General features: G+C 44.4%; 2 protein-coding genes across 6 annotated transcripts; one reads left to right on the top strand and one right to left on the bottom strand.

Moving 5' to 3' along the window:
• Positions 1 to 3,754: 3,754 nt before the first annotated feature.
• LOC110534117 (ubiquitin-conjugating enzyme E2 D2) lies at positions 3,755 to 7,859 on the bottom strand. 2 transcript variants are annotated; one of them, XM_021618795.2, is made up of 7 exons: positions 7,549 to 7,859; positions 6,319 to 6,382; positions 5,993 to 6,024; positions 5,822 to 5,899; positions 5,523 to 5,628; positions 5,233 to 5,326; positions 3,755 to 5,143 (listed from the first exon to the last, which is right to left on the bottom strand). In XM_021618795.2, the coding sequence occupies exons 1-7, from the start codon at positions 7,570 to 7,572 to the stop codon at positions 5,098 to 5,100; spliced, it is 444 nt and encodes a 147-aa protein (XP_021474470.1). In that variant the 5' UTR covers positions 7,573 to 7,859; the 3' UTR covers positions 3,755 to 5,097. The 2 variants fall into 2 exon arrangements, with proteins under 2 accessions (XP_021474470.1, XP_036846412.1); XM_036990517.1 differs by lacking the exon at positions 7,549 to 7,859 and adding an exon at positions 7,269 to 7,412.
• Positions 7,860 to 10,091: 2,232 nt separating this feature from the next.
• LOC110534116 (serine/threonine-protein phosphatase 2B catalytic subunit alpha isoform) lies at positions 10,092 to 63,029 on the top strand. 4 transcript variants are annotated; one of them, XM_021618794.2, is made up of 14 exons: positions 10,092 to 10,408; positions 35,570 to 35,770; positions 45,568 to 45,692; positions 47,119 to 47,230; positions 48,139 to 48,284; positions 48,500 to 48,639; positions 52,520 to 52,597; positions 52,805 to 52,899; positions 54,648 to 54,773; positions 55,188 to 55,271; positions 58,519 to 58,603; positions 58,757 to 58,854; positions 59,434 to 59,484; positions 61,103 to 63,029. In XM_021618794.2, the coding sequence occupies exons 1-14, from the start codon at positions 10,354 to 10,356 to the stop codon at positions 61,297 to 61,299; spliced, it is 1,593 nt and encodes a 530-aa protein (XP_021474469.2). In that variant the 5' UTR covers positions 10,092 to 10,353; the 3' UTR covers positions 61,300 to 63,029. The 4 variants fall into 4 exon arrangements, with proteins under 4 accessions (XP_021474469.2, XP_036846410.1, XP_036846411.1 ...); XM_021618793.2 differs by lacking the exon at positions 10,092 to 10,408 and adding an exon at positions 26,109 to 27,104; XM_036990515.1 differs by lacking the exons at positions 10,092 to 10,408; positions 59,434 to 59,484 and adding an exon at positions 26,108 to 27,104.
• The last annotated feature ends 976 nt before the right edge of the window (positions 63,030 to 64,005 follow it).

The following is a 64,005-nucleotide window of genomic DNA, read 5'->3' as shown; positions in this document are numbered from 1 at the left end:
GATTTTCAGTGATGGACATCCACATGTGTGTGAACCTAGCCTGTTAATGCGAAGTGTCAAGGTCTAGGCTATTACCTTATTTTTAAAATCGCCTACCAAAGCATGGTAAGATGCGCTATTGCAATTCCCCTTTCCAGTAGCAATGAGTCTGATTTGCAAAACAACATAATTGTCTTGATGGTAGAACTTCATTATTATAAATTGACATCATGTTGTCCTTCATTGACATTTTAATGTTCTAATTTAGGATGATAACACTTTCGTGTGGCATGTCACTGGTGGTTTCTGATGGTAACCATGTTTATTTTACGCAGCGGCTGACGGTGAGTAATTAGGTAATTAGACGATGGGTTGTTTTTCACACTCGAAGCGGTGTGTGCGCGCAGGAGTGGCCACACGGCGCTCAGTCGCTACTCGCTATGTTATCGCCCATGACCGGTGCGCTCGGCTCCTCTTCTCGCTCAAACCAAGAGTCCACTCCACCTCTTTCGAATGTCCTGTCTACTGGCAGGCGGCCAACCGAAGTGTGTGGAAATGACACCGCCAGGGCGGCAGAGATTTTCCTTCATTTCTCTCCTTCCCAATTGCAGACGGGCTGACATTGGCTAGAAAGTGGAGCAGCTCGTCAGGGACAATCAATGCGAATCGATCGAGCCGTGCGGTTGAGGTTGCGAGCTGGAAAATAACGCGGCAGCTTGAGAGAGGGAGAGAGAGGGAGGGGTGTTCAACACTGGCAGTAGTCAGCCAACCTCCCGCACACAAAAACACCCTCTCACTTGGACACACACATATACACACACAGTGTAAACCTTAATCTGTCACCAAACGCAGCCTTGCGGTCACTATTACGCAGAGCAATTTCATGCGTAATGAGTAATGCATTAATGTGTAATTGTGTTCACATCCTCAAAAAGAAAAAAAATAATGTATGTAGTAAACACTAATTGTAATTGACATGTCCATGACACGACCTATTAAAATTACCAACTTTATCATCAATGTTTAAGCCTCGCATAATCTGAAAAAAAGGGCACATTTGGGCACTTAAGAGCTATCCATTGAAGCACCAAACATGTACTTAATTACTGGGTTTGAAACCAAAGTTGAATTGTTATTATGCTCAATTCACACCTCACGTTCTGTGGAGGAATCACTAATGTGACAGGTAAGCATGGATGGCCACCTGTGAATCGCTTGGTTTGGGTCTCTTGTGATTACTTAATTCCTTGTTTGTTTAACTCATCATGCCATTTGTTGTAATTTAGCCAAGCCAAACGTTTATATTCTCTCCATGTCAGTAGAATATAGGCTATAGGTTGGTGTTGCTAGACTACCTGTAGGGCCTAAATGTACCATTAATCTATTAAATTAATAGTGCTGTTCCGCCATTTGGTTTATTATCATTCGAGAATTATTATTCGCATGTTTACCTGTAGGCTTCTGAGTTTACTGAGAGTGGCCGTGGGATAACAAGCAAGGGTTCCGTTCAAGGTAAGTGCACAATGGTCGCATCTATTCCCCCAAGACGCATTGCCGTGCATAAATTGGACACGCATTTCTCCGTAATCCCTGGAGTGTCTGGCATGGCTCTGGTAATATGCCGGGTCTCACCCTATCTCATATTAAGAAGACGTCAATCCCCTCGTCATCCCTTGCGCCTTTGGAAATCACTTTCATGCCGACCATCAGCCATACCAACTCTAAGCTCCGAGGCATGTGCATAGTGGAGTAGGGTGTGCACGAAATTTGAGGAACGGCGCGTATGCACTGCAAGGGGTCAATATTTACCACGTTACCAAAATATGGGTTATAACACTTATAACTGAACTCTTGTAATTGGTCACATGGGACTATTCATTTCAAATTGATTAAAAACACGCAGACATGAGTCCCTCACTTAGATTTGACATATAGTGCAGAGGAGCGCCTGTGCATCCTTGTTATTTTAAAACGGACCACATTTTTCCTGTCCGCTCTAGGCTTGTCTACATTCCTGATCTGGACCCTCAGAAGTCAATCTCTCTCACACACTCACGCACGTGCACACACACACACACATAGGTTGGGCATCATAGTTTCCGAAATTGTATTTTTTTCCACTGGTATGGGGTGTGTCAGAGAGAGTGTTACATCGAGAGCGCAATGGGTGAGAGAGTGGCCATGGGTAGGAGGCAGCAGCAAGCTGTGACACAGGAGACGTTCTTGTGGGCGCGCTGAGCCCTGGGGCTGCAGCCACACTCAGCTCTTTGTTGTTTTCTCTCTGTGCTAAGCGAGGCAGAGTACTTTCCTGAGCTGGCCGGGGGATTAGTGTTACACGGCCTCTTTCTCCAGCTGCACACATGACCAGCGCCACAGGAGAGACTCTAAAGGAAGCCTAGAAGAGGAGTGAGGGGTGAGAGGAAGGGAGAGAGAGAGAGATGAACATCCGGTTTCTCAGACACTGAGTACTGTTGCAAGACACGCACATTCTCCAAACATCACAGTGCAGCTCCCCTTTCTCACTCCCACACACCCTTATGAGAAGACAGTACCTCACCTCCCTGTGCAGCTGTCTTCCCCACCGTACACTTCCTGTTTTAGTCCAGAGGCTCATCCCATTCATCTGGCTGGCCTCCCTCCACTCATCAGTCCCCTCAGTATTGCCAAATTCAAGGACACACAAAATGTGGAAGGATATTGGGCCCTGCCTCAAGCCCCTGTAGTGAAAGAAAGAACCATAGTTTTGTGGGTGATATGGGTTCTCTGTGTGGGTAAATGTCCTCACCACAAGGTATATGACTCAAATATGCAGTAGAGTAGACTATAGTAGACTTTACCTGCGCCTCATCGCTCCAAGCTGCAGTGGGCTGCTGGCAGTCAACACTGGCGCGATTTCAAGGATTTGTTGTTCAGACCGCAAGCAATCACATGTTCATTCTCTGCACTCAGAATGTGATAGTCCGCAAACTACCCTTGCGATTCACGGAAAATGGACAGTCATTATATAGATTTAACATATGTTTGCGGTATCTAATGGCATTTAACTAAGACATCTCATCCACCTCTTAATTGCCTACAGCCACTGTAAATGCCACAGTGACTAGCTGATTGTGGCCCTCAAATGAATGGCACAAGCCGTTAAGCCTACATTATGAAAAAATCGAACTAACATTAGAGCCAAACCCAATGATAGACCGCCATCTAGTGGGAGAATAAAAAATCTAATTTGTGGCCTGGAAATAAAGACACCTTTATTTGTATATATATATATATATATGTATAATGTATATGTATTGTGTGTGAAATATTCCATACAACCTTTGGAGCAGCGTAGCACAAATACATAAGACTGGAATTCAGGTCTAGTGTAGTTGCAGGTTCTGTAACTTTGCTTAAATCATTCATTGAATGGGCTGGCAGTAATAAGAACAGCCAGGTCCTAAGTCTTAATGTAAAGTTTGCTGTAAAAAGGGACCTGAGCGAGACAACATGGTGGTATGAATCAGTTGGAATAATAGGAAGGCTACATGTTTCACAGTTGTATAAAAAAAGGTTCATTACGTAGGTTTCATTGTTGCTATCAAAACATCGGCAAAAGTCTCCCACATCAATAGGACACATGCAAGACTCGCCTAGCTAAATAAAAAGGTTAAAAAATATATATATTAAAACAAACCGTACAAGACATTCCTCTTTTCAAATTGACAAGGTCTTCAGATAAAATTGTAAAAGCACATATTTGAGCAAGGATATTAAATAAAACAGTGAAACCCACAACTTTAATAATCATGTTTATTACACAGTTTAATTAAGACAAGCTCCATGAGCTCCTGGGCAATTAAATATACAGAAGTTTGTCGGTCTGGAACTCAAGTCCTTGAGTCCAGGGTTCTGAGATCCAGCCAATGAGTCATTGGAGCTAAGTCAACAATGGCTGCTCAAATATACAAAGTGAGAAGACAGAATAATGAGTTCAATTTTTTTTTTTTTTATGAAAATAACTGAAAATACACCCCAATCAGATTGTTTCCTTCAACTTAGCCCACTTGAGGGTACAGTTCAACTCTCATCATATTCGTCTAATCTAGTGCTACTGTTGCTTAAAACATTTTAGAGCTTGTCTTGTGAAGTTGCCTTCAAACATGATTTAATACTCATGTCAAATCTTTGTCCTTTCAGGCTAGATCAAATGGACGATCAAGCTGCATTAATACCATTTCAGTCACAAACTACTTGTACCACCCAACTTATGTGCCTAACATTGGCCGTTTCCAAATCAGACCTACACCAAAAAAGACAGATTTTCCACCATTGAGAGAAAAATTGTATAATGAAGGCTCTCAAAGGTCGATCTAAAAGGGCACACATTTTTTTTTTAGCAAAAACAACAAGGAGTATATCATTTGACTAAGTTGAGGGAAAACAGTCATTTGGAAGTTATATTCAGATACTTCCATCAATAGATCGCCGTCTCATTATTCTATTGTCCCACTTCATACAGTGCGGATGGGTCCACGGGTACTTAACTATCATCTTAATGACAGTGATTAATATTGTGGTGGGGCTGAGGCGGGATCCTGGGCATACCGTAGCCAAACAGAAAAAAGTCCCCTAGTGGTTTCCAGAACCATAGTGACAGATTGAAAGTCATTTCTTATCATAGCCAAAAACACTCTCCAAGTCCCATCTCTCCCCACCCTTACCATCATCTCACAGGATAGCTGGAAGCACAGAGGGAAAAAAAGAAGAAAAAAGTTTTTAAAAAAAAATACAAATCCCTCAATCTTGGGAAAGCAAACCTTGGGTTCATAAAAAAATGAGAAGGAACGCTTCTTGGAATCAAATAAGAGTGGTCCTACATGGGTGCCGGTGGACATAGTGGCAGAAACAGACAGTGGGGTATACAATATGCAATCTGAAATATGTACAACACCGCAGCTGGACAGGTTGAAGGGGGTGAGGCAGGAGAATGGAGGTCAAGTGCGTAGGGAGAGGGAGGGTGTGGCTCAAAGAAATCACTCCAATGGAAACCAACAAGACTTTTTCCCTCTTTTTCGTTCAAAGCTCCCCAAGCCTTCGAATATAAAAAGGCAGATTATCTGCTGTTATGCCTTGCGACTACATTGCATATTTCTGTGTCCATTCCCGGGCTATTCTGTTGTATCTGGAATGACAGCAGGATACAAATCACTTTCCTTGTAGCACACAGGCTATACAAAAATGTGTTGAATGTTGAAAATGTGTAAGGCCTACTTTTCCCTGTCGGTCTTGTAGATGCGGGCGATCTCAGGAACTAGTGGGTCGTCTGGGTTTGGGTCACAGAGAAGTGAGCAGATGGACAGGAGGACTGTAGGACGACCAACAACAAGAGTCACCACAGTTCTGACAATCAACGTAAATCTCGGACCTCTTCCTGAGCATAATTCGGGACATACTTACCAGAATCTGTTGTGAACACTCAAACCATACTGGTTCAAGCCAACTGGAACAAATGATCTAGACCAACATACAAACATAAACCAAGAGCACCATTTTGGACTTACCTTTGGAGATGGTGAGTGCTGGCGACCACTGCGATCTCAGGATGTCCAAGCAGATGCTGCCATTGCTGTTGATGTTTGGGTGGTAGATTCTTGTGGTGAATGCAACCTATAGAGAGGACATGCTTTTTTTTCTGTATCTTGCAAATGTATTACATTTACACCATCTCCTTTACCGCAATGACGAGATGTCGCAAGCACTGAAAACAAACAGTCATGCATGACGGAATTTTACGATCAATGTAGATCTAGCTCATAGCTACATTAAAAGTCTGCCCACAAGTTCCAGGATACGTCCTTACCTTTGGTGGTTTGAAGGGATAGTCAGTGGGGAAGTGAATGGTCAAGAAGAACACGCCGCCCTGATACGGACTGTCATTCTGCAGAAAGGAAAATTGATGGTTACTATATGTCCCAGAATAAAGGCTGTGAACCCCTAAACTTTAAAGAGCAGAACAGGGGGGTATACTTACAGGTCCCATTATTGTAGCTTGCCAGTGAAACACTAGGTAAGAGAGGAGAAAACTGTTTAAATACACTATGAGCACCATTACAAGTAAATAGTGTTTCAATTAGATTTCCGTGCCAATATACAAATGACAACTGGTGTCATTGATGAATACCAGCATCAATCTTTATTGGCTCCCATCTATAGGCTACATTTCATCAACGGTATTCTTGGGAGTCAAATACTGTTTTCTGTGATTAAGATATGAACCATCATGAATATTGATTGAAATAGGTGGTGAAAGTCGTTTGCGGGTGGTGGTGTTGTGTGATAGAGGTTGAGGTGACTTACTGTCATCTCCCACTGGTCCTGCGGAGCACTGTGCTGGAGGGTCACGAGCCAAATCATTTAACTCCTAGGAGAAAAAAAATAAAAAAATAAACAGAGTTCTGATTTCTTCAAAAAAGTATAATACTTCCATGAACAATGCCTGTATTGTATGAGTAATTCAGTCAAACTGCATACAATGTCTCCAATGCTGAATGTGGGCTGGTATGTAGTAGGCTAGGCTCAGATTTGTTGCCAGAAGATAAAGACCTATCAAAATGTAACTAATTTCAAGGACTACAAATAACATTGTGGTCAGACCTGTCTTGTACGGGTTAGCGGGATTCATGTTTACTACTGAGCATCGTTTCCGCCACAACTGAAAGTAAGTCAGTTAAATGTCCTCAATGAAACAGAAATAATACTGGATTTAGAATAGCATGGACGGATACATATTTTCCTTTCAAAGTCTAACATTCTGTCAACTTCAATCGTTTTCATTAATCATTGATCAGCCAGTGTCAGATGAAAGCAACAGAGCAACTTCATTTTGATACTGAAGACAATGCTGGTAAAACAATTTTATAGCTAGTTACAGTAGCTAACTGGTTTGTTCAAGTCAAGTTTCTGAAGTAACTACTGGCATTAGACAGGTCAGGACCATGGTAGTTATGCCAAACGTGATTTTTGTTGGGGTGTAAACGATACCAGCAGCTGATGTTCATTTGTTTACTACAAGGAAGTAACGTTAGTAGGTAGTACTAGCTAGTAAGGAATTTCCCGAAAAACGTTAGCTAGCTAGTTACACTTGGCAAGCTATGATTAAAGCTAGTTAGCTATTTAGCCAAACTAACTAGCTACCACCGCCAGTATGCTAACTACCTAATTAACTAACTATAGTAAGCTAATTATAGCTTGCTAATCAATTTAGCTAACTAGCTAGTAGCCAATAACTCGTAGTTAACGTTAGTTACCTTGTTAGCTAGCATAGCGCACTGTTATCGATGTCATCTGCCGCTAAACTGTGCTAGCTAACTGCCTAGTAGCCAGCTAGCTAACGCTAGTTTCCAAAAGCAAATTAATCTGATCACAAGTTAGCCACCTGACCAGGCGGCAGGTGAGGAAAGCGGTCTAAATGTGGGCTAGCAAGACGTTTTGCTTTAGTAGCCTAGCTCGTAATTGTGCCAAAAAGCGAAGGCCAAAAGGGGGCTAGCTATTAGCTAGCACGGAAGCAAGATAACGTTACTTCCTTACCTTATGAATTCTTTTCAGGGCCATTGTTGTGTTCGTGCCGCTGTCAATGTACTGGTCGGTTTACTTCTGCGAAACAACGATTATTGCCTCTCCACCCAGATTTTACCCCCCGGAGTTTAAAATTAGTTTTTAAATGGTTGTCTTTACAGTACAATGCGGCGACTGACTATCGGAGTAGCCTAGCGAAACTGAAATACAGTGCGCTTCACCCGGCTCCTCCTAGCAGCTGTGGGAAGTGGGCACCGCATCACTTCTCGGTAGACTGTGACGCAATCGTCTGCTTGCGACACGCTACATCCGCTGGAAACGGTGGGACAGGTTAGAGCTATGCAACTGACATCATTTCTGAGTCTTTAGGCTACACAAATCCACTGGTTCCTCCCATATGACTCCATGATTTTATTAATTTGTGCTATATTTTCTAATGATTAGCTAGATGTATAAATAGGATAGCCCACTTGTATCCGTAATTAGGCCTACCCGTGTCATGGTCAACTTTATATGCATATGTAATAACTGTGGAACCATATGTGCAAGGGATGGACCTGCAACCTTATAGCTGTCAAAAAGAAAAAGCACTACAGAGATTGTTTCACTGTTTTCAGAGTTTTATTTTGTTCATGTACTATGCAACTGGTTAGAGTTAGAGTTACATCATAGAACATTTAGCCAAGCACATACATTTCTACAGTCATCACAAAGTCCTCGCCCGTCATGCCTACAAAATTCAGATGAAGAGAAGACCCACCAATCCGCGACTTCTATTGTAGCCATAGGCCTACATGGGAATGAGCTGTGGTGGGAAAAGTACCCAATAGTCATACTTGAGTAATAGTAAAGATACCTTAATAGGAAATTACTCAAGTAAAAGTTAGTCACCCAGTAAAATACTACCTTTGTAAAAGTATTTGGTTTTAAATATACTTAACTATCAAAAGTTAAAGCATAAATAATTTCAAATTCCTTATCTTTAACAAACCACAGCACAATTTTCCTGTTTTTTTTAACAAATGTACTGATAGGCACGGGCACACTCGAAACCTAAGACCTCATTTACAAACGAAGCATTTGTGTATAGTGAGTCCACCAGATCAGAAGCATTAGGGGAGATGACCAGGTTCGTTCTATTGATAAGTGCATGAATTTGAGAATTTTCCTGCCCTGCTAAGCATTCAAAATGTAACGGCTACATTTGGGTGTCAGGGAAAATGTATGCAGTAAAAAGAGAATTATTCTCTTTAGGAATGTAGCGAAGTAAAAGTAAAAGTTGTGGAAAAATATATAAATAGTTAAGTACAGACCCCCCCCCCCCCCCCCCCCCCCCCAAAAAAAGTAGTACTTTAAGTACTTTAAGTAGTACTTTAAAGTAGTAGTGCTTTTAAGTACTTTCTACGTAAGTACTTTACACCACTGGGAATGAGTAAGGCATCCAAGCCAAGTTGGTTGAGCTACGTCATGAAACTTTGTTTCACTAGATGGATTCTTATGAGTTGCAAATTCTAGAAATTACTAGAACAAAAATAAAATGTCATGGCCAATATGGCCACATTATAGGCTGCACTGTATGTCTACCACCTGTCTATAATGTAAATTGTAAATGCTATTGTAAAGCGTATCCCCAATATACAAGTAGGTCTCTATAGGCTGCTAAAAAGATAGTTGAGATAAATAAAAAATAGTCTTCCTAGTGCTTGTGACACCACAGCACAGTGTGTTGTTGAGGTGGCAAAACAAGTTGTCTGTCTTTTGTAACTTACATTTTAGAATCCGCAGTGAATCGAGCCTACGGGAAGATGCCCTACCTGCGCCCAAACATTCAGCACTACGGACAGCGCTGCGATGAGCGCGGTCTGACAGGTCGATGGTTTCAGAACCACGGACACTGAACAGCGCCGCGCTCTGGCAGTTCATATAATGAGGATATTCATTCAAACCACCTGTTATGGGCCTGTGGCTGCAGGAAAACCTTCTGCTGTTAAGATTTCCACTTTCCTCTAACAGGCCTACTGATCCAAGATTGTTTGGCATCCAGACACATTTGGTCTGAGAGGCAGAACAGTTTGCGCAACCACATGCCATGGTTATGTGAACACTTCCAGGAAATGTTCTGTGTTGATTGGTTAGGTATTCAATGTGTTCTTGTCACACACACACATTTTGGGCTTGTCATCTCCTCTATGGATGCCACTTGTTCTCCCATAGGTCTCTCTGAATATTTGAAAATGTTGGAGAAATAACATCTCACACACAAAAAAATCAATGGCACAATGTTTTACCCCAGGAACCTTCACTGATACAACCATACTAAATACAGTAGGCGACAGACCTATGCGTCTCAGGGCACATCCCCACCCCTTTCAGCAAGTGCATAGAATACAAAAACATGGCGCGTGCGTGTTTTTGGGAATCCCCGGCTTTGCCTCCACCTGATGGCAGCATCAGGCAGCCCCGTGAAACATTTGCGTAGGAGTTCCCCTCAACGCCATGTCGGGGTGGTGCAGCGCGCAGTGAGGATCTCCTGAGCAGAGCTCTCTCTCTCCCACTCTGTCTCTCTGCCACCCCCTCCTAATTCGTTCCCTCCATCCTCCGCCACACGACAGCTTAGCACAGCACCCTCCTCAGCAGCATCCACCCTAACTGGGTAGCAGTAGTCATCCCCAGCGCAGGCAGTGATACACTGAGGGACGTATCCAAGTGATGCCACTGCACCAACCAAATCTCGCAACCGCGAAAACACACCGAGAATAAACAGTCACTTCCGCAAGGAGGACTAAAAACGAGTTTGCCTCAAGAGCGCAACTGCCCATGAAGATGTCTAACGTTGACATGGTCTTAAACGCCACGGATCGGGTAGTAAAAAGTGAGTGCATTTTCTTTGTTTTTTTAAATGATTTTATAGGCTATTAAGAGCTATACGCTATTAATTGTGTGCGGTTTAAGATCTCGTTTAGGGTTGGGTATTGCGTCATGTGGATGTCTGATGTGCTACATAAATAATTTTATTTTGCTCGGGACCTGTGATGTTGATAAACAGTGAAAGGCAGTGACTGTATTAATAGCTATAGCCTACAGACTGTGTGTGTCGGGGGGGGGGGTACTCTTCCTAATCGTGTCACGGCAATATGTTTTGCACTGTCCCAATGTGATTGTATTTAGTCATGGACAGGCAGAAGAAGATACTAAATGAGGCAGTGTTGCGGTGGAGGTCTTTGCGGTTGAGGCAGTGATGCAGCATGATTTCGCTGGCACTGTGATAGAGGGCGCTTGGTGAATACGTGGATCTACGTACTCACTGGGGGGATGAGGAGGGTTGCAATCTATATTGGAATTGTATGTGGCATTTTTCACTGTGGATGAGTAAAACATATAGGTTATCTTTGCTTGGATCTTGAGTTTGAAAGTACGCACTCGTTTCGATTAGGCCTATAATTCACGTTTCTTTGGCACGTGTGCCATAACGTCTGTGCTGCTATGATGTAGGCTATTAGTATGCATATCATAGAACATATAACATAATGTAGACCTGTAGCCTTTTCTTTCAATAGCCCTATTTTCTCTGCAATATCATTTTCTGGCGTCAAAAGTGCTGTCGTCTGCAATGATGTATAGGAGCTATGCTACAAGTAAAATAGTGTCGACTGAGCTTCAATAATAAGTCACTGTCTTTCCCGTCTCGTTCATGTTAAATGGCTTTTTATTATAAATGTGCCATCCCGTGGGATATAATACAGTTTTAGTCATTTTACGGTGGTGCGTCAGGGCTCCTCCTTGGGGTTGCCGCTTTCCAATATTGGAATAGTTTATTTCTGACGCATTTTATTTACAAATCGAGTCTCAATTGCACACCCAACCCCATGGCACTTGTCTGCAATTTAATCTAATGTAAACCCGAGTTCGGTGCTGCAGCTATCCAGGCCCGGACAGCAGCATTGTGATATATTGAATATGCATTGTTTAGAATAAAAATACTATAGCACTTGATTGAAAATAGGGCTATACATCTACTCTTAGGTTTATCGTAATGTAAGGGTGGGAACCTTATGTGGTCCGTGTTTCATAGGGGACTCTAATCTCTTGCAGAACATGTGAAAAGTATAAATTCAAGACGATCACTGCCTGCTAGACCCACCAAGCCCCTGACAACTGTCACATACAGGTCGCGTGCCCCTGCTCAGAAGTTGCATGCATCAACCAATGTCTGGGTGTCACGTCATCGACTGTTATGCCAGGCACCAGATTGCTATAACATGTGGTTAGTTTAGAAGTAAAATAACTATCCAGGCATTGTAAAATCTGGCATATGCTAATCTGTTGTGGAAGATTCTGTTTGTAAACCAAACTAATCTGTTTGGATTTAATGGGATGGTAGGATAAGGAACAGCACTAGTTCCCGTGTTTTGCTTGTCTTCACTGGTTATTTGGACAAATCACGATTTCCAAGGTGTTACAGGCTGACTACACCGCTCACGTCGCAAAATAAATGTAGAAAGCGTCTGTGTTGCCAAGGTCTAAAATACAAGTCAATTCTATTTGTGGCACCAACGAGTGTCTGTGTTGCCATGGTCTAAAATAGAAGTCAGTTCTATTTGTGGCACCAATGAGTGTCTGTGTTTCCAAGGTCTAAAATAGAAGTCAGTTCTATTTGTGATGCAGATCGGGCTGCAAGTCCTGCCTCTCCCACCTCCTCATTGGTTTATAGAAGCAGGTACCCACGTGCCATCTCCTCAAGACGAATGAGGTCAGTGGCGGTATTGCACCTAATTTATGAAAGTTGCCAATCGCAATATAAAGTCAAGAGAAGAAAAAGCCTGGAAGGAAGAGAGATGACTAGACATGATTCAGTTGACCGTTTTATGTGTGGATTAATAGGCGGGTGGAGAGGACCTTGTGCATTTCAGGTAAAATAACTCAATGTTTATATCCCAGGACAAATCAACAACAGCAAGCTAGCTCAATGGGACAAATTAACTAGCAAGTGCAAGCTAACTAGCTAAATTGCCATAAATGTTTAATGCTTTTTGACCTGTCCCCAAATTAATATAATTGGTTCAGAGTTTGTTTTGATATTTTGACCTGCATGTCGGGATCACGTTTGTTGTGTGGGACAAAATACATTTATGCACGATGGAGCACATGCGCAGCCGGTTTGGGTTCCGTGTTAGCATCTTTCAAATTTGGGGCGGCAGGGTGGCCTAGTGGTTAGAGCGTTGGACTAGTAACCGGGAGGTTGCAAGTTCAAACCCCCGAGCTGACAAGGTACAAACAAATCTGTCGTTCTGCACCTGAACAGGCTGTTCCTAGGCTGTCATTGAAAATAAGAATTTGTTCTTAACTGACTTGCCTATTTAAATAAAGGTAAAAAAATAAAATTGGGAAGGGAAGGTAACTTGAGAAGGTATGGGCCAAGAACTTCTTTTTTTAAAGGGGTGTAGGGGGTATGTTTTACCTTGGTTATCTTGTTATGAGTCCCACCCTTCAGCTCCATTCAACCCCTCCCATCTCTCTCTCAATCCCATCCATTTTGGATTTATATTTGCCATATATTTTACAACTGTGCTGTGATGATTGACAAAAGTACTGAACCTTTCTATTCTCATAGCTTCTACAGATTGTAAATTAAAAATAAACATTTTTGCTAAAATAATTCTTATATTATTGATTGACTGACTATGGCTTTTCAAACCATCCAGTATTGCTATCTGCAGTGTTAGTTCTAGAAAAATGTTGCAATTCTTCAGCCATTCCTGGACCTGTGACCAAAAACGAGCTACATATGGACAACACCAAAATAAATGATCTAATGACTCTGCCTCCTCACAGCAAACTCTTCAGAGCTGGGAAGAATGTATCCCCCATATATATAACATTCTATTGGTTGCAAGAATTTTGTATAGTAATTTAAATAGAAACATTTAAAGTTTTGTTGTTTTACTCCTCTAGATAGTTTAAAACTTTGAGATGTAGCCATTATTTACACCTGGGTTACTATACATAACTTTAACCCATTTTATAAGAGATTCCCCAAAATGTATATATATTAATTTATATAAAATGTATATATAAACTCCAGTCGTATTTTTCAAAAGCCTTTTCAAAATCAGCTATGAAAACCAGGCCTGTTGTCCCATATATTTTATAGTATTCTATTGTTTCCAGTATATGTCTTATATGTTTTATATTATCTCCATGTAAAAAACCTGTCTGATTAGGATGAATAATATCTGACAATACTTTAATTCTATGCGCCAAGCATTTTTCTAGGATTTTTGCATCACAACACTGAAGTGTAAGTGGTCTCCAATTTTTTAAATGGACTGGCTCTTATATCTACACACACACACCACTTGGGTCCTGTTTCAGTAATAATGTTATCAGAACTTCTTGTTGCATGTCTGATAATCTACCATTTACAGTGGGGCAAAAAAGTATTTAGTCAGCCATCAATTGTGCAAGTTCTCCCTCTTAAAAAGATGACAGAGGCCTGTAATTTTCATCATAGGTACACTTCAACAATGACAGACAAAATGACGGAAAAATATCCAGAAAATCACATTTTAGGATTTTTTATGAATTTATTTGCAAATTATGGTGGAAAATAAGTATTTGGTCAATAACAAAAGTTTATCTCAATACTTTGTTATATACCCTTTGTTGGCAATGACAGAGGTCAAACGTTTTCTGTAAGTCTTCACAAGGTTTTCACACACTGTTGCTGGTATTTTGGCCCATTCCTCCATGCAGATCTCCTCTAGAGCAGTGATGTTTTGGGGCTGTTGCTGGGCAACACAGACTTTCAACTCCCTCCAAAGATTTTCTATGGGGTTGTGATCTGGAGATTGGCTAGGCCACTCCAGGACCTTGAAATGCTTCTTACGAAGCCACTCCTTCGTTGCCCGGGCAGTGTGTTTGGGATCATTGTAATGCTGAAAGACCCAGCCACGTTTCATCTTCAATGCCCTTGCTGATGGTAGGCTTTGTTACTTTTGTCCCAGCTCTCTGCAGGTCATTCACTAGGTCCCCCCATGTGGTTCTGGGATTTTTACTCACCGTTGTGATCATTTTGACCCCACGGGGTGAGATCTTGCGTGGAGCCCCAGATCGAGGGAGATTATTAGTGGTCTTGTATGTCTTCCATTTCCTAATGATTGCTCCCACAGTTGATTTCTTCAAACCAAGCTGCTTACCTATTGCAGATTCAGTCTTCCCAGCCTGGTGCAGGTCTACAATTTTGTTTCTGGTGTCCTTTGACAGCTCTTTGGTCTTGGCCATAGTGGAGTTTGGAGTGTGACTGTTTGAGATTGTGGACAGGTGTCTTTTATACTGATAACAAGTTCAAACAGGTGCCATTAATACAGGTAACGAGTGGAGGACAGAGGAGCCTCTTAAAGAAGACGTTACAGGTCTGTGAGAGCCAGAAATCTTGCTTGTTTGTAGGTGACCAAATACTTATTTTCCACCATAATTTGCAAATAAATTCATAAAAAATCCTACAATGTGATTTTCAGGATTTTGTTTCTCATTTTGCCTGTCATAGTTGAAGTGTAACCTATGATGAAAATGACAGGCCTCTCTCATCTATTTAAGTGGGAGAACTTGCACAATTGGTGGCTGACTAAATAATTTTTTGCCCCACTATATATAGGAGTGGTTAAAACATGCTAATAATGGTCCTCTGAGTATATAAAAAAAAATTACTTCCACTGGTATGCCATCCAGCCCTGGAGTTCCCAGCCTTAAAGGCTTTAGTTGCATCAAGAAGTTCCTCTGTAATTTGGCCTTCACATGAGTCTTTCTGTACAGATGTTAATTTTACATTATTAGAAAAAAAATCCATACAATTAGTTTCAGTTAGTGGAGATGGAGACTGAAACAAAAACATTCTTAAAGTACTTTACTTCCCCTTTCTAAATATCAGTCGGTGAATTATGCGTGACTCCATTTGTAACAAGTTAACACATTTTGGTAGCATTTCTATATTGAAGATTGAAAAGAATTTGGTGCATTTTTCCCCATAGTCCATCCAGTTGGCTTTATTTGTATAATATATTACACTGGGTCTTTCTTGAATAAGTTCCTCCATTTCTTAGTTTTTCTTCTAACGTATTCTGTGCCTCTATGGTACAGCTTAAGTTCTTGACCCAGAACTTAAGCAGCTGACCAATTACATGAGACTTTAGTTCTGGGTTAACCGAGAGTACATATAAACCAGAGGCTGGTGGGAGGAGCTACAGGAGGACAGGCTCATTGTAATGGCTGTAATGGATTAAATAGAACTGTGTCGAACATATTGAAACCACGTTTGAGTCAGTTCCATAAATTACATTCCAGCCATTACAATGAGCCTGTCCTCCTATAGCTTCTCCCACCAGCCTCCTCTGATATAAATTGATAGGCCTATACAACATGGGAATATTTTCCAGTCTTGAATTTCGCCTCGGGTTTGCTCTCCTCATGGAGGATTGGTAGGCGAAGGGTTGCAATTTGTTTCAGAATGAGTGGGCTCTTCAAATTGTCCCAGTGCGCCTACAGTACTACAATGGGCAGGGCAAAATGATTTGATGATGCTATGGTGGGACCATCCCCACATCCAATAGGTCAAAGCTACAAAAACACAGATGTAGCCTATAATATGTCATACAGGCTCAGGCATATACATTAATATTGCCTACAGGTACTTGGGAAAAAATGGCATATATCGTGACACAAGGTGAGACCCAGATGGTTGGAGTCTTAATGTTTATTAATCCAAAAGGAGTAGGCAAGAGAATGGTCGTGGACAGGTAAAAGGTCAAAACCAGATCAGAGTCCAGGTGGTACAGAGTGGCAGACAGGCTTGTGGTCAAGGCAGGCACCGAGTCCAGAAACAGGCAAGGGTCAAAACCGGGGAGACTAAAAAAAGGAGAATAGCAAAAAGCAGGAGAACGGGAAAACTGCTGGTTGACTTGGAACATACAAGATTAACTGGCCCAGAGAGACAGGAAACAGTGATAAATACACTGGGGAAAACAAGCAACACCTGGAGGGGGTGGAGACAATCACAAGGACAGGTGAAACAGATCAGGATGTGACAGTAGCCCCCCACCCAGGACACCACCTGGCATCCTACCTGGGTGCATACCTGGCTGACTGGGATATTGGTGGTCAAAATCGTTGATAAGGGCCAGGTCCAGGATGTCTTTAGCAGGGACCCAGCACCATTCCTCCGGGCCATACTCCTCCCAGTTAACATGGTACTGGAAAACCCCTGCTTTGGGATCGAACCCTCAGGAGGCGTCTCACTGTATATGCTGTCTATCCATTGATGATGACTGGGGGGGGGGGGGGGCATGGAAACAGAAGACAAAGGACTGAGACACGGGCTTAATCCTTGACACATTGAATGTAGGGTGAATATGGAGGGTACGAGGTAACACAAGACGGACAGCAGTGGAACTCAGGACTCTGGAGATGGGAAAAGGACAAATGAACAGATGAACAAAATGAACAAAAACAGCTTGCGGGACTCTACCCTAGGCAGATCCCGAGTGGAAAGCCATACCTTCTGCTCAATGCGGTAGTGGGGGCTGGGGTCCGGCGACGGTCCTCTTGTCGACGATACCTGGAGTTGGTCTTGAGAATAGCCACCCTGGCTCTTCTCCAGGTACGTCGACAGCGGCGGACGAACATCTGGGCCGAGGGTATGCTGACCTCCTACTCTTGTTCTGGGAAGAGTAGAGGCTGACTCCTGTTTTGAGGGCTGGCCGACAACCCAAATAAGGGTGCAGAATGCCTTCCAGAACGGAGACAAGAACACCGATCGAAGACCATGTCTAACAAGAGACCATGGATCCGGAAAACATGCTGCACCATAAGCTGGGCTGTCTCCTTGGCAGAAGGTAGTTTGGGGAGAGGGATGAAATGGGCAGTCTTGGAGAACCGAGTGACTACCGTCAGAATGACAGTGTTGCTGTCAGATGGAGGGTGCCCAGTGACAAAGTCCAGAGATATGAGACCAGGGACGATGAGGGACCGGTAGTGGCTGAAGGAGGCCAAAAGGAGCTTGCCGTGAAGTCTTGTTCTGAGCACACACTGTGCATGCGGCAATGAAGGCAGAGACGTCAGGAACCATTGTGGGCCACCAGAAACGTTGTCGGAGGAAGGCTAGTGTACGACGGGACCCTGGATGACATGTCAGCCTGGAGGAATGAGCCCATTCCAGGACCAGACTGGGTTAGGGACAAACAGCCGGTTAGCCAGACCCCCTTCAGGTCCAGGCTGGGAGCGTTGCACCTCGCGAACCAGGTTCTCAATAGCCCAATCCACAGTGGCAGCAAGGCATGAGGTAGAGAGAATAGTTTCCGAGGTTAAGGGTGTTAACTGTATAGACAGGAGAGAGCATCAGGCTTGCTGTTGTGAACCGATGCTTCAGGTTCACAAAGGCTTTGTCGACAGCTGCAGAGCATTTGAACGGTACCTTGGGAGAGGAGAGTGCCGAGAGGAGGGCCACCAGGGTGCTGTAAGCCTGAATGAAGCGGCGGTAGAAGTTAGCAAAACCAAGAAACCATTGCAACTGCACCCTGGACGTTTGTTGAGGCCAATCCACCACTGCTTTCACCTATCCAGGATCCATCTGAACATCGCCCTCAGCAATGGCATATCCCAGAAACGTGATAGTAGAGCGATGGAACTCACTTCTTGGCTTTCACAAACAATTGGTTCTCCATGAGGTGCTGAAGGACCTGTCTGACATGAAGTACATGTTCTTGGGCAGTGGTAAAAAAAAACAGGATGTCGTCAAGGTAAACAAACAAAGTGGTTTAGCATGTCCCGGACCACATCGTTTACCAAAGCCTGGAAAACAGCAGGGCGTTGGTAAGTCTACATGGCATGACCTGGTACTCATAATGTCCACTGGCTGGGTTGAAGGCTGTCTTCCACTCATCCCCCTCACGTATCCGAACCAAGGTTAGGCATTCCAAAGATCCAACTTGGAAAACATGGTGGCCCCCTGGAGAGGTTCAAATGCATAGAAGAGGTGGGGGGGTAACAATTTTTTAACAGTAATGTCGTTAAGTCCCCAGTAGTCAATGCAAGGACACAGGGTCTTGTCCTCCTCCACAAAGGACTCTGCGCCAGCAGGAGATGCGGAAGGATGGTCCCAGTGGCCAAAGACTCCTCTATGTACTCCTCTATAGCATTGGTCTCTGGTCCGGACAGAGAATACAACCAACCCCGGGGGGGTGTATTGCCTGGGAGAAGATCAATGGCACAATCATAAGGATGGTGTGGGGGAAGGGAAGTAGCACATGCCTTACTGAACACTTCCAGGAGGTCATGGTATTCAGTGGGAATACCAGAGACATCCACAGTCTTGCCAACATCCTGAGGAAGACGGCTTGGGGAAGGCTGTGCTGCTTGAAGGCAGTGGGAATGGCAAAATGGGCTCCAACCCAGGATGGAGCTTGTGGTCCAGTCAATTACAGGATTGTGCTTTTGGAGCCAGCAAAATCCCAAAACAACTGGAACATGGGGAGATGTGAGGAGGAACCGTGGTTTCACTGTTGTTACCAGAAACCCGTAATTGAACGGGCACAGTACTATGAGTGACTTCCCCTATAGAGCGTCTGTCCAGTGCCCTAGCATCCATGGGAACAGAGAGAGGCTGAGTGTGAATACCAAGCTCCGTAGCTATCGTGGCATCTATAAGGCATTCATCAGCCCCAGAGTCAATGAGCACTCAAACTTAGACTGGTCTCCCCACAGCCTAAGCACAAAAAAGGGTGTGCGGGTGATGGGAATAGGGAACTCCCAGTCTGACACACCATAGTACTGGTACCCACTAGAGACAAGGGTTTCCTAATAGGGCAGGGAGCTATAAAATGTCCTGCCCCTCCACAGTACAGACAACAGTTACTATTCATCCTCCCTGAGCGTTACCTCAACTGATAACCTAGCTCTTCCCAACTGCATAGGCGCAGGAGTATCCAACTCACCTGTCATAGATTCACCAGAGGGCTCGGATGGCTTCGAATCCTCTCGGAAAAGCTGCCTTCGGAAACTTCCCGATTGCCTCGAGGTGAACGAATATGCCCGAGACCAGAACTCCTACTCCTGCGTTCCCTTAGGCGTCCATCGATTTTAATGGTAAGGGCAATATGGGAGTCGAGGGCCACCGGCAATTCCTGAGCAGTATCGAAAAGGGACTTCGGATTCCAGGCACTCTTGGGGGCCAACTTGTGAAAATCAACCGCGTAGTCTGCCACACTACGGGAGTTGACGTAAGTCAAGCAGTTTACTGGCCGCCTTTTTCCAGGATACCGGAGACTCAAATACCTTTCTCACCTCTGCCATAAATTCCTCCAGATGACCACAAATGGCAGATTGTTGCTCCTAAACTGCCGTAGCCCAGGAGAGCGCCCTTCTTGACATTAGCGTAATAATATATCTTTGAGCGGTCTGAAGGAAACGAAGATGGCTGTAGCTCAAAAATAAGCGAGCACTGAGCAAGAAAACCCCAGCAGGTACCAGGATTCACCAAATATCCCTCCGGAGGTGGTAAGCGGGGTTCTCGGGGAGCTGGGATAGGCTGTACAAACGCACCACAGATAGGGGAAAAAAATTACTGGGTGATTGTTTTTTTCCCCAGAGGTGGCAGGCAGCCTCTGAGCTAACTCCCTGATTTGCTCCAGAATAGCCTTGAACCCATGGTTGTGGCATTCCCTCAAGGAACTGAGCCCTTCTAAAAGGCCCTGTAACAACTAGTGTCTTCCAATGGTGGCTCCCTGCAGGGAGACAACGTGGAGGAGCTGATCCAAGTCTGCTGGGTCGGTCATGGCCAGTTCGTACTATCATGACAAGGCGAGACCCAGATGCAGACCCAGGAGGCAGATGGTTGGAGTCTTAATGTTTATTAATCCAAAAGGAGTAGGACAGAGAATGGTCGTGGACAGGCAAAAAGTCAAAACCAGATCAGAGTCCAGGAGGTACAGAGTGGCAGACAGGCTCATGGTCAAGGCAGCTCATGGTCAAAACCAGGAAGACTAGAAAAAGGAGAATAGCAAAAAGCAGGTGAACGGGAAAACCACTGGCTGACTTGGCACATACAAGACAAACTGGCACAGAGACAGGAAACACAGGGATAAATACACTGGGGAAAACAAGCGACACCTGGAGGGGGTGGAGACAATAATGAGGACAGGTGAAACTGATCAGGGTGTTACACATATATGACTGGTATTGGATATATCAACTTTTGGGGTGAATATTATGCATAGGCTGTCTTCTTGTAATGTATTCCTGCATACTATCTAACTTCTTGTTAGTACAATAAGTAACCAGTTCCATTGAAGACATCATCATTTATTTGTCATATGTTTAATCTTTTTGGGGCTATTGCCAATAGGGGAATTTAATAATAATCGCTTTAGAAGCAGAACACATTTAAGTTGTAATGAGTTAGCAAAAGAATGTGCTGCATGATAGTAAGTCAGCAAGCATTGCAAGGATGGATCCCTTCGTACTCAATTCCATTCTGAGAGGGTATAGCTACGTAGTTTTGGAAAGGGACTGTTTTGAACAGGTGACAATACAGAGATCATCTCTGCATCTCAACGAGTGAGTGTTTTTGCAGAGAGGACAAAGGGTTGACAGTGGAATGGGTTCACTCAAAGTTGACTGTAGTTGTTAATACAGGAACATCCGTCTTCTGTGGGTCAGTTGCATCGTAAGGGAGGAGGGATATGCTGGATGAACCCCTGCAACTGTGTATTAAATGTGAAGGGATTTCAGGAGGACCACACCCATGTCAATGCCTGTGCCATCCCTGGCAGGTCTGGTAAATGCAGCAATCTCATAGCACTAGAAATGCATTAACCGATCAATCAATTTGAGTAATATCTTCATGCTGCTCACAAAAACATCTATTTTGAGGTGGCTGAAGATTGAGGAATTGTGGTACTACTTGGTGCTTGTTTTGAGATCCTAATACCCTACACAGCTGCAGCTGTGGCAAATACAGTACCAGTCAAAAGTTTGGCCACACCTACTCATTTTATATTTGAGATTCTTCAAAGTAGCCACCCTTTGCCTTGATGACCGCTTTGTACACTCTTGGCATTCTCTCAATCAGATTCATGAGGTAGTCACCTGGAATGCATTTCATTTAACAGGTATGCCCTGTTCAATAGTGGAATTTATTTCCTTCTTAATGCGTTTGACCCAATCAGTTGTGTTGTGACAAGGTAGGGGTGGTAAAAGACCAAGTCCATATTATGGCAAGAACAGGTGAAATAAGCAAAGAAAAACGACAGTCCATCATTCATTTTCCTGATTGACTGAAGGTCAGTGTGGGGTGTGGGGGCGCTTTGCTGGTAAAACTGTCAGTTATTTATTTAGAATTCAAGTCACACTTAACCAGCATGGCTACCACAGCATTCTGCAGCGATACGCTATCAGATCTGGATTGTGCTTAGTGGGACTATCATTTGTTTTTCAATAGGACAATGACCCAACACACACCTCCAGACTGTATTAGGGCTATTTGACCAAGAAGGAGAGTGATGGAGTGCTGCATCAGATGACCTGGCATCCACAATCGTCCGACCTCAACCCAATTGAGATGGTTTGGGATGAGTTGGACCGCAGAGTGAAGGAAAAGCATCCAACAAGTGCTCAGCATATATGGGAACTCCTTGAAGCCTGTTGGAAAAGAATTCCAGGTGATGCTGGTTGAAAGAATGCCAAGAGTGTGCAAAGCTGTCATCAAGGCAAATGGTGGCTACTTTGAAGAATCTAAAGTATCAAATGTATTTTGATTTGTTTAACACATTTTTGGTTACTACATGATTCCATATGTGTTATTTCATAGTTTTGATGTCTTCACTATTATTTTACAATGTAGAAAATATTACAAATAAAGCTTACTTCGTTGTTTTATTTTTATTATTTTCACTGCATCAGGGATAGCGTGCAGGGTGCTGTTTTCACAGTAGAGTAGAGTACAGTATAATTGACTGTATTGTACTTTACTGTATTTTATACTGTACTGAACTCTACTGAACTATACTCTACTGTACTCTATTGTACTTTATATACTGTATACTGTGCTGTAATGTCCAAACTTGTGAAACAGATTTCTATGATTGGTAAAGATTTGGTCCACTCCGCACCAACCAAATCTTGATTTGATCTGGTCTTGTTTGGGTGCGGAGCTCATTAGAATAATAGCCAGTGTGTAAAAACAATATTCAAACACTTAATGTAGTACAATAAACAAAACAGATTTAGCTGATAGCTGACACCCCATTCTTTCTACCGACATCTTGGAATCTTAATTCGGAGTAGATATTTAACAGTTTTTGAAAAACACAGTCGCATAAAAATCGGAGGGAAATTTGATTGTCATTCTGTTACCAAACCTTACATCTGCAGGTTCTTCTAGTAATAAATGTGTTGTTTTAAAATGTTCAGGGGGAAATGGTTCAAAGTAGTCCTTGTGCATAGAGTTGTATGGTTCGTTTAACTTTGCAACCAATGGTTTTTGTTTGGCAGAGTGATAAAGTGAAAAAGGTGAGTCTGCGTCATTCAGTTAACATGGAATTGCCCTGAAGCAAAGCTTAGCACATAGCTAAACATACTGGCCTATAAATGACTCACCTGTGTGTTTAAGCGTTTGTTTTCCTGTTTGATTTTACTCAGCGTTTATTTTTACGATGTCACACTTAATCTTATGTTCTCTTAGAGTTATATATCAGGTGGTAAGATGTTAACCTCTGATGTTGTCACATCATTTCCCTCTGGTACTCAGTGATGGATACTATCATATGTCCATTTCCTACATCCTCCCACCTAACAGGACAGCGTCACAATGGCATGTGCTACATTCACAGTGGCATGAGTACTGTTTTATTGGTTCAAGGAGAGCCCTCTATTTACAAGTAGGGTCTCGGGAGTGTGTATTGACCTCACTCTTCAGCACTGTGATACATGATTGGTCCACACAGGAAATGTAACAGAGAGGGAAGAGGGTTCATTGAAAAAGCTGCCCTAGGTGCTGTTCTTCTCTGTCACACAGCTGGACTACTGTACCTTCTCTGTGTTGGAGGGTGGGTGGCCACCAGGGATCATGGGGATTTTAGTCTTTGTATAGAGGAATGAGGATATTAGTGATGCCTATGAGTAGGGTTGTTGTGACCAGGACATGAACTGGCTATTGGAGGAGAGGAGACTGTGTCTGCCACTTGGCCTGGTCCCATGTCAGGGCATATCTGGAGAGTGTGAACAAGCAAGCTAGGCTCTTAGAGTGATTCTAGGACATTATAGGTGTTAGTTCAGGTGGGGCTCGGTAAATCACTGTGGATCGAATGCCTTTTGTCTGAGAGAGGGAACCCTCACAATACCCAATTTATTTTCAGAACAAAACGGAGACAATCATGGAAAGGGCTGACCTATCAGTAGAGGCACTTCTGGATTTAGACAGCCAGTCAGTAAGCACACAGGGGGAAATCTCTCTTCTGAAATATGATTATGACACATGCAGTCTCTCAGTTTTTCTCTCCCAAAGCTTAGGCTGGATAGAGATCTGCCTAAAAAATGGTGACCATCCTTTAGACATCCATATTTACAATAAACATTCAGCCGTTTCTGATCCGTTTCTCTACACCCACAATTAGATTTCTGACATTCACTGTGAAAATGCACAGCTAGTTGTTGTGTTCACGTATAAGGGTCTGTGGGAGAAGAAGCCTTTCACCATTCTGCTATGCCTATGCTTGTCCTGTTCTCATAAGCGTTTGTGTGTTTTATTACTATGATGGATGCTATATAAGAGGGTGTGTGTGCGTTTTGTTTGTTTTTGAGAATATCAGTGACATGGTTGGCTCATTGGCCAGACAGCGTAGAGCCCACCCCCTGAGATGTGTGGATGTGGTGGATCTTGATGGTGTAATACCCTGCGCCCAGCTCGCCCCCTCTGAAGGCTATCTGCATGCATGATACTCACAAGCTTTATATAGCAGTGTGGGTGAATTATTTAAGGATTGGTTTGCAGCAGTGTTTTACTGCACACAGGCCTCTTACATAATGAAACTTCCCTGAGGTCTAGCGATGAGAGGGGGTAGAGGTGGGAGATGGAGTCAGGGAGAGTAGTGTAGTGGAGAGGACAAATCTAAAGGATAGAGTAAGGGGGGGGGGGTGGAGGAGAGAGACACTTGCACATGATTGCACACACGCATGAGAGCTCTTACAGTAGCAACAGTCATCAACAAGTTTATTTTATTTTATCCATCAGATATTGACTGAATTATGGCACATAAAACATTTTACTGGCACGGACAAATAATGAATGGAGTTCAGGGATTTAGGTGTTCAATTCCTGTCAAATTTAACTTTTGTTCTAAGAATATACTAAGGTATACGTTGTCATTTTCTAATATTTTGTGTAAAAATAAAGAAAATGATATGTTCTTAATTTGCATAAATATACAATGTGTATTTGCATATACTGTATGAATTCATTAATGTAAAGGGTTAACGTAAACACCCCAAGAATCGGGTAGGTGCCCTGTACACGTGACGTGTTCCCATTTTGAACCATTTAATATCAATTTTTTTGTAATTGTATTTTTCACCCCTTTTTTCTCCCCAATTTCGTGATATTCAATTGGTAGTTACAGTCTTGTCTCATCGCTGCAACTGCCTTGTGGACTCGGGAGAGGCGAAGGTCGAGAGTCAACACGACCCCGCCAAGCCGCACTGCTTCTTGGCACACTGCTCGCTTAACCCGGAAGCCAGCCACACCAATGTGTCAGAGGAAACACCATACAGCCTGGCGACCGAAGTCAGCGTGCACGTGCCCAGCAGGAAATAAAATGCACTGTAGGTCTACCAATGGACAATCGGATGGCTCAGACTACCGTGTCTGCAGTAACGTAGCAGGCGTAAAAGAACGCTGCACGATTGAGACTGAGATTTCAAGACTTTTAAAACCATGACTAAGAAGAGACTGTTAACGAATTACAGCAAAGAGCTGCCAATAAAATACGCGCTCTACCTACTTCCACTCATGCTACAAACAGCAGTGAAGTTGCACTGAATGAGTAGGAATGTGTATGGAGAGGTTTACCTTGTTATTATTGGGTCTTTTTAATATTGTGGAATACTTCACTTTGTCTAGGCTCAGGCTGAGACCCAGATGCAGACACAGGAGGTGGATAATATGAGTCTCAGAGTTTATTACAGTACAAGGGGCAGGCAATCAGTAGGTCAAGGCAGGCAAAGAGTCATAATCCAAATCAGAGTCAGGCAGGTACAGGACGGCAGGCAGGGTCAGGACAGGCAGAAAGACCAGAACTAGGAAGACTAGGAAAATCAAAAACTAAAGCAGAGGAAACACGGGATCCCGCTGGTAGGACTTGGCGGGACAAGACAAAAGACGCAGCTATAAATACACAAGGTAATGGGAGACACCTGGTGGGGGTGGGAGACAATCACAAGACAGGTGAAACAGATCAGGGTGTGACATTCTCTGGTCATGTGAGTAACAACATTAATTTGTGCACAAGGCAGAAATTGCGGTGCAACTCGAGTTTCGCCATCAGTTTGAAGACGGTGTCCCTTTTTGGTTAGTGTCAGTGGAGGAAAGGGAGAGTAGAGGGACGTTGAGAGGCAGACCCTCAGTCTGCTCCCCTCGAAGAGTGCAATTGGGGTCTGCAATTCGGCGGCGTTCCTGCATGTGGCTGTTCCTGCATCTCCGATAACCCCTCTTTTTTACTTCAATTGGTAACTTTTTAAACTAGGACAGGCAGGAGGCGATGGTGCTCCAGTACAGTAGGTGGCGTTAATGCACAATAATGTTGGATGCCAGTCCCCGATAAACCCACAGATGCAGGGGCGACAACGGTACTTGGCTAGCTGTACACCAGTATTGGTTTTTAGCTAGCTGTCGGGCTCTATTTTCCTGCAGTCCTGTTAATGATGGCGATGGCAGTTGTTTGGCAGGTGGAGGCGAAGGACACTGTGTTCTAGCTTCACCAGCCAGTCCAATACACACCAGGCGGGAGGCATGGCGACACCGGGTACTGGCTAGATAACTAGCATGCACACAGTGTCCCTAACTAGCAAGTTAGCTAGCACACAATGTCTCCCCATCCTCCCACCTGCTGTGCTACCGGTAGGCGGTGGCGACACCGGGTACTGGCTAGATAACTAGCATGCACACAGTGTCCCTAACTAGCAAGTTAGCTAGCACACAATGTCTCCCTATCCTCTCACCTGCTGTGCTACCGGTAGGCGGTGGCGACACCGGTAGACAGTGTCCTTTACCCCCACCTGTCGGGCACTGTTTTCCCACAGTTCTATTAATGACGGTGAGGGCGGGTGTCCCGCTAGGTAGCAAGGAGGACTCCGGCAGGTGGGATTGAAAAAACTCATGCAGGAACCAATGGGATGCTCGGGGGGGTTCATGAAGGAACCAATGGGATGCATGCAGGAACACCCCAAATTGCAGGCTGCAGTTGCACAATATTGCTGCACTCTCCCTCCACTGAGACTGACCATCAGACGCAGATTCCATCAGCCCAGTAAGATAAAAACATTTTTTAAACTATTTATTTATTAATTATAAACATTTCTTCTTACTCAGCTGTGCCCGACAAGTAATTCAACAACTAGTGTGAACATTTAGCCTACCTCAAATATTGAAATATATACAGTATCAGTCAAAAGTTGACACACCTACTCATTCAAGGGTTTTTCTTTTGTTATTATTATTTTCTACAAAAATGAAAATAATAAAAATAAAACAACGAAGTAAGCTTTATTTGTAATATTTTCTACATTGTAAAATAATAATGAAGACATCAAAACTATGAAATAACACATATGGAATCATGTAGTAACCAAAAAAGTGTTAAACAAATCTAAATATATTTAACATTTGAGATTCTTCAAAGTAGCCACCCTTTGCCTGGATGAAAGCTTTGCACACTATTGGCATTCTCTCAACCAGCTTCACCTGGAGTGCTTTTCCAACAATCTTGAAGGAGTTCCCACATCTGCTGAGCACTTGTTGGCTGCTTTTCCTTCACTCTGCGGTCCAACTCATCCCAAAGCATCTTAATTGGATTGAAGTTGGGTGATTGTGGAGGCCAGGTCATCTGATGCAGCACTCCATCACTCCACTTCTTAGTCAAATAGCCCTTACACAGCCTGGAAGTGTGTTGGGTCATTATCCCGTTGAGAAACAAATGATAGTCCCTCCAAGCGCAAACCAAATGGGATGGCAAATCGCTGCAGAATGCTGTGGTAGCCATGCTGGTTAAGTGTGCCTTGAATTCTAAATAAATCACAGACAGTGTCATCAGCAAAGCACCATCACACCTCCTCCATGCTTCACGGTGGGAACCACACATGCAGAGATAATCCACTCCCCTACTCTGTGTCTCACAAAGACACAGAGGTTGGAACCAAAAATCTCAAATTTGGACTCATCAGACCAAAGGACAGATTTCCACCGGTCTAATGTCCATTGCTTGTGTTTCTTGGCCCAAGCAAGTCTCTTCTTATTGGTATCCTTTAGTAGGTGTTTCTTTGCAACAATTCAACCATGAAGGCCTCATTCACTCAGTCTCCTCTGAACAGTTGATGTTGAGATGTGTCTGTTACTTGAATTCTGTGAAGCATTTATTTGGGCTGCAATTTCTGAGGCTGGTAAATCGAATAACTCATCCTCTGCAGCAGAGGTAACTCTGGGTCTTCAATTCCTGTGGTGGTCCTCGTGAGAGACAGTTTCATCATAGCGCTTGATGGTTTTTGCTCCACTTGAAGAAACTTTCAAAGTTCTTAAAATGTTCCTGATTGACTTACCTTCATATCTTAAAGTAAGTACATTTATTTAACCATTATTTTACCAGGTAAGTTGACTGAACACTTTCTCAATTACAGCAACAACCTGGGGAATAGTTACAGGGGAGAGGAGGGTGGATGAATGAGCCAATTGTAAACTGGGGATGATTAGGTGACCGTGGTGGTATGAGGGCCAGCTTGGGAATTTAGCCAGGACATCAGGGTTAACACCCCTACTCTTACGATAAGTGCCATGGGATCTTTAATGACCACAGAGTCAGGACACCCGTTTAAATTCCCATCCGAAAGACAGCACCCTACACAGGGCAATGTCCCCAACCACTGCCCGGGGGTATTGGGAAATTTTCTTTAGACCAGAGGAAAGGGTGCCTCCTACTGGCCATCCAACACCACTTCCAGTAGCAGTTGGTCTCCCATTGAGGGACCGACTAGGACCAACCCTGTTTAGGGTTGTTCAGAAGCAAGCCAGCAGTGGGATTCCATATTTTTGATATCTTCGCTATTATTCTACAATGTAGAAAATAGTCAAAATAAAGAAAAACCTTGGAATGAGTAGGTGTGTCCAAACTTTTGACTGGTACTGTATATTTTGAAATTACTACCTCATTACTACAGTACTGTTTTTAATAGATTCATTTTGCATATACTTATATTTTTTAAATCATGTAAAAAAAAATAGTAATAATAATCTCAACAGTAGATATCGCTTGCATTTTGAAAGTCATCTTGACTCAGAAAAGGTTGGTGTCCATTGATCGAGAGCTAGGCCTACCTGTGTCATGTAAAAAATCTCCCCAGCGTGAAATAGTTCTGATCGTTCGGTGTTCTGGTTGTGACATCATGCTATAAAACGTCTCCCAGTTCCCAGTTCAATAATTGGACGCGCAGCTCTTTATGTGGGATGGCTGAGCTCGTGCGGATGTTTCTCTCACACCCTCCTTCACCTAGAAACATTGTTCTGTGGGCACGTGCAATTTTCTTCACACGTCTGCCAATTAATGGTGGCCAGGAGTATTGACTCTGACCAATCAGAAGCTTGTTGAGACGTGAGGTCAGCATATAAATACCCGGACTCGCGCGGCGAAGTGCGGAGGGTTGATGTGAAAGTTTTTTTTGTGATATAAAGTAAAATATTTATAGATAGGTGTAATCTGGATTAATAAAATGTTTGTTAGCAATACAAACAAGTTAAAATCGCACACTTCTGAGAACAAGCCATTATTAAGACCAGTTTACAGCTAATTATGCTAGTTAGCTAGCAAGGGCGAGGGGGTGTGAGAAAAACATCTGCACGAGCTCAGCCATCCACACAAACGCGCGTGCACTGTGAAAATGTTTACAACATGATGTCACAATCAGAACAATCGGGAACTATTTCACACCATGAAGATTTTAACAGGACAACCTGCCCTCACCTGCGCTGTCTAGACTGCTGCAATAATTACTGTTAATTAATTCTGTTGCATTATTCAACAAGTGTGTCAATAGCAGGATACCCTCGGATTAAAAATCAACAAGCTTGGCTCCAGATTACACCTATCTATACATACTTTACATTGTTTGTAAAATCACACATAATATCACTATAATCCAAGTGTTCCTTTTGGGAGGTTGCTTTCATTTCAGCGCATCTAATTTGGAAACATTTCAACTGTATTATATATATTTTTTGCACAAAAAATGAACACCCAAAATAATCTTTCTTTCTTGTGATGCAGGTGTCGAGACAATACGTTACACCCCCGACAAAGTGTTAGCATTCTTATAGATGTAACCGGAAAACAATGCATTTAATTGAGCCCATTTCAGCCATTACCAGGATGTGTTTGGCAGGTCATGGTAAACATTTCCACGGTCGCAATGTTTATTTAAAAAAAATGACAGGCACAAGCAAGAGTATGAAAGAGTCTCAGGAGTGAAATGAAAGCAATCAATCCAGCGAAATGTAAGTGACAAGTGAACCCCACAAACACAATAACTAGATGGCTGAAATGTGCTACTTAAAGTATACAGTTTGGAGGGGGAGACATATTATGGCCAGTGGACATAGGCCTACCCTACATGGTTTAGTAGGGGACAGAACACTAAAGGTACGCCTAGAACATAGCACCTAGAAGATGGGTCATAGAACCAACTCCTAGAGCCATCATGGGGTGGTGACAAAAAGAGACATGAACCGATGACTGAGTTCTGCCATTTTGTGAATGTCCAAATGTATGCTCTACGCATAACTGAAGAGCAATGTGCAGCTCTAATTTCAACTGAGTTTACCTGTTGTGGTTTTGGGACATCATCAGTACTGTAGACTGGTCAAACAAACACTGCCTAGTGTCTACCCTGGCTGCTCTGTTCAGATCCCCGCTAACATGGCTTCCTCCTTGGCTCCTTCTCTTCCCAGTCTTTAGCATATTGGGTTTTCATGCATGGGCTGATCTGTGGGCCGCAAGCTGCCATACGGCCTGGCAGACTCCGTGCAAACAGTCAGAATGCACTTTAGGGCTCTGCACATTTGGGGTTTTGCACAGGAAAGAAACAGGGTCAACGTAGGTCCAATCAGTGAACACACTCATTTAGACATTTCTAACATTCGCATCACAGGCTATTGAGCGCTATGATAACAAACCCTTCAGTTATCCCAACAGCTACACAATCTCAATTAAATGGAGTACAGAGTACAGTGATAATCCCAACAATAATAACGAGACGAATGTCAACATTGGTATTGAATGGACTCTTTAAAGGTCAAGAGTTATTCACAGTGCACACAGGAACCAAACACAACATCTTGTCACCCAAATGATTAGGCAACATTGTTTGCCATGTTATTTACAATATCTCCACGTGTCTCTAGTCTTGTCTATTTAATAAAAGAAAAGCTCGCTGGCAACACTGCATATGGCTTAGGCGGGAATCTGCACTTAGGTAGTAAATTCTACTCTTTAGTTATGTGCAATGTCCATTACAACGTTAGGATGACATAAACCACAAGCCCTAGTCCTGGAGCAACTTTCCTCCCTGCCGCATATCCCTGTGTGGTAATGAAGACGGTCACAGGCCCAGATAGAGGGGGGACAGCAGGTTTGGTAGAAGCAGGGCTGAGACAAGTGACAGGTGCCGCTAGCTAACACAAGCCTGGGCCAGAGACGTGACAGACAGACAGACAGACAGACAGGTTCACATAGATCCAGACGGACAGTAGCTACACACCTAGAGGATGAGTATTGTGCTGTACGTGTGGACAGATTGACAGGATGCCAGGGCTGGATGGAGAGTATTCACTGTTGCTGTTGTATTAGTTAGGTAGAAACCTGGGCAGTGTTCGACCAACAGTTCCCCCCCCGTCTCTCTCTCTGCAGCATCCAGCCTGGCAATGTTTCATGACAGGTTGATATACAGTAGAGTGGCTGTAAAAAAAAAAAGAAAGGACCTAGGCAACAAGGCATACATGAAGGTACGGTACATGTGTCTGGTGGTAATTACTGTAGGCTGTGCAATGACGATAAGTCCATGGAATAGCAGAATGGGTGAGAAGCATTATTTGTGTTGTTAGTCTCCTGTTTATTGAAACCCTTACTCAATTATCAAGCTCCCTGCCCTTTCTGCATTGTCTTGGGGAAATTGTGCTTCATAAAGAGAGAGAACGAGGGAATACTGTATGCGTCTCTGATCCTCCCATGCAAATCGCAGTATTTCGCGCTGACACTGGCTGTACTTCAAAAGTTAGCTGCTGTTGCCCGGCAACGTACACCACAGTTCAACTTAGCTTGGGCGCCCAGTCGAAGTGAGCTGTCTCCCATCTCAACCCCCCACCTCCCCCTCTTTCTTTCTCTCGTGTGTTTTCACCATACCTGGTGTTCTCTCCCTCGAAATCCTCCCTCCTTTTTTCGGTTTCTTTCTCTTGCTCCCCTCTACACTCTCATCTCTCTCCCTCTCGCCCTCTTTCTCCCCCCCCCCCCCCCCCCCCCTCTAATGTCCACCAGTAATCTCCCTGACTTCTCAGTCTTTTAGCTTCGGAGAGTATCAGAAGCACAGTACTGTCTGTTGTGTAAAAACGCACACTGAAGGAAATGACGCACACTCTCAAACGCATACAGACATGTCTACAAACATACAGGGCATTAAGTATCTCTAGTCTCTTTATTAGGTACAGTACCTACCACTGCAGTTCTACCATTAGGGCTCTTTTTGAGTGTATTCTAGTGGCTGTTCAGTGACGCCTGTAGGTTAGACTGAGATATAAACACACCAGACAGGCCACTGAGATTGTGACACTGTTCTTTTGATCACACAGCTCTGCCTCATCTCGCTCCTGCTAGCTGTGGGAACACAATCTGGTTCATAGCATTGAGGAGTGAACATTATTTGCTCTGATTACCACCATTAAATCTTTTGTCTTGCCCATTCACACACACACAATCCATGTCTCTGTTGTCTCAAGGTTTAAAAATCCTTCTTTAGCCCATCTCCTCCCCTTCATCTACACTGACTGAAGTGGATTTGACAAGTGACATCAATAAGGGATCATAACTTTCACCTGGTCAGTCTAGGTCATCGAGTGTTTTGTACACTGTGTATATTTGGAAACACAATACAGTCAGGTATACACACCTACCATATATGTAAGCACAGAGACAAACGCGTTAACATTCAGGTGCAACGTACGCACATGGACATATACTAACATGAACTTTCACACACAGACACACGCACAGATAAAACACAAACACACTGTTGAATGGGATTAATTTACCCCAGTGAAAATCTCATGCCAGGCCTGGGCTCATTATCCCAGCAGCAGGAACATGAGATTTCTCTCTTTTCCCCCTCTAGTCAAGCATCCATTATTTAACAGCATGTTGATCACGTTGGGCCTCAGCTCGGAGAACTCTCTGCTCTCTCTCTTCTATTCCCCCAGCGCTCAGCTCAGCAGCTCCCCATCGCCACATGCACTGAGCAACACAAATCTCTAGCCGACAAACTTGGCCATATTGCCTATATAGTTGTGAGTTCACAGGTGCATTGTCCTATGGGTCAAAGGACCTGCCTGATGTGTGGTGTTTTCATTCTAACTGGTCTGTGATGTAAGAGCACAATGGTGTTGGATTTAGTATCCAATCTGAATCAAACATAATTGTCTACGACCGATTGATTGGAATGCAAACCTGCTTTCATAGTAAGGCCACAGGTCCAGCAGTAAGAAAGGCTGCTGCGGGCCTCCCGGGTGGCGCAGTGGTCTAGGGCACTGCATCGCAGCTCTAGCTGTGCCACCAGAGACTCTGGGTTTGCGCCCAGGCTCTGTCGCAGCCAGCCGCGACCGGGAGGTCCGTGGGGCAACGCACAATTGGCCTAGCGTCGTCCGGGTTAGGGAGGGTTTGACCGGTAGGGATATCCTTGTCTCATTGCGCACCAGTGACTCCTGTGGTGGGCCGGGCGCAGTGCGCGTTAACAAAGGTAGCCAGGTGCAAGGTGTTTCCTCCGACACATTGGCGCAGCTGGCTTCCGGGTTGGAGGCGCGCTGTGTTAAGAAGCAGTGCGGCTTGGTTGGGTTGTGTTTCGACCTTCGTCTCTCCTGAGCCCGTACGGGAGTTGTAGCGATGAGACAAGATAGTAATTACTAAAAAATGAAAAGGGGGTAAAGTCTTTCGACCAAAGTCTTTCGACCACTGACACAGATTAGCTTCAGTGCAAAAAAAAAAATCCTTTTGTTGCTCCCAAAGCAATGGATGGGATGTTTTCAGAGGATGTCTGGCAGACAGGTGCGGTCTTATTCATGGGTTTAGATTTGTATTAACGACCCAGTGAAGTTATTCCTTCAGGCTAAAGTTTTGTTTCCTGTCGTATTACAGTATTATTGGCTTTCTCATTAGAAATGATGGCACCCTCTGGTTGGAACACAACACAATCTGTTCCCTCTTTATAGGGATCGGAGAGACATATAGTAATTACTCAGATAGAGGGCTTTATCTGCCATCACTATGTTGAGCAAACATTTGTTAAGATGTTTATACATACTGGATTGTTGTCTCTCACTAAAAAAAGAGGTTGTGTTATCTGGGGAAAAAATCACGTGGATATTTTTATTCCACACATCCGATTTGTACATTTACAGCGATTCATAAATGATAATAGACTGTGGAAGCATCCATAATTAAAGTAGGCCACATTTTGGAAGAATTTGTTGACAGAACCTTTCCCCTCTGCCATTTCTGCATAAAGAAGACAAAGTTAGACTTTCTTTTAGGTGTCTTGAAGGGCGGGGTTAGCTTTATGCATATACTGTAAGCACCATAATTGAACGGGCTCAGCAAGTTTAACCAACGTATTGGAGGATAGAGTATCTGTTTTAGGCATTAGTTGTAACATGAATTGTAGAAGCCGGTACAATGAAGACATCTAACTAGCCTGCGGCAATCCCTTGTTGTGTCCTTACGGTGGTACGCAAACGTTCAGCACCAGCACGAACCAAAACAAGAAGCTGGTCGCTGATTCAGCACCACGGCCGTTAAACAGCGCCAGGCAGCTCATAAGGAAATGTTTCAACGCACCTGTGTTGGGCTCTGTCTGCAGGTCTGCTGTGATAGACACTCTGTGACGCTTTTATTGCCATACTGCTCTCAGACTATTTGGAATCCGGCATCTGAGGATGTCTAACGGTTTCCCCCTGTGAGCTGGCTGTACAACTGAGGCTCTGTGTTCAACTGATATACCGTGTGAGGGTCTCTAAGAGGAGTGGTCTTTGTTCCCTGTCTCATGATGGTTTGATTTGATGGGTCTGTTTCCTCTTCACATTGGCTCTCATCTGCCCCGCCCCCTATATCTGGGGCCCTCAGCGTTTTGATTGGATTGTACTGTACTACATGAAGTCATGTTCCCTGGTACAATACATCCCGCAGAGGGAACTAATGTGATAGGAAGGACAAGCTAGCTAATGTAGAATAATCCTCTGCACCATCAGTCTGGACCAGAGTTAAAGTAGCTTGCAAACATTATCACATAAAGTAAGATAAAAAATAAAAAAAATGTAACAAAACATTATGCGATTAGAATTCTCTGGGATCTTTTCCCCGTGCTTAACTTTAAGTCTGAAGTATTTGTGTCCTAGCCTCAGAGCAGGTGATCACGGACTGTCTTGACGTCCCATTGGGGTGTGTTGTCTCACCTCACTGTGTTGTCTCCACAGCCGTGCCCTTCCCCCTGAGTCATCGCCTCACGTTGAAGGAGGTCTTTGACTGTGAGGGGAAGCCCAGGGTGGACCTGCTCAAAGCCCACCTCACCAAGGAGGGCCGCGTGGAGGAGGCCGTGGCACTGCGCATCGTCAACGAGGGCGCCGCCATCTTGCGCCAGGAGAAAACCATGCTGGACATAGAAGCACCAGTCACAGGTGAGGAATAGAGATCACTTTTACCTTTTTGACTTTGGCGAAACAAACGTTGACTAACGTTCATATCACGGTCCAACAGGGTGGAAGGAAGACAGACCTGTCTGTTGAAGAATAGATATGATTTCTTCTGGTTACTTGGTCCAGTGGCGAGTGAGAACGAGTATTATGAGTGACTAGGTTGCTGTGAGAGTGGGTCTGTGGGTCTAAAGTGCTTCAGACTGAGGGACTCTTTTATAAGCAGGTTAACGTGAGAGTGAGTCTGAGCTCTGGATTAAACCTGCACTGTAGAGAACTTGGTATTTTGGCTATCTGGGAGAATGTACTTTCATTTGATGTATAAATGTATGTGTGTGAAGGTGTCTTACTGTACTATGTCTATAAGCAAATATTTGAGGGCAAGTAGAGTGTCTGAAAGTGAAACAGGAAGACAAGCATAGCGAGACTGGGAGTGAGTGTGCAAATGAATGACCTGAAATACAAAAATAAACTACAAAGCACCTGACTGGAGTTGAAATGAAGATGAAAAGTAGAGACGGCAAAGCAGGACTCTCTATATGCAGAGTCCCATATCGGGTAGCTGTCACTTTCAAGTGTTACAGGCATGTAAGAATAATATATTTCTCAAGCACCTCAAGCGCACTGTATCTCTCTTTATCTTTCTTTTCAAGTATCAGAGCATCAATGTTGAGTGTTGTTTGAAGATTCCTCTGACAGGCGGCACTTATACATGATGAGGACCAGAGTATACTGAGGCTTGTTCAACCAATCATAGAAGTACAGAGGTTTGTCACCTCACCTGCATTTAAAGGGTTTGACTCCAAAACGCAATAATAAACCAATTGAAACTCAATAAAACGTATAGCTTATGTCCAGCTGAAACTGGTTCCGGCTGCTCATCTCACTTACGCCTGCTGCTGAAGAGAGAGAGAGAGCGAGAGCGAGAGAGAATGTGTGTGAAAGGAGCCTTGGTCTAGGCTACTGTTGATTGTGAAGATGGAGTCCTTTTTTGTTGAAGTTAACAAAAGTTAGAGGGGAAAGAGTATAGTGAAAAGATGGGGAATGTTTCTGTATTGTAGTGGATGAGAAGAACAAATGGACTGTGCAACTCACTATTGAGGTTGGAAGCAATTTTCTACTTATTATCAATTGTTTAGTCATTTTTATTTATTCATTATTTTACCAGGTAAGTTGACTGAGAACACATTCTCATTTGCAGCAACAACCTGGGGAATAGTTACAGGGGAGAGGAGGGGGATGAATGAGCCAATTGTAAACTGGGGATTATTAAGTAGGTGACTGTGGTGGTTTGAGGGACAGATTGGGAATTTAGACAGGACACCAGGGTTAACACCTCTACTCTTACAATAAGTGCCATGGGATCTTTAAGGACCTCAAAGAGTCAGGACACCCGTTTAACATCCCATCTGAAAGACAGCACCCTACACAGGGAAGTGTCCCCAATCAAATTTTATTTGTCACATACACATGGTTAGCAGATGTTAATGCGAGTGTAGCGAAATGCTGGGGCATTGGGATATTTTTTTTAGACCAGAGGAAAGAGTGACTCCTACAGGCTGTCCAACACCACTTCCATCAGCATGTGGTCTCCCGTCCAGGGACTGACCAGGACCAACCCTGCTTAGCTTCAGAAGCAAGCTAGCAGTGGGATGCAGGGTGGTATGCTGCTGGCAAATTATTATCTTTGTAATTATTATTGTAGGCCTATTTAATCATCTAAACCAGTTCTTTAAATAGCCTGTGCAAAAAGTGTTTTGTTTGATTTTGTTGGGACATTTTTGTTGGCTAAATTAAGTTCCAAAGGCAGTGCGCACCGGCACACAAATCATTTTTTTATCATTTGTTTTTGTTTTTAAGGAGATGTAACTGTGGATCATTTGGCCAATATCGCTTGTCAATTGATGGCGCTGGCAGGGCCCAATTGTAGTTTTACAGTTGTTGTTTTTCTCTTTTTCTACTCTCGGATCTGAACGGGTCGCTCGGATGCGAACCAGACCCAAACGGTCTGTTTTCCACGGTCCTTGTCAGAACGGGGCTGACTCGCCTGGGGTCCATTTGGAACGTGTCTCTGTTTTTTGAAAATGTATCTATGCATATGGGAGATCCATTTCCATCTTTTTAGACCCGTGAAAACCTCTAACTTTTCTCTCTCTCTCTCTCTCTCTCTCTCTCTCTCTCTCTCTCTCTCTCTCTCTCTCTCTCTCTCTCTCTCTCTCTCTCTCTCTCTCTCTCTCTCTCTCTCTCTCTCTCTCGCTCTCTCTCTCTGTGTCTCTGTGTCTGTCTCTCTGTGTCTGTCTCTCTGTGTCTCTGTGTCTGTCTCTCTGTGTCTGTCTCTCTGTGTCTGTCTCTCTGTGTCTGTCTCTCTGTGTCTGTCTCTCTGTCTCAAACCTGGCCCATTATCTGCTCGCATGGAGCAGTGCCCATTTCGGATCTCTCAATTTGACGTATCTTCCCAGGTCCCTCAACATGGATGCAGATATACGTTCCGGGGGAGTCCTATCTCTACAGAGTGGAGACCGCACCCCTCGGGTGGTTGCCCAGATATGGGACCAGTTCAGCACAGGCGACGTAGATCTTTACGCATCGCGTGCAAAAGTGCATTGTCATCTGTTCTTCTCAATGAAGGATCTGGGCGCTCTGTTGGGAATGGAGGCTTTGGCGTATCAGTGGCCTCTGACCCTGCTCTATACGTTTCTTCCGGTGGACCTCATTCGTGGAGAGGGTCTGTTGTTGATTCTGGTCGCTTCCCGTTGGCCCAGACAACCCTGGTTCCCGGAGATCATCCGCTTGTTGGGCGGGGGACCCGTGGAGGGATATATTGTCCCCGGCGCACGGGAGAGTTTGGCACCCACAACCGCAGATATGGGATCTGTGTCTGTTGTGCGCTTTACACATGTACACTACATGACCAAAAGTATGTGGACACCTGCTTGTCGAACATCTCATTCCAAAATCATGAGCATTAAAATGGAGCTGGTTCTCCCTTTGCTGCTATATCAGCCTCCACACTTTTGGGAAGGCTTTCCACTAGATTTTGGAGCATTGCTGCGGGGACTTGCTTCCGTTCAGCCATAAGAGCTTTAGTAAGGTCGGGCACTGATGTTGAGCGATTAGGCCTGGCTCACAGTCGGCGTTCCAATTGAACCCAAAGGTGTTTGATTGGGTTGAGGTCAGGACTCTGTGCAGGCCAGTCAAGTTCTTCCACAACGATCTTGACAAACCATTTCTGTATGGACCTCAGTTTGTACACGGGGTATTGTCATGCTAAAAGAGGAAAGGGCCTTCCCCAACCTGTTGCCACAACGTTGGAAGCACAGAATCGTCTAGAATGTCATTGTATGCTGTAGCGTTAAGAGTTCCCTTCACTGGAACTAAGGGGCCTAGCCCGAACCATGAAATACAGCCCCAGACCATTATTCCTCATCCACCAAACTTTACAGTATGCACTATGCATTCGGGCAGGTAGTGTTCCCCTGGCATCCACCAAACCCAGATTAATCTTTCGGACTGCCAGGTGGTGACCTGTGATTCATCACTCCAGAGAACGTGTTTCTACTGATCCAGAGTCCAATGGCGGAGAGCTTTACACCACTCCAGCCGGCGCTTGGCAGTGCACATGGTGATCTTAGGCTTGTGTGAGGCTGCTCGGCCATGGAAACCCATTTCATGAAGCTCCCGACGAACAGTTATTGTGCTGACATTGCTTCCAGAGGCAGTTTGGAACTCGTTAGTGAGTGTTGCAACCGAGAACAGACCATTTTTAGGCTCTACGCGCTTGAGCACTCAGCGGTCCCGTTCTGTGAGCTTGTGTTGCCTACCACTATGCGGCTGAACCATTGTTGCTCCTAGACGTTTCCACTTCACAATAACAGCAGGTACAGTTGACTGGGGTAGCTCTAGCAGGGCAGAAATTTGACGAACTGACTTGTTGGAAAGGTGGCATCTTATAACTGTGCCACGTTGAAAGTCACTGAGCTCTTCAGTAAGGCCATTCTACTGCCAGTGTTTGTCTATGGAGATTGCATGGCTGTATACACCTGTCAGCAACGGGTGTGACTGAAATAGCCAAATCCACTAATTTGAAGGGGTGTCTACATACTTTTGTATATATAGTGTATACGGATAGGACCAAGGATATCTGCATTGTGAGCAGCGTTTGTATTTTTTTTTTGCTAATCCAGCTCGGAGTAGGGCCCTTTCTAAGCCGCGTCTCTCTCATTGCATTGTGGAGGCTATGTCCCTGGCATATGACACCAAAGGATAATGGTTGCCTAGCGATATGCATACTCACTCCACTCGGGGTGTGACAGCTCCTTGGGCATTGTTCAAGAGCATGACGAGTGGGGATACCTGTGCTGCAGTAAATTGGGGTTTCCCCACATACCTTTTGTGAGGTTTTATCACTTGGATGTAACTGCTCCTAGTGTGGCTCCTAGGGTTCTTATGGCTGGCTCCGGGAGTGGGTGTTAGGCAGCGTGCAGGTTGTGCATTTATCCGGGTTACCACAGTTCCCCATGTCATTGAGCCTTGGGCTGCCCGTGGGAGCGGCAGCGTGTAAAGTGCGCATTTTCCAGGTTACCATAGTTTCCTTTGGACGTGCGCCGTGGCAGTGCGCGCGTACACAAGTTACTGCAGGTTTCCTGTGGGCTTGAGCCTCCAGCTGCCGTGGTTCATCGACTCCGGTCGATGCTATGCAGAGCATGTGTTGCGCTTCACCGAGTCACGACAGGTGTTCTGTTTTTTTGGGGACTCGCGATTCCTTGTACGAGTTCTGGCTTTTCAGGCTCACAAGGGAAGTATTGTTCTTGGAACCGTGGGGTCTGTGGACTTATGCTGTGGTGGCAGCGTGTCAGTACACATAGCCAAGTTGCAGCAGGTTCTTGTTCCCTAATATGGGGCTCTGACAGTTCAGTCCTCATCAGGCTCTGACAGTTCAGGCTTCTCCGGTAAGTATTAGGGAAAAGGATGGCTTCCGTAACCCCTTTTTGGAGTCGGTGAAACGTGTGTGTGCTTGGGCTGCCACGGGCCTCCTAGTTTGGTATCATCTGAGCCGGCTTGGGGCGTGATTGTATGTCCCTTAGTATGTTATTCAGAGTGACCGATTGAAAGGGAACATACGGTTATGAATATAACTACTGTTCCCTGAAGGAGGGAAAGAGGTATAACATATTTTGGTCCAACATATTTGGGCTCACTGAATTGAGGAATACTGGCAGCCCCAGTATTATAGCCAGGAAGGCGGGGCTTCCGAGGGCGGGCTTAGCATCCATTGGTCCGTAGGGCGTGATTTCAGTTTTCTTCAGGTGAATATGATTGCTCGTTGATTTCGAGGTATGTTATACCTCATTCCCTCCTTCAGGGAACAATAGTTATATTCATAAGTGTTCATTCTCTTGTACAGTGACTCCACTCAGCCCACTGCAATGGTAGAGCGGAACAGCCCGACAGTCCAGACAAATCGACACTACTGAGCATGAACACATCCCAGCGAAAGCTGCTTGGCTGCTGGAGCACCCAGGTGGTTCAAATGGACTAAGATACCCTTTCAAAACACTAGGCACCTTTTTTGATATTGTAAACATGAGAAGCAATTGCGAGAGACAGAGAGCGTTTACATGAGTGTGCATGCGTGTGTTTGTTGTAGATAGACATGTGAAATAGCTTTCTGGTAGTACTGGAGAACAATAATACAAGTAATAGTATTTACCATTACGTCTAATCCCATAGCAAGTAGACCTATTTACCATTACGTCTAATCCAGTGGAAACTGCTGAGGGGAGGACAGCTCAAAGTAATGGCTGGAATGGAGTCAATGGAATGGTATCAACCACATGGAAACCATATGCTTGATACTATTCCATGAACTCTGTTCCAGCAATTATTATGAGCCGTCCTCCCCTCAGGATCCTCCACTGGTCTAATGCCATAGCAGGTAGACCTATTTACCATTACATCTAATCCCATAGCAGGTAGACCTATTTACCATTACGTCTAATCCCATAGCATGCATACCCATTTACCATTACATCTAATCACATAGCAGGTAGACCTATCTACCATAAGCATTCTCAAAGCTACTTGTTTATTTGATACGGACATGACATTAATAATAGACCACTTTCACACATACTTTATTCGTCTTCATTTTGGCTTATCTTACCAAGTCATTATGAACAGATACGGTTATACTAACTCACAACACGCGCACCCAAACAACCAGCACACAAAGTCGCTTACTGTACAAACACTCCCATATGCACGAGTCTCACGCGCGCACGCATACACAAACCTGCAAACACAACAGCACAGCAAAAGCACACTCACTCATTGGACATTGCTGGTTCATTCACATACACATCCTTTTCGGGATTTAGTCTTGCCTCTGTCATTAAGAACAGCATTCATGGGATGCTAGATGCAGACTAACTTACATAATACTTCCTTAGGGAGAGAGAGAGAGAGAGAGACTAGGTTCTCTTCTGTACACATCAGCCTGTTCTACTCTCCCCCATGTCTGGATCCCCTGTCATACTACGGCCATGGAGGGAGAGGAAGGCTGGAGTAAGGCAGTAGAGGACACAGGAAGTCACCGTTTACCATACTACATCAGCAGCTAGTGTTCACTTGGACTGGGCTGTAATGTGAGTCCCGACCCATTTGCTTTGTCAGATAACTGCCCATTTATCCCGTGTTTATACAGGTGATTACATTGAGATTAGAAATCTATTTGTACGCTGGTGCCTGCCTGTCCTTGTTCGTGTGCTATAATTTAGTTAGAAATAGGCACACTGTGTGTCACCGACATTAGGGGTCATAGGTTCTTCTAATTCTAGTTTCATTTCATTTGGTATTAGTATCCATTTTCATTCCTGCTCTGAAAAAGGCATTGGTTGCCATTGTGCAGCATGTGTTACCAAGATATACTAGGAGTTGGGAACATGATAAATAGACATAGCCCAATGTACAGATGGCTCCTCCCCTGGCACTGAGTGATTGATTGGTGGACGGACTGACGAAATGGTTGATTGGTTGGTGGGAGATGGTAAATGGAGACGGGATACCTTAGTTACAGTACAATGGGGTAGTCCTTCGACCCTCTGGTGAACAAGCGCCACAAACATGAGGGTCCTATGCTTCATTTGTTGAGCATGAAATATGGATGATGATGTGGGTATCAGTGCAACAACATTCTTAAGAATAGAGTTGCAAAGTGTGGATCTCTATGTAAGACGACTGTATTTTTGCTGTTACTAGCACTGTTTTAGAGTGTCTGTGCTTAGTCTTACGTTTGTGTGTGTGTGTGTATTTATGCATTCATGTACTACTACTGTATGTGCAGTGTGCATATGCTATTTGTGCGTGTGTGTGCAAGCATGTGTGCGTGTGTTGATTGCTTTACTCACACAAGCAGAGGCTCCCACTCGCATTGCTCTGAGCTTTGAGTGGACAAAAGGCCACAGTGGAGCTGATAGAGGGAGACCGAGGCAGACGGAAGGAGGAGAGGGAGGGTGAGTGGGAGCGAGAGAGTGGTGATGAAAGAGAGGAGATGTGGAAAGATGACGAAATGAGATGCAGGTTTAGTCTGTAAAGCCACAGTGTTGAGCATCCAGGGTCCAGTTGTTATTGTCTCCAGGGGATTGGAGCCAGCCAGCCAGAGTCCCAGAGTCCCAGCCTCCCAGGCTCCCTCCCCCAGGCCCAGGGTCCCTGAGCCACACCCACCTCCTACTGGGGGTAGAAAGAGAGAGGCCTCTGGGGGCAAACACCCAGGCAGCATCGCTATGCCAACACCACGCGAGGGCGAGATGATATATAGAAACTTCCATTTATTTAATTATTTATTCTCATAAAAATCATATCGCCATGGCAACAGGAGTTTGCAACTTCTCTCATCTCTCTTACACTCTCTGAGAAAATCACTGAACCGAGAAACAGCATAAATCTTCTACTGTCTAATTTACACAGGAAAAGCATGCATCACACAGGCACTCTCTTTTTCTCAGTACCACACACGCAGACTTACAAGACTGCAGACACACACACTTTATCATAAAATTGAAGTCGGAAGTTTACATACACCTTAACCAAATACATTTAATCTCAGCTTTTCACAATTCCTGACATTTAACCCTAGTAAACATTCCCTGTCTTAGGTCAGTTAGGATCACCACTTTATTAGAAGAATGTGAAATGTCAGAATAATAGTAGAGAATTATTTATTTCATATTTTATTTCTTTCATCACATTCCCAGTGGGTCAGAAGTTGACATACACTCAATTAGTATTTGGTAGCATTGTCTTTAAATTGTTTAACTTGGGTCAAACGTTTCAGGTAGCCATCCACAAGCTCCCACAATAAGTTGGGTGATTTTTGGCCCATTCCTCCTGACAGAGCTGGTGTACATGAGTCAGGTTTGTAGGCCTCCTTGCTCGCACATGCTTTTTCAGTTCTGCCCACAAATTTTCTATGGGATTGAGGTCAAGGTTTTGTGATGGCCACTCCAATACCTTGACTTCGTTGTCCTTAAGCCATTTTGCCACAACTTTGGAAGTATGCTTGGGGTCATTGTCCATTTAGAAGACCCATTTGCGACCAAGCTTTAACTTCCTGACTGATGTCTTGAGATGTTGTTTCAATATATCCACATAATCTTCCTCCCTCATGATGGCATCTATTTTGTGTAGTAGACCAGTCCCTCCTGCAGCAAAGCACCCCCACAACATGATGCTGACACCCCTGTGCTTCACGGTTGGAATGGTGTTCTTCGTCTTGCAAGCATCCCCCTTTTTCCTCCAAATAGAACGATGGTCATTATGGCCAATCAGTTCCATTTTTGTTTCATCAGACCAGAGGACATTTCTCCAGAAAGTACAACCTTTGTCCCTGTGTGCAGTTGCGAACTGTAGTCTGGCTTTTTTATGGCAGTTTTGGAGCAGTGGCTTCTTCCTTGCTGATCGGCCTTTCAGGTTATGTCGATATATATATCTCGTTTTACTGTGGATATAGATACTTTTGTACCCGTTTCCTACAGCATCTTCACAGGGTCCATTGCTGTTGTTCTGGGATTGATTTGCACTTTTCGCACCAAAGTATGTTCATCTCTAGGAGACAGAACACGTCTCCTTCCTGAGCGGTGTGACCGCTGCGTGTTCCCATGGTGTTTATACTTGCGTATTGTTTGTACAGACGAACGTGGTACCTTCAGGCGTTTGGAAATTGCTCCCAAGGATGAATCAGACTTGTAAAGGTCTACAATTTCTTTTCTGGGGTCTTGGATGATTTCTTTTGATTTTCCCATGATGTCAAGCAAAGAGGCACTGAGTTTGAAGGTAGGCCTTGAAATACATCCACAGGTACATCTCCAATTGACTCAGATTATGTCAATTAGCCTATCAGAAGCTTCTAAAGCCATGACATCATTTTCTGGAATTTTCCAAGCTGTTTCAAGGCACAGTCGACTTAGTGTATGTAAACTTCTGACCCGCTGGAATTGTGATACAGTGAATTATAAATGAAATAATCTGTCTGTAAACAATTGTTGGAAAAATTACTTGTGTCATGCACAAAGTAGATGTCCTAACCGACTTGCCAAACTATAGTTTGTTAACAAGAAATGTGTGGAGTGGTTGAAAAACAAGTTTTAATGACTCCAACCTAAGTGTATGTAAACTTCCGACTTCAACTGTATATAAAATGTCCGCTGTGTACTTGATGTAATGCTAACAGATCCAGTAATAATGTGCTGATCTTTTCTCATGCTGTGGGATTTGATGTTTTGCAGTGTGTGGGGACATCCATGGGCAGTTCTTTGACCTTATGAAGCTGTTTGAGGTGGGTGGCTCGCCGGCCACGACGCGTTACCTCTTCCTGGGAGACTATGTGGACCGGGGATACTTCAGTATCGAGGTAAGAGACCTTTAGACTGGGAGGCATTCCTGCCGTTTCCACATGGAATGAGAGACAAATGGCGTCTCTGTCCTGCTGCCTCGCTCCCTGTGCCACTCCGTGTGCTGTGCTATGTCCCTGCGCTGCTATATTGGAGGAGCTATAGTGCACTGAAGCACCGCAAAAACACCACGTGGCCAGCTTCCCCCGGAATCTTCCGTGAGGAGGAAGGAGGAATCATCCAATCACATGCAATCGATGCTGACAAGTTGCATTTGCATAAAGGAAGGCTCTCCCGCTGGCCTGAGGGGTTGATTATCCGCAAACAGACTGGCTCCACCAATTCTCATGATTATCATACTATCTTTATCAGCTGTCACCAAATCAATGGCTGGGGGTCCTCATCTGATATATACTGAACAAAAATATAAACCTAACATGTAAAGTGTTGGTCCCATGTTTCATGAGCTGAAATAAAAGATCCAAGAAATGTTCCATACGCACAGAAAACGTATTTCTCTAAAATGTTTGTTTACATCGCTGTTAGTGAGCATTTCTCCTTTGCCAAGATAATCCATTCACCTGAAAGGTGTGGCATATCAAGAAGCTGATTAAACAGCATGGCCATTACACAGGTGCACCTTGTACCGGGGACAATAAAAGGCCACTCTAAAATGTGCAGTTTTGTCACACAATGCCACAGATGTCGCAAGTTTTGAGGGAGCATGCAATTGGCATGTTGACTGCAGGAATGTCCGCCAGAGCTTTTGGCAGGGAATTGAATGTTCATTAATCTATCATAAGCCGCCTCCAACGTCGTTTTAGAGAATTTGGCTGCACGCCGAACTGGCCTCACAACCCACAGATCATGTGTAACCACACCAGACCTCCACATCCGGCTTCTTCAATTAGGGGATTGTCTGATACCAGCCAAACAGACTGTCAATAAATCTGAGGAGTATTTCTTTCTGTAATAAAGCCCTTTTATGGGGAAAAACGACTTCTGATTGACTAGGCCTGGCTCCCCAGTGGGTTGGGTTGGCTCCAAGTGGGTGGGCCTATGCCCTCCCAGGCCCACCCATGGCTGCGCCCCTGCCTAGTCATGTGAAATCAATAGATTAGGGCCTAATGAATTTTATTTCAATTGACTGATTTGCTTATATAAACTGTAACTCAGTAAAATCGTTGAAATTGTTGCTTGTTGCGTTTCATATATTTCAAATAAAGGTCCATTTTCAGGCCTCTTCTGGTTTGAGCTCGAGGCAGTCATTGATCGTGATACGGTCTGATTTTATATCCAATGTTATATAACGCCGACGTTGTTATCGTCAAGCTGCAGCCTGATGCAGGCCTTTTTTTTTTAGGTCCTGAACAGTGTATCATATCATTCAGTTTTTGTGTGTGTATGTAAACTGATCTAATAACCCTTTATCTACTCTCTTGACAGTGTGTTTTGTACCTTTGGTCGCTGAAAATCCTCTACCCAAAGACGCTATATTTACTGCGAGGAAACCATGAATGTAGACATTTGACAGAATACTTCACCTTCAAACAAGAATGTGAGTACTCTCCAGAGATGTTCTATTTCTGTGTCATCTCGTGCATTGTTCCTTGAGAGGCTATGAAAGGATTCTTGAAAATGAAAGCGTGATACATTAGCGAAAAGTAGTGGATGGATGGTTCGAGCCGAGGTATCCCACGAGGAGAAGCAGTACTACAAGTACTACAAGTACAGGTAGACCTGGAACCTATTTCCGTATCTTCTCCGGTGGCACATCACCATGGTTACCAATGCTGTGAAAGGTTGGGGATTAGGAGTTAATGAAAAAAGACTGCCGTGGCATACAGACACACACAAACAAAGATGAAATCGGGTGAGCCCGGGGAGAAGTGTGAGAAGGTGTTGTGATGAATATCCGAGATCCCTTAGCTGGGAAGGAATATGACAGATGGTAGAGGTGTTCTCTGGGTCTTAGGTGATTTACCCAATAAATTACTGGGAGTTTATAAGGAAGTGTGCGACTCTTAATTTTATTTTTTATAGTTCTCTGGGTCTCTTAACATCCATGGAGAAGTGCATGACGGGAGTCATCTTGTTCTTCTCTGCTCAGTCGGATCACACAATACAGTATATCCTCTTGAGAGAGGATGGTTGGATGTTATTACGAAAAGACATCCAAAAATGTATGCACTCCCTACTGTAAGTTGCTCTGGCTAAGAGTGACTAAAATGTAAATGTTTTTGACTGTGAGATATTGTGTTTGTTCTTACTTGGACTATCTGTTCCAGGCTGAAATCTCTCTTAAGCGTGAATCATGCATTAATGTCAACGGACAGCTTATGTAACAGTCAAAGCTATTAGCTCGTATCTCACGTCAGGATTCCACCTTGATGGATGACTTGTGTGGTCCCTGAGGTCCCTGTTTGTATCATTGCACTGATCCAGTTGTGTCTCTGTGGTGGACAGGTAAAATCAAGTACTCGGAGCAGGTGTATGACTCATGCATGGACGCTTTTGACTGCCTTCCCCTGGCTGCCCTCATGAACCAGCAGTTTCTGTGTGTCCATGGAGGACTCTCACCAGAAATACACAACTTAGATGACATAAAGAAGGTATTGAACTACCACCATGGCACTGACAAGCCATGCATAGGAAAATCAAATCAACTGTGTTTCACGTCTTCGCATACTTCAGTACAGCACTCGTGCATTTTGTGTGTGAGTGCATGCGTGAGTACCCGTGTACGTGCGAGAGAGTGTTGTTTTTGTGTTTTGAATATTTGCGTATTTGCTCGTGTTTGAATTCAGTACGTTTCTCTCTGCTGTAGATAGACCGGTTCAAGGAGCCTCCAGCGTTTGGGCCCATGTGTGACCTACTGTGGTCTGACCCTCTGGAGGACTTTGGCAACGAGAAAACCCAGGAGTACTTCAGCCACAACACAGTCCGAGGCTGCTCCTACTTCTACAGGTCAGCTCTCTCTCGCTCCACCTCAACACTTACTTTCTTTCATAACTAGTCCGCGTGTTTTTGAGTCGTCAATTATCCCACTCTGGATCTGTCGACCAAACAATTACCTCCAAACCAAACGGCACGAATCCAAATCTCTATTTGTACACACACAGGGAAATGCAGCGCGCACACAGCCCCGATGTGCATCTGTGTTGCCGTGGTTCTGTATCCTGTCAGCCATAGTGTGTGCCGTTTATATGTCATGTCGGTGTGAGATACAGCCGCTGCACTGACCTACATTCTGGGGGCCGAGGGTATTTGGGCAGAAAGCCTTGGATGTATATGGGGCTGCATTCGGTAGGCTCTAGGTAGGTGCCCAGAGCCTGGCCGTTATTCGTGTATTTTCTTTCCTGCCCAAATCTTTGAACACTTTAATATTTCACACGCCAATGACAACTTAGATGGGGCGTGGCTGTAGGGAGGGGTAGAGGGGATGGTGGTGGTAGGATAGGGTGGATGGAGATTTTGGTGCAATACATGGCTGTGGTAGGTGAACACATCCTCATAAGAGGCTTTTTTTTTTACACACATAAACAAGTGCACACCTCAGGCCATTGGTCTGTCAGTTTGAGAGGGGGCATATGGGATCCCTGATGATTAGTAGGTGTTATTGGTGGATCTCAGCTGGCTTATGTCCATGTTGTAAAGGCTTTGTGTCCTTTTGTGGACTGTATCATTCTGAATGACCACAGCAATACATGGAAGGGAACTATCAGACAGCCACATAACACTGTATGTTGTCCCACCCGGCATCCTTGTTGTTAGGTGGTGGACTGTGCTTTTTTTTTATGTGATGAGGTGAAAGACCTACGGTCTGGTTTGTCGCTGAGGAGTTACAATAGTGTCTTCAGGGGAACAGTTCAGCAGTGCTTCTCATCCGTCACTCTGTAGCCCGACGGCTTCAGCACCTGATGGTTTCAGCACTACAGTGGTCCAGAGAAACGCCTCAGGAGCCAAATCTGACACAGACACGAGAGACCGCCTTCTCTGACCAACTGAGCCATGGATTTTAAAAAACTGCAGCACATTTGGGTACAAATGCACAATCAATATGCAGGCTTGAGTCATCAGTATGTGCATAAAAAAATTGTTCATAACCATGGTGAAAGTAATCTACTGTTATTTTCAGATTTTTAAAAATCATTTACCACAGCAATTTGCAGGTTCTATTCATGCTGATTGTAGTCTCTTTTCATGTTCATGATCTCAATGTATATAGTGAAAGTAGCATAGGGAAGCACTGTCATAATTAGTCCGAGAGCTAGCTAGCAACCAGGGGCAGGTTAAGAAATCATAGGCCCCGGGGCTTTGTTTTTTATAACCTTTCCACCCTAACCGGCCCACCATCATGTTCTGTAAACAAATCCTTGCGCCGAGATGCAATTGGATGCGTGGTAAATTTACTGTTGAAGGGAAGGGGAAAAAAAAAATACGTTATAATAAAACCATTATTTATTTAACTAGGCAAGTCAGTTAAGAAGAAATTCTTATTTTCAATGAAGGCCTACTAATAGTGGGTTAACTGCCTGTTCAGGGGCAGAACGACATATTCTTCACCTTGTCAGCTCAGGAATTCGATCTTGCTACCTTTCAGTTACTGGCCCAACGCTGGCCCAATACCCAACCCACTAGGCTACCTGCCATGACACAGATAGGTTACAGTTGAGCAGAGGAATATTTAGGATTCCCCCCCCCCTCCAAAAAAATCTGCCTTTTATAAACGCATTTCATGCAGTTCTAAGTAATGTACATGACAGAAGACACTAGCGGAATCTTTTCTAATACCACACAAATGACCGAAATGACTGGCTACACTGACACTGACAGACTGACAATCTGGTCTTGAATTTAACAAACAATAGCCCAGGCCAATGAAGCAACACACAGAATGTACAATATTAGGAGGCAATATATACTGTATATACAGTATATATTGGCTACTAAATCAAAATTCCAGCTGTACATTGACTCCCAAGTGGCGTAGCGGTCTAAGGCACTGCATCTCAGTGCAAGAGGCCTCACTACAGACCCTGGTTCGAATCTAGGCTGAATCATTGGGATTCCCATAGGGCGGCGCACAATTGGCCCAGCGTCGTCCGGGTTTGGCCATCGTTGTAAATAATATGTTCTTAACGGACTTGCCTGGTTCAATAAATAAAATGTTTTAAAAAAACTCACGATGAAGATAGGCTATTGCCACAACGAGCCTATCTCAAGATGTGCTACTTTGAACAACAGCGTTGCTGTTAGCTACAACAAAAAGTTATATTGGTTTGACAGATTAGTCTTCTCTTTTCAGCAGTAGGCATTTGCTTTCCAAACTGTACGTTTTTCCTGATTCTGCATTTTGAAATCTGCAAAAGGTAAACCGTTTTTTTTCGCTTTGTCATTATGGGGTATTGTGTGTAGATTGACGAGGGAAAAATGCATTTGATACATTTGAGAATGAGGCTGTAACGTAACAAAATGTGGGAAAAGGCCAAGGGGTCTGAATACTTTCAGATGGCACTGTATATAATACATACTGTATATCGTTCCTTAATCAGCCCCTACGTTAATCTTGCCCTGCTAACGTCAACCACTGCTGTTTTCAGAATTGGCACCTTTGGTCCTTTCAATCCCTGTGAATATGCCTGCAGAAGAAACACGTCGGATGCTCCGTTTTTCTGTCTGCAACCGGAGGCAGGACGCGTTGGTGTGAGAGGGTGGGGGGAAAACAATGCCGTCTTGGGGACATTGATTGGAAGACATTTGACCTCACGCCGACACACACTATGATTTATTAACCGTATACACATCCTGGCTTCTTGACGTCTGTTAAGCTTATAGATTGGTCAAATTGGAGCTTTGGGAACTGGAATGGAATCGAGCTGAATCTGTATCAGCATCTCTGTCTGTCTGGATCAGCAGGATGGAGTGAGATACAGAGGGGGGGGATATATTAGATGCTGCTAGTGGGGTATCAACTCCACTTGCAGCTGCTGTTGTGAGGTTAAAGGAGAGGAATGTAGAGGAGATGAGAGGGGGCGTGAACAAGTACACAGGGATCTCCTACTCCAAACCAGGCGGTTGAAATGCACCGTGGGTGAGGCGGAGTCGAGCGTGGAATAAAAGAAGGGCCAGTATCAACTCAACACTGCCGTCTATCCCACAACCCCCCTGGGGCTCTGCAATGAGCTGTTGCTATGACAACTCACTCCTCCAGACCAAACTGGAGCGAGTGATAGGAAGAGGGAGAGCTACAAGGAAAGGAGTGATCTGTGAAGAGAGAGAGAGAGGCGGAGAACCAACGCTGTCAAGCAGGCCGTCTCGTCAACAGTATGCCTAAAGGATGGGGAAAATGTCCTAATCCTCACACTTCCTGTCGGGTAGAAGTGGCAGCCAGTTAGCCGTCAAATGAGAGCTGACATGATGGTTTGTTGTGTTCTTTAAGGCCCAGTGAGTGGCATTAAGTTGCTTTGGGCGACCTGTGAGCCATGTGTCGGGCTGGGATGGGCTGTTACGTCTTGCATCATGCTGAGCAGTAATCTGATAACAGCACACTGACGACTGCTGGTGCTCTGCTCTGTTTTGTTTTCGGACAATGTCAATGTTCTACTCTGTGGCTGGACCAGGGGTGTCATGCTCGGTCATGCTCCGTTTCGTGAATGTAATGTGATGTAATGAAAATAATGTTTGTATTCAGTTGAATGTAATGTGTATGCTCTGTTACACAATACCTCTGCTTTGGGCACGCTGTTCGATTCCATAGGTCAGGCTGTGTTGCCCTGTGATATGTGTCAAACAGTGTGAATGTGTATATGACATCCCTAAACCCTCTCTCCTTTCTGCCTTGCAGTTATCCAGCTGTATGTGATTTCCTACAGAACAATAACTTATTATCAGTCATCCGAGCACATGAAGCACAAGATGCTGGGTATGTACCGACACACACTTCTCTCTCTCTCTCTCTCTCTCTCTCTCTCTCTCTCTCTCTCTCTCTCTCTCTCCCCCCTCTCTCTCACACACACTTCTCTCCCTCTCTCTCTCACACACACACTTTTCAGTAGCTTTTACACAATTGATGATTCATCCAGATGATCAACCTGAAAACACCTCCCACTCTCTCTGTGGTGCCCTATAGCTACCGGATGTACCGGAAGAGCCAAACCACCGGCTTCCCCTCCCTAATCACCATCTTCTCAGCGCCAAACTACCTTGATGTTTACAACAACAAAGGTCAGTCTATCTGCTCCATGTATTTGTGGTGCTACTTTATGAATCTATGTGAACCAGTAAATACTTGTAGTGAATGTATGCTGGAGCAAGTGTTTGCTGGTGGGTGGTGTTCAATGTGTGGCTTGTGGAGATGGATCGTGGGACATGGTGAGAGCGTAGGAGGGACTGTCGGTATGACTGACTATCTCCATGTGGCTTTATCTCTCCTGATGGAACTGTAACGGCATTTCTGGGGCTCAAGTGGGGCACCTAGTGGTTGATCATCTCATCTCTCTATGGGTCTCTGCCTGTCTCTGTTTCTTCCTGTTCCTCTGTTTCTGTCTCTCTGCCGCTGTCTCTGTGTCTCTCTGCCTCTGTCTCTCTGCCTCTGTTTCCCTCTTCCTCTGCCTCTCTCTGTCTGTCTCTCTGTGTCTCTCTGCCTCGGTTTCCCTCTCACTCTGTCTCTTCCTCTGCCTCTCTCTGTCTGTCTCTCTGTGTCTCTCTGCCTCGGTTTTCCTCTCACTCTGTCTCTTCCTCTGCCTCTCTCTGTCTGTCTCTCTGTGTCTCTCTGCCTCGGTTTCCCTCTCACTCTGTCTCTTCCTCTGCCTCTCTCTGTCTGTCTCTCTGTGTCTCTCTGCCTCAGTTTCCCTCTCACTCAGTCTCTTCCTCTGCCTCTGTCTATCTGTGTCTCTCTGCCTCGGTTTCCCTCTCACTCTGTCTCTCCCTCTGCCTCTCTCTGTCTGTCTCTCTGTGTCTCTCTGCCTCGGTTTCCCTCTGACTCTGTCTCTTCCTCTGCCTCTGTCTATCTGTGTCTCTCTGCCTCTGTTTCCCTCTCACTCTGTCTCTTCCTCTGCCTCTGTCTCTCTGTGTCTCTTTGCATCTGTTTCCCTCTCACTCTGCCTCTGTATGTCTCTGTCTCTTTGTGTCTGTCTCTGTCTGTCCCTGCGTTTCTGTGTCCGTCTCTCACACGCAAACACATATCAAGATGTGCACCCCCACAAGACTAACAATGTTTCTCCACGGCATTTCTGGGACTCAAGAGGGGCACCTAGTGGTTGATCTGATCTCTCTCTATGGGTCTCTGCCTGTCTCTGTTTCTTCCTGTGCCTCTGCTTCTCTCTCACTCTGTCTGCCCTTGTCTCACTACCTCTCCCGCTGCCTCTGTGTCCCTGCCTCTGTCTGTCTCTGTGTTTCTGTGTCTCCCTGCCTCTGTTTCCCTCTCACTCTTCTCTTCCTCTGCCTCTGCCTCTGCCTGTCTCTGTATGTCTCTGCCTCTGTCTGTTTCTGTGCCTCTCTGCCCCTGTTTCCCTCTCACTCTCTCTTCCTCTGCCTCTGATTCTCTCTGCCTCTGTCTGCCTCTGTCTGTCCCTGAGTTTCTGTGTCCGTCTCTCTCTCACTCACACGCAAACACATATCAGGATGTGCAACCCCACAAGACTAAGAATGTTGCTCCAGCCTAGTATCTCCTTGCCACTATGAATATATCCCTGGTAGAAGAAGTACATCCGATGCTTTGTGTTCTGTCTGCAACGGAAGGCATGAAACGCTGGTGTGAGAGGGGTGGAGGGGGGGGGGCTCAACATGGAGAATGTGACATTGAACCGTGAGCCTGGAAGACATACAGAGCTTTAGCAATGTATCACTCAACACACCGATGGTCATTTTTACTGTGTCGTTTCTGCACATCTATGTTTTGTCTAGCAATGTGTGTATCCATGCTGAAATGTTTTATGTTACCGGGACCCTCTCAAGTTGTTCCCCCTCCACAGCTGCAGTCCTGAAGTATGAGAACAACGTGATGAACATCCGGCAGTTCAACTGCTCCCCTCATCCCTACTGGCTGCCCAACTTCATGGACGTGTTCACCTGGTCCCTGCCCTTTGTGGGGGAGAAAGGTGCCACTACCACCCTTTCCTTATTCATTAGTAGCGCATTTATCAGCGTAATGACTAATGAGTACAGTGGTGTTTTAATACTGGTTCATCACACTGAGCTAAGTTAGGGGTTCCCAAACCTTTTCTGCACACAACCCCAAATTGACACACTAAAAAAAAATGTGCAGGGGGGATCACTTTTGGAAAATGTATATTTATTTTCCTGACCCCAAGTTTGGTGTTACAAAATCATCTTATTTTGATAGTATAGACTATGTTTGTATAGACTAACATTCAGCGTGACATATGCAGGCTCTTAGACTGCTACGATATGCAATGACTGTGTCCTTCCTATACTTACCCTCTTACTACATTTTATCATAAACAAATATGTGCGGCAGCACCCTCATCTGAGAACCTTTGACCCTTGTCCAGTCACAGAGATGCTGGTGAATGTGTTGAGCATCTGCTCTGATGACGAGCTCATGAATGACGGAGACGACCAAGAGATCCTTGATGGTGAGTCACTCATATACTGTACTGTTAAGAGTCCAATGTAGCCATTTAAAAAAAAAAATCTCAATATCAAATAATTTCTGGGTATCAATTAAGTACCTTACTGGTCAAAAAGAAACAAAAATGGCTTCTTAGCAAAGAGCAATTTCTCAAGTAAGAATTTTGCTAGGACTGTCTGGGAGTGGTCTGAGTGGGGAGGGGAGAACTGAGAACTAGCTGTTATTGGCAGAGAGGTTTGGAACTCTTTCTTATTGGTCTATTAAGGAATTGAATTGAATTCAGGTGGTCTTTTCATACAGCTCTTACACTTAACGAGCATTGTCATAATTTTCACAGTTATATTATCCAACCTCAGAGTGTGGAAATATATACACTACTGTTCAAAAGTTTGGGGTCACTTAGAAATGTCCTTGTTTTTGAAAGAAAAGCTATTTTTGTGTCCATTAAAATATCGTGTTGATCAGAAATACAGTGTAGACATTGTTAATGTTGTAAATGACGATTGTAGCTGTAAACGGCTGATTTTTGTTTTTTAATAGAATATCTACATAGGCGTGCAGAGGCCCATTATCAACAACCATCACAGCTGAAAACTGTTGTTCTGATTAAAGAATCAATCAAACTGGCCTTCTTTAGACTAGTTGAGTATCTGGAGCATCAGCATTTGTAGGTTCGATTACAGGCTCAAAATGGCCAGAAACAAATACCTTTCTTCTGAAACTAGTCAGTCTATTCTTGTTCTGAGAAATTAATGCTATTAAATGTGAGATTTCGTACAACGCTGTGTACTACTCCCTTCACAGAACAGCTCAAACTGTCTCTAACCATAATAGAAAGAGGAGTGGGAGACCCCAGTGCACAACTGAGCAAGAGGACAAGTACATTAGAGTGTCTAGTTTGAGAAACAGACGCCTCACAAGTCCTCAACTGGCAGCTTCATTAAATAGTACCCGCAAAACACCAGTCTCAACGTCAACCGTGAAGAGGCGACTCCGGGATGCTGGCCTTCTAGGCAGAGTTGCAAAGAAAAAGCCTTGTCTCAGACTGGATAATCTCATCTCTCTATGGGTCTCTGCCTGTCTCTGTTTCTTCCTGTGCCTCTGTTTCTGTCTCTCTGCCGCTGTCTCTGTGTCTCTCTGCCTCTGTCTCTCTGCCTCTGTTTCCCTCTTCCTCTGCCTCTCTCTGTCTGTCTCTCTGTGTCTCTCTGCCTCGGTTTCCCTCTCACTCTGTCTCTTCCTCTGCCTCTCTCTGTCTGTCTCTCTGTGTCTCTCTGCCTCGGTTTCCCTCTCACTCTGTCTCTTCCTCTGCCTCTCTCTGTCTGTCTATCTGTGTCTCTCTGCCTCGGTTTCCCTCTCACTCTGTCTCTTCCTCTGCCTCTCTCTGTCTGTCTCTCTGTGTCTCTCTGCCTCGGTTTCCCTCTCACTCTGTCTCTTCCTCTGCCTCTGTCTATCTGTGTCTCTCTGCCTCGGTTTCCCTCTCACTCTGTCTCTTCCTCTGCCTCTCTCTGTCTGTCTCTCTGTGTCTCTCTGCCTCGGTTTCCCTCTCACTCTGTCTCTTCCTCTGCCTCTGTCTATCTGTGTCTCTCTGCCTCGGTTTCCCTCTCACTCTGTCTCTTCCTCTGCCTCTCTCTGTCTGTCTCTCTGTGTCTCTCTGCCTCGGTTTCCCTCTCACTCTGTCTCTTCCTCTGCCTCTGTCTATCTGTGTCTCTCTGCCTCGGTTTCCCTCTCACTCTGTCTCTTCCTCTGCCTCTCTCTGTCTGTCTCTCTGTGTCTCTCTGCCTCGGTTTCCCTCTCACTCTGTCTCTTCCTCTGCCTCTGTCTATCTGTGTCTCTCTGCCTCTGTTTCCCTCTCACTCTGTCTCTTCCTCGGCCTCTGTCTCTCTGTGTCTCTTTGCATCTGTTTCCCTCTCACTCTGCCTCTGTATGTCTCTGTCTCTTTGTGTCTGTCTCTGTCTGTCCCTGCGTTTCTGTGTCCGTCTCTCACACGCAAACACATATCAAGATGTGCACCCCCACAAGACTAACAATGTTTCTCTCACAAGTCCTCAACTGGCAGCTTCATTAAATAGTACCCGCAAAACACCAGTCTCAACGTCAACCGTGAAGAGGCGACTCCGGGATGCTGGCCTTCTAGGCAGAGTTGCAAAGAAAAAGCCTTGTCTCAGACTGGATAATAAAAAGAAAAGATTAAGACGGGCAAAAGAACACAGACATTGGACATTCTGCCTAGAAGGCCAGCATCCCTGGGTCGCCTCTTCACTGTTGACGTTGAGACTGGTGTTTTGCGGGTACTATTTAATGAAGCTGCCAGTTGAGGACTTGTGAGGCGTCTGTTTCTCAAACTAGACACTCTAATGTACTTGTCCTCTTGCTCCGTTGTGCACCGGGGCCTCCCAATCTTCTTTCTATTCTGGTTAGAGACAGTTTGCGCTGTTCTGTGAAGGGAGTAGTACACAGCGTTGTACGAGATCTTCAGTTTCTTGGCAATTTCTCACATGGAATAGCCTTCATTTCTCAGAACAACAATAGACTGACGAGTTCAGAAGAAAGGTCTTTGTTTCTAGCTATTTTGAGCCTGTAATCGAACCCACAAATGCTGATGCTCCAGATACGCAACTAGTCTAAAGGCCAGTTTTATTGCTTCTTTAATCAACACAACAGTTGTCAGCTGTGCTAACATAATTGCAAAAGGGTTTTCTAATGATCAATTAACCTTTTAAAATGATAAACTTGGATTAGCTGACACAACATGCCGTTGAAACACAGGAGTGATGGTTTCTGATAATGGGCCTCTGCACGCTTATGTATTCCATTTAAAATCAGCCATTTCCAGCTACAATAGCCATTTCCAACATTAAACATTAACAATGTCTACACTGTATTTCTGATCAATTTGATGTTATTTTAACGGACCAAAAATAAGTGCTTTTCTTTCAAAAACAAGAACATTTTTAAGTGATTCCAAACCTTCGAACGATAGAGTATATAATACACAGGACAAATCAAGTTTTTGACTGCACTAGGCCTTTAAGAATCCATTCGTGCTGTAGTGTATCACATTCCCCTCCCTGGCATAGATCCTGCTAAACAATTTAAAAACAATGTATGTGTACAGTCTATTAAATGTCCTCTGGGTATTTGTTTGTTATGAGGGGCTCTTTGAATGACCTGTAAAGAATATCAATGGATCACTTCAATGTGGACCATAGACTCACTCCTGAGATCTGAAAATGAGTGTTCTCTCTTTCTAGCCAACGCAGCTGCAGCTCGGAAGGAGGTCATCAGGAACAAGATCCGCGCCATCGGGAAAATGGCCACGATGTTCAAAGTGCTTCGGTGAGAATGTTCTTCACCTCACTTCACATGAGCTGTTACACATCTCTAATGTGGAATATAGAGTTATTATGATTGAGTGTATATATATATATACAGTAGAAGCCGACATGAGTGATCTTTGTGGATGCCCTCTGACCTGTGTGTGTCCTGCAGGGAGGAGAGTGAGAACGTGTTGACGCTGAAGGGCCTGACGCCTACTGGCATGCTGCCCAGTGGGGTGCTCTCTGGGGGAAAACAGACCCTGCAGAGTGGTGAGGACCAGGCCCAAGCCAGGCCATGTTTTTTTCTATCCTCCCTCCCGCCTGCCCTCTCCTCGTCTCCCACCCTGTCTATCCGTTCCTCTTTCTATCACTGTGACTCTTACTCTCTTTCTGTCACAGTCTCCGTCGCTCTCCATCTCTCCCTGGGTCTTTGTCTTCGTATCCGTCCTCTGGTCCCTTTGTTTCTGACCCAGGTTTGCGCAGCCACTCTGGAGGACTGCAGATTCTGCCCGCTTTAGCTATAGCTCGACACTAGAGAGAGAGAGAGACAGTCATCTCACCTGCATTCACTCCCTTCGAGTTGCTATTTGAAAAGCTGGGTGAGGTGTCTGTGGGCCTCCAGAGTCACTCTAGCCCAGCCCTGGGGTGTTCCCCAGTCCTTTGGTCACTCAGTCTGTTGTGTTCTACAGAGACTGGAGTGGGCTGCTGATCCAGCCTGCCTGGCTGTGTTGCTGGGTTACATGTGTGTCTCGCTGGTCTCTGGCCAGCTGCCTACCTACCGCCGGGGGGCTGCATTCTGCATGGCTTTGTCAGAAGTAACTCGCTCCCCTCCTTTCCCCCTCCCCCCAGCCACCACCGAGGCCATCGAAGCCATCGACACAGACACTGAGGACGGAGAAGGTAAAGCTGCGTCCCCCACCCCACCCCTTTCAGCAGGACATGCATTGGGTCGACTACCCATCGGTGACAATAGCAGTTCATATTCAGCCTGCATCGAACATCTCAGGGGGACAGTTGGTTTAGAGTGGGTAGCACGGAACTTTGCAGTACCTTGATTACAAGATATCTCAACTATATCAGTTATGATATAAGGGCCAGGATATATAACAATAATTACATAGTGTGCTTAATGAAAAACAAAGCTTTTTCACAAGTTTGATACCTTACGTAAAAATACAAATGCACATATATTAACAAATATACCGGTACATATAAACGCATGGATTTGTATGGAAGTAATATAAGCCATGCAAAGTGAGGTGCTACCAAGAGATGCATGATGGTTTCGGGTGCCTTTTTATGCTCAGGCATGATTCCTTCTTTTTATTTTGGGGGATTTGGCTTATCTTCCGCCCCATCTGGTTGAAAGATGCATCGCATGCAGGGAGAACAGGACACAGGTGAGCCCTAAAGGTGAAATACAGTATGCATCATGATGTCAACTGAATGATATCATGAGCGTGATGCTATCTGTGTGAACCATAGAGTCTCTGGACACTTAGTACCCATTTGACAGCTGCAGTTAAACAACTGCCTGCATCATGGCAGAGTTGTGATAAACTATCAGGACTACGTATGTAGCAGTGGAGGCTGCTGAGGGGAGGATGGCTCATAATAATGTCTAGAATGGCGTCAATGGAGTGGTATCAACCACATGGAAACCAAAGTCTTTGGTGTGATTGATACCATTCCATTGACTCCATTCCAGACATTATTATGGGCCGTCCTCCCCTCACCAGCCTCCACTGGTATGTAGTATGACATGCTTATGCCATGTAGCTGGTACTGTAATGTCACGTTGGCTTCATGATGCATAATAATAACAACAGTAAAAGAAGGGTGCCCTTCAGGTAAAGGAGGGTGCTATAGTGATAAACAAGGGTCCCATTTTAGTAAAGGAGGGTGCTAGTGTAGAAAACAAGGGTCCCATTTTAGTAAAGGAGGCTGCCATTCTAATAAACTAATGTGCTATTCTAGTAAACGAGGATGCCATTTGAGTAAAGGAGGGTGCTGGGTGCTATTGTAGTAAACAAGGGTGTCATTCTAGTACAGGACACGAGGGTGGTATTATAGCCATGGTTGTTTCTCTGAGTGGCTGGGTGAGTCGAATGACTCATTATCCCAGATGTTTCTCTTAGAAGAGCCTGTGAACATCCCAAGGGTTCTGATATCACTCTGTCCACAATTAAATCTTATTCAAATCATCTTTGTCTTACTCAAAGCTGTGTTCATATGTTCTCTCTAGACGCGTGTCAAATGATCTTTGAAATCACAATGCTAGCTTGTACTGCTATGTGACATGAGAACGCTATGTTTAAGGGACTGAACTATTGTAATGTTCTATTATGTTGAGGCCCAGTGTGGTACTTCCCAATAATATTTGTATCATATGAGCGTACACAAAGAGGAATTTCAAAGGATTTAAAATCCAGGTTTATTATTTATGAATGCTGTCATGAGACCGTGATTCTGACCCCTTGTGTCCCCCTTCTCTCCTCCCACCTGTCCCTCCCCTCAGCCATCCGTGGGTTCTCTCCCCAGCATAAGATCGCCAGCTTCGCAGAAGCTAAGGGGCTAGACCGTATCAACGAGCGCATGCCACCCCGCAGAGTCGGGGTCAACCACGTGGGACAGTCCATGGGCAAGATGAACATGTCCGAGGCCAACGGCACGGAAGACAATGACAATGACAATGACAACAGCAACGTCCAGTGATGCTGAGGCCCGCCCCAGAGCTCATGCGACTGCTGCGCTGTGCGACAAGACATCGCCAAATCGTGATATCAGACCTCCGAATAAAGATACAACAAAACACAGACACAACACATCTGCATCTACCGCTGCTGCTCCTACATCCAATTAGAGAAACGAATCAAATGTTAAGTCTCTTGTACAAATGGGTAAGGTGGTATATTTTTTGACGCCAGGTCACCACATGGGGGGGAACTGAGCTCAGAGGGGGAGGTTTTCCCGCTCTTTGGTCTGTGGATTGGGAGGGGGTAGTGGGGTCAGAGATTAGGGAAGGGACATGGAGGAGGCGAGCGGGGCGGGATGGAACTAGTTGGGATGAGGTCAAGGGGGTGTGGTCCTGTGGGTGTGTCTGCTGGTCCCTTTCTCAGTCCAATCACAGACCGAGTAGGCAGGGTTTAGAGTCCCGAACTCTCTCCCATGTCCTCTACATCCTCAAAGGGTCTGATACGAGACCCATGCCACACACACATTTTACCATTTTTGATTAAGTTTCACTCGTGAACTCATCTCATACAGAAATAATCTCGCTACTCAACATGTTTTGCTACTAGTAGTAATAAAAACAAATCCAAAAAGAGAAAATGTTATTTGTAAGAAAGGGCATTTGAGAAGAAAAAATATGTACATTTTACTACTTGCAATGCAATCTTACCCGGAGAACTTTTATTTCTTGATTTATTTTGTGGTAAGACGCCATGAGCCTGCAGAGGGTAGGGGTGGAACGTGGGCTTGACTGTGGCCTCTCCACCAACCAAAGCCACAGTCTGTCATGTTTAGGGGCTGCAGTTCCAGCTACCTTCCACCTACCTTCTACCTGATTGTTTTTCACTTGCCTGTAACTAAAGAGAGAGAATGCACACGGTTTGTCAAATCTGCTGTCGCAGTAAAAAAAAAAAAAATCTTATATCTATATATATAATTAATTATAAAGATGGACAATAACAAAGACAATGATTTTTAACAGCATCTACGTTACGGAACGCATCAATGCATGCAATTAAGTTCCTTATTGATATGTACAATTTTTATTGTGATGTGTTTCAATAGAGTAGACTTGAATTATTTCCCTCTTCAAAGATATTTTGGTTTTTTTTACATATCATTTTTCATTCTTGCTTCCTTTGATTTGATTTTGTACATTTTGTCATCAATATTATTTTTAATTTTATTACGGTTTTGTATTTTTATATTGTTTCGCTCTACAGACACAGATGCTCTCTTTAAGGTGTGAAGCCTTGTGTTTTTTTTCTGTTCTGTTGGTGTACAGAAGTTATTCAATCCTTTGAATGAACTTATTACTCCGTGATAAGCAGCATTCAGGCTACCAAAGCATGCTCGCATGGTTTGTTCAAATGTAAACAAATTGGACATAATGAAAATCCTGTGTCTCACTTTCTTTTAAAAGGAAAAAATGTATATTCTCATTAGTTCTTGATGATATTCCTATGATTCTAACGATTTAAGCTTACAGTTTTTCCCCCACCCTTCCACTGTTTTCTGATCCTTGATTGGTCTAGACATGGTTTATTTCGAAGAAGGAATTTCATGGATTTTAACTTGTGACAATTTTTCTTGTAATTTTCTCTGGAACTAATTTTTGGCATTTGAATTCCTAAATGATACACATATGGTAAGCATGCCCTATGGGACAAATCACATTTTTTACTCTTGAATAAAATATGCATGAATCAGTAGTGTGGCTTCCAGTTTCTTATCGATAGATAGGAAATGTGTGCAACGTGATGTAAATAGGATGCCTTTTCACAATTTAAGCCACACCTAAACAGTATGCTCTGCGGGACGAAGTGTGTGTGTCTGCTGCGCATATGTAAAATGCGCAACTTCACTGTTTTCAAAGGGAGCTGCTTTTCACAGCCAACTTGGATCCCATACAGTGGGCGAATGTGCTTTTCTCTCCAGTTTCCATGTGGGCATTCGGTCTGCTTCCCGTCATTCTTCCACAGGAAACTCTGGGAACAGCATCACACAGGCCATGGCAACCACTCCCACCTCACACTGAACCCACTGTAGGGGGCAAGTCTATGGATCAAGATGGTAACATCCCGCTACCAGGACCTTAACCATACTCATTAAGACATACACGCAGACTCAGGCCACAAGTTGAGCCAGCTGCCTTACACAGACAGACATACTACTCAGAGTATCCATTCTCTCTCCTACACAGTGGCTCCTCTTGCCCCTGGGTGACCTCACACACTCATTCATTTTTTACACACACACACACACACACACACACACACACACACACACACACACACACACACACACACACACACACACACACACACAGTGGGAACGTGAGACGCTCCAGTCAGAGGAAACGTTGTAGATTTGGACATTGATCTGCTTCTATATCCCATGACTCTGCTGAGTGTGTTTCTCCTCATTCCAGCAGGTAGGTTCAAATCAAAAAGGCAGCGTAGCCAGATTACAGGTACTGCTGACATTTATTAAATTGTACAGAAACTTCCTGTTTTCATCACAACTCTCCTCACAGTACATGTCAAACGTTTGGACAACTACTCATTCAAGGGTTTTTCTTTATTTTTTACTATTTTCTACATTGTAGAACTATGAAATACCACATGTAGTAACCAAAATCATGTAATAACCAAAAGTGTTAGAAAATGTATTTTGATTTGTTTATGT

This window comes from Oncorhynchus mykiss, chromosome 10, assembly GCF_013265735.2.
Source record: "Oncorhynchus mykiss isolate Arlee chromosome 10, USDA_OmykA_1.1, whole genome shotgun sequence".
In the NCBI taxonomy this organism is placed as follows: Eukaryota; Metazoa; Chordata; class Actinopteri; order Salmoniformes; family Salmonidae; genus Oncorhynchus; species Oncorhynchus mykiss.
This window is presented reverse-complemented; position numbering and strand designations above follow the sequence as displayed.

What these genes read in the sequence shown, in the direction of transcription:
- LOC110534116 (XM_021618793.2), top strand. Translation starts at nt 26,954, where the DNA reads ATGCAGGAACCAATGGGATGCTCGGGGGGGTTCATGAAGGAACCAATG. An exon ending in ACGCAGATTCCATCAGCCCA is followed by an intron (nt 27,105 to 35,569) that starts GTAAGATAAAAA and finishes TTGTCTCCACAG; the next exon opens with CCGTGCCCTTCCCCCTGAGT. An exon ending in GGCTGCTCCTACTTCTACAG is followed by an intron (nt 48,640 to 52,519) that starts GTCAGCTCTCTC and finishes TCTGCCTTGCAG; the next exon opens with TTATCCAGCTGTATGTGATT.
- LOC110534117 (XM_021618795.2), bottom strand. Translation starts at nt 7,572, where the DNA reads ATGGCCCTGAAAAGAATTCATAAG. An exon ending in AAGCTACAATAATGGGACCT is followed by an intron (nt 5,900 to 5,992) that starts GTAAGTATACCC and finishes TCCTTTCTGCAG; the next exon opens with AATGACAGTCCGTATCAGGG. An exon ending in ATCCCTTCAAACCACCAAAG is followed by an intron (nt 5,629 to 5,821) that starts GTAAGGACGTAT and finishes TCCTCTCTATAG; the next exon opens with GTTGCATTCACCACAAGAAT.